General features: G+C 42.8%; 1 protein-coding gene across 4 annotated transcripts; it reads right to left on the bottom strand.

Moving 5' to 3' along the window:
- Positions 1–18815: 18815 nt before the first annotated feature.
- On the bottom strand, positions 18816–60589 carry MFSD1 (major facilitator superfamily domain containing 1). Of its 4 annotated transcripts, none has more exons than XM_082224297.1 (17): positions 60402–60589; positions 59255–59307; positions 58655–58767; positions 57011–57053; positions 56671–56738; positions 55890–55998; positions 54692–54794; positions 52903–53001; positions 52423–52534; positions 50288–50344; positions 49474–49630; positions 48581–48678; positions 47483–47595; positions 45045–45092; positions 43468–43528; positions 38310–38421; positions 18816–18986 (listed from the first exon to the last, which is right to left on the bottom strand). In XM_082224297.1, the coding sequence occupies exons 1-17, from the start codon at positions 60559–60561 to the stop codon at positions 18831–18833; spliced, it is 1662 nt and encodes a 553-aa protein (XP_082080423.1). In that variant the 5' UTR covers positions 60562–60589; the 3' UTR covers positions 18816–18830. The 4 variants fall into 4 exon arrangements, with proteins under 4 accessions (XP_082080423.1, XP_082080425.1, XP_082080424.1 ...); XM_082224299.1 differs by lacking the exon at positions 18816–18986 and adding an exon at positions 29643–29939 and having other exon boundaries at positions 60402–60588; XM_082224298.1 differs by lacking the exon at positions 18816–18986 and adding an exon at positions 35365–37395 and having other exon boundaries at positions 60402–60588.
- Between the last annotated feature and the right edge of the window lie 359 nt (positions 60590–60948).

A 60948-nucleotide genomic window follows, 5' to 3' on the forward strand; every position in this document is an offset into this window, starting at 1 on the left:
CAGCGCCACCCGCGTCCCATACATTCTTTTACTTGTTCATAATTAATATTAGGCAGGTGTCTTTCACTGTATTACCCACTAAAGACTCTTTTGTTAGGCAAGTCTAGAAAACATGTAATATTTTAAAAATTACTGATTTTATCCATATTTTGATAAATTTTATGTCTTCTTGTTTTTAACATTGGGTTTTATTGGTATTGTATTTTGAATATTTTATATGTTTTTATGTAAACCACTTAGAGGTTTTTGTCAATTAAGTGGTAGGTAAATAAAAATTAAATATGTATTTCAACCTAGCAAAAAGCCACTCATGTAACTTGCTCCAAATGACATAATCTTCACACATCAGACTGAAACAACAGAAGTTTGCAGAAGTTACTTGGTCTGAATGCATACTACATTTTTACTCTCCTTTTTATTTTATTTTATTTTTATTTTTATTTTTAAAAGAAAAAGAACCTTTAAAAGGCATGCTTTGACTGCTTTCACATGGTTTACTTAAGCTACCTGGTCCCAACCTCTAATAGAAAACATTGCAGGTATTTGTGTGTGTGTGAACAGGGATGTAAGAAGGAATCATTTTCCATTTTGCCCTGTACTCATTGCATGCAGCGCTGTTTACATTCCACCTCATCCCACCTTCTGCCAATAACTACATTATTCATTTCTCTGTCTGCTATGGTGAAGTTTTGCAACTTATGTAATTAATTATGTTTATTACTTTGCCATTACATTATACCATTCATTTCAATGCAAAGGAAACAGTACAAATGAGGGAGGGAAGTAATCAATTGTGTATCGTTTGTGGACTGAAAGCAACAATAACAGTGAATACCAATCGTATTAGCTGAATTGATTTCCATTCCAGACATGGGATGTACTATAAGCAAGGATCAGCAATTTCCACTCTCGTTTCTGTTTTCATCAGAATTCACCAACATCCCTAGACGCATGGAGGCACTTCAGCACAATGTTCAAACAATACTATCACCTTTATGAAGGGTCTGTTCCATCATCTTAGTAGATGCCAATGACCTGCTGGCAGGACTCTTGCTCACAGCTAGAGCAGAGCCTAAAGTAAATCTATTATCAGCTTATCTGACAGACTTTGCAGAATTATCCTAAGCAAACAAGTCTGTTGGGCAAATACAGCTCTTCAGGAAAAGCAGGTAGACAAGGAATCAGATCCTGCAGAGAGGAAGGTCAGAAGAAGAGGTAGAGAGCCCAAAGAGGGTATAACCAATTGCCCTCAGATCTCAAGCAGTTTAGACAACTGGTGTGAGCCTAACTGGAATTAACATGGTGCTTGTTAAGTGGTCTCAATTAGGAAGTAGAGTTGAGGCACCAGAATAAATATGTCCAAAAAGGTCTGATAGCAACTGTAGCAGGAACCCCCCCACCCCAATCATTCTGTTTGTACAAACTTCACACACACTCACACTCTCACACTACATACGCCACATTTCTGTTATAAATTCATAGAAAAATCAACCATACATTAGATTTGCACTGTTCCATTTTTATTTTACTCCATATGACAAGGACTATCAAAGGGGGGTGGCTTGGTTCTGGTCAGCCATAATCCCTTCACCATCCCAGCACATCCACAGGAGCCCTGCCCAGCTGCTATGCCAACCCTGATGATCCCAGACAGAAGACAATCAAGATCACAAAGAACTTGCATATGGGAGTGGATTCAGCATGGACTGAAACAAAGGCAATGATCAGATCTTCCCTCTGGGGGCAGGAAACTGCAAACTCCCCTTTGTCTCCTGGAAGTGACTCATGGGGAGGGGGAAAGCCAGGTGACAGGACACTCAGGTTACCACCACAACTCCTCCCTCAACCCCTCCTTTCTGTAATGTATGCATGATGTCAACCCCTTCTGTAATGTATGCATGATGTTTCTGGGGGTGGGCTTGACCTAGAGGATGGGAATTTCAAAAGTTTTTATAAGGTCTTGCACACCATCTTTCTGGGTCTTTTCCTCTCTCCTGCAAGTGAGGGGAACACCCTGTTGCAACAGTTCAATAAAGGCCAAGCCTACAGGCTGCTGTTTTGCTCCAAGTTATCCTGGTTGGTGTCTTTGTTTTTGTCCAAGGGAGCCCTCAGATTTTTCCGGTAACACAACTATTCATGAATGTCTGGAGAATGGAGACAATTGCAGGCTAGTCTATCCAAAGCTTTGTTGTACTGAATGAAAACTCAAGAAACTACTTTAGGGAGAGGAATTAGTAGGTGCTTTTTAGAATTAATATAGAACAAAGTTTGCCAGTTGTGGTCCATTAGCATTCAATTCTGTGTCTTGTGTTTGTTTTGTTGTAGGGATTCATACCTCGTCCTTCAGTCAGATTTTCAGGGCAGCAAAAGATCAATCAGTCTGTCTCTTGCAATTGCCCCAGCTGACCTGGATGTGAAGTTAAGCCAGGAGAACCCGTGTCTTAAACCAGGGGGACTTATATATGCAGAGGAAAAGAAGTGCAAGGAAATAGAATTTATCTATTTATTGCATATTAATTCAGCCTGTCTGTCCAGAAACAAAATGTCCCAATTCATAGCTCAGCCTCTTAACCGCTACACTGCAGCAGCTCTAAATCTGCAATAACAGAATTAAATAATCAAACAGCAGGTTTTGCAAATAAGAATTTAAAGCATTTTTATCTTAAACCCAGGTTATCAGAATTCACATAACTGAAGTTAAAAAACTAGAATTCTTGCAATAACTATGTGTTTGCTTCTTGAAAAGTCACTAGCCTGTTATACAAAGTCTTCATTGCCTCTGGTTACAGCTAAAATGAATGTCAGTGCCACTCCATTTACTTATACCAACATAAAAAATGTATCATAAATACCACGTTTAATCATATGCAAATTGTCCGCATGCTGCATGTCTCAAATCCACGGAGCCCAGGAAGCTGTAAAGCAATGCTCAACACTTTAAATTTAAGCTTTCGCCCTTTTTTATTTGAGATGTGATGGATTCAGCTCTGGAGAATAATATTTGTTTTTAAAAATGTAATGTATGAATATAAACATTTCACCACTTCACGCTTTATAGTATATCATCTCTCTGAGCAGAACTCATTTGTTACGGTCAGAACTTCAATTGCTATCTCTTGTTAGGGTCCCCAGTTTTAAGTTCAAGACCAGTCTCAGTCCACGGGAAGCATGAAGCATTCGTCTCGTGTCTTGGGCTTTCAGCCAGCAGTGGGGAGAGAAGCAGGCAGCAGGGCAGGGAATGATCAGGAATGGATTAATCGCTATGCTAAGTAAGCTACGGAGAAGCTACAGCTCAGGCAGTTACACAGATATGCAGTTGAGAGTTCCCCCGACACAAAGAGCACAGCTATCTTTCTTCTGCCAAAGGGCACTTCTGATTTCCACCACAGCTCTGAAAATGGTTCTGCTTCTTGGTTATAAAGGGAAGCAAAGCCTCATTTGCAGCTGTGGACAAGTTTAGGATAGTAGAAGCATAAAGAGCAGGGTGCAGTATGACTTTCCAAAGGCATCTGCAAATATCTGCTCTAAGGAGCAACCACCTTCTTCTGTCTGAGATCCACTGGTATTCCTTATCATCCTCTTATGAAACAAAAATATGCCTGTTGCTTACGGTGCTCATACTCAATTTTCTGACCATGGCAGGCCCGTTATATAACGTTAGCATACTCTCTGCATGGAAGAGCCGTGAGGAGGAAGGTCACTGCCTGGCCCTTGCGTCCTCTTCACCAGTGTGTTGGGGGAGGGTTGGCTGGTACTATGTGCTGCCCCTGAAAAATGCCCCACCTAAAAAGAAGAGTGTCTACAGGGCTTGGCCTTTGTGTATATACCATATGCATGAGGGAAGTCGACTACACCCCTACGCCCTTCTGAGATGTCCATGAATTAGCAGAATGTGGGTGTTGGATCCTGGAACAATAGGCAAGTAGGATCCTAGAATGCAACAACAGATTGGCTTGCAGGAGAAGACCAATCATGTTCCAGGAGGAAGTTATTCAGCTTATTAGGCTGGGAGGATTGTAGAATGCAACAACTGATTGGCCTGCAGGAAAAGACCAATCAGGCTCCAGGAGGGAAGCAGAATCAGCCAATCAGACGGGACTCATTGTGTAAATAATGTATATATTGGGGAGGCAATTAAATCACTGTTTTACAAGCTGCAATAACGAGCATGAAATCAGTACAGGGCTCCAAGTATATTTCAGTGGGAGGGGAGAACTGAGAAACGTACAGTTGTATGGACGTAGGATCTCCAAGGATCAAGAACCCTGCACTCTCATCTCCTTTCTTATGTTCCACTGAACATGTTGATGTCGGAAGCAGGGGACGCACATGCATTTTGGGTGAAGCCACATTCCCTCTTCATTCCTCCATTCATGTATGGAGGGCTAAGAAGTGAGCCTGCATGTTATATGTGTGACTGCTTGACACGCCGTTGCAACTGGGCTCCACACTGCTTGAATTAACTGGCTTGCGTGCACTTGTAGTTCTTCCTTTGAGCTTGTGGCATGCTTGCAGTCTAGAAGTAGCATGTGAACTTGTCCATTAGCTGTACACTGATGAACAGAATATGTTGGTTAGTCTCTTTCCTCTTATTCACCCAAAGGCCATATAGACTGGAAAACATGGACAGGCAGACAGAGAGAGGGGGGTCCTAACTAACTAGGTTACTAAATATATAGACTATGCACTGACTATATTTGAGATATTTGCAATTTTACCACCTGGAATGCAGCCCAGAATGCACTGTACTGGAAACAATTTTAAGCTAGATAAAAAAAGGTGTCTGGCAAAGCAGCAGCTGCTGTGTCTACTTGACCTCAATTGCTCAAAGCACCAAAAGACATCAGTTCACACCTTAAAGCAGTTAGATGAGAAAATGAACCCAATGACCACCATTTCACATGGTTCTGAGAAAACAGCCATTTATTTCACCACTAGCTGATTACTATTTTTCAGAGAAGAATACAGAGCAATTGGATTGTCATGGGTTTCGGATGACATACGCCTCTGTAAGTGCAACTTGTGGCAGGCAACATGTTGTGGAATTCAGTATGAATGCATGAAGGGGCTCTCACACATTTGCAGACCTGCCCTGCCTTCCAGTCACCAATACACCTGTTGGATATGCACATTCAGTTCTGAATGGAATTAGTCCCACTTGGGAGCTCAGGATTGCAGGTCCCAAGTGGAGCTGATCTCTGTTGAAAGCAGTGGGGCTTGCATTTGGCACTGAATTTAAGCACCGCCAAGGATCAGTCAGCAGGTGACAACTTAAGAATGTGCTATCAAGTAGGTTCCAGTCCACTTGACTTCATTATATCGGATGATTGAGAAGTTTGGGGACTCACCCACATGTCAAAATGACCCATAGAGAGGTAGTCCCTTTTTGATCTGACCCACTGGATAAAGAAAGGACCTCAACAGAGATCCTGCTCTGCTGGATTCCATCATTTGGTGACCATAAAATAACTGAGCAGGGGAAGCCGGGGTTGGTCTAGTCTCAATCCAGTCTCCTGTACAATTCAGAAACAGAGCAAACATGATGCACTAAGACATAGCAGGTTACAGCACTTGCAAATTTTGCTTGAAGTACTGATAGCATGAAATATATTCCATGAGGATCATCCTCAAGGAAGTGAACTTCAGTTGCATTTCCCTTAATATAAGCTGTCTCCATATCGACATGAGCCACTACTTGTAAGATGGCCAATGAATACATTGCAAGGAAAGCGGACACAGATCTTTCCATTAAAATTCCATGTCCCAATTTATATATATACAGTGGTACCTCAGGTTAAGTACTTAATTTGTTCCGGAGGTCTGTACTTAACCTGAAACTGTTCTTAACCTGAAGCACCACTTTAGCTAATGGGGCCTCCTGCTGCACAATTTCTGTTCTCATCCTGAAGCAAAGTACTTAACTTGAGGTAATATTTCTGGGTTAGCGGAGTCTGTAACCTGAAGCGTATGTAACCTGAAGCGTAGGTAACCTGAGGTACCACTGTAAATTTAGATGCAAATTTAGAATTAATTACTATAATTTAAATAGAATTATAATACATCTCACCATAGTAGGGAAGACTGATCAGGTGACCTGTGTATCTGCTGCCCAGATGCTGTTGATGGGCAACTTTGATGCCCCTGATCTCACTTCTGATGGTTCTCTCTCTTTAGAGGACTGTCCTTAGGTAGCACTGGGGGTGGTCTATTTGGGCAAATGGAGCACTGCCTCATCAGTGCCACTCTATCCCCAGCCAGCTCTGGCTGTCAGCTACTGTACCTCCTCCCTTGCCTCTGTTTTGCACTTGCAGAACACAACAGGGAGGAGGATGGAAACAAAACTAGAAGTATGGTAGTTAGCTCCACCTAACGTTGGCTTCCCTGCTTTCCATTCTATGAGTCCTAGTGGACACCAGTTACCACTGTTTGATAGCCCTTGGACTCGGCAGCTTTTCAGAAACAGAGAACTGTCCTTTGACAGCCCTTCAAACAGAGTACAGTGGTACGCTTCAGGTTACATACGCTTCAGGTTACAGACTCCGCTAACCCAGAAATAGTGCTTCAGGTTAAGAACTTTGCTTCAGGATGAGAACAGAAATCGTGCTCCGGCGGTGCGGCAGCAGCAGGAGGCCCCATTAGCTAAAGTGGTGCTTCAGGTTAAGAACAGTTTCAGGTTAAGTACGGACCTCCGGAATGAATTAAGTACTTAACCCAAGGTTCCACTGTACTGTCCTCTGTAAATTAGGATGCAAGGCCACCATAAACACCGATATATAAACTGCAAATTCATTCACATAGCACAAGAAAGCTAAGCCTTCTAGAGCCTTTGAAACAAAATAATACAACACAAAAGCAGACATTTTCAATGGGAGTCTTGTCATTTTTTAAAAAAAAATTGCAGCTAAAGGGGAATGCTGGTGTCACAGTGCATACAGTTTACACACAGTAGGTCTAACAAGGAGCACAACAAATTTCTCTTCTACGGTTCTGGAATGAGATTTTATTTTTACAGCTGTGAACCAAACGTTATTCATTTCAAGGACAAGCTCTGAAAGTTCAAGTAAGTAGGAAAAGTGGAAGTCTCTGATATATCAAGACAGACAGATGAATAGCCAAGCAAGATTTACAGTCCTTGTGCAGCTTGGCAGTCTAGGATTGCTGCAAATGACTATGGATTTACAGTTGCTAATTTAGTAGGGTGGGCGGGAGCACAACCAGACTAGAGAAGGAAGTGTACACATATCTTACTACGGACATAATAGTCCCAAAGTGTATAGTATAGTATAGTATAGTATAGTATAGTATAGTATTTTTGACAAAGCAGTTGATTAAATCAATAGTTTTCAAACTTTCCACCTTGGAGCCCATTCTACATTTGCTTGTTTGCTGAGGATCACCTGCACATCTGCCATAAACCCTCTTCAGCTGTTTCCTTGAACCACAAAAGGTTACAAGTGAGCACAGGGATGAATGCATACAGAAGCCCTCTTCGAACCTTCATGCACAAAACTGAGAGGAGCCAGCACACCTGGGGAACGATGGGAATAGCCTCTACTCACTTTTTAACTCTCGCAATTCCTGAAAAGTGCCCTCAATTCAAAATTAGGGAGAAAATTGCTTTAGTTCACACCTGCCAAATTTTCCCTTTCTGAACTTGTTGGGGAGGGATGTACACTAGCAGTTCCTCTGGCTTAATGCAGCCACAAAAGGAGGGAAATGGGTGAGATAAGACAGTCCCAGTGCTTTTTTGAAACTCTCTAGGCAGAATCAATTGCAACTGCTAAAATTATTATTCATAATATACTCTCTCTCTCTCTCTCATATATATATTCCTGTTCTGGAATTTGGATGGCCTCTTGTAGATGTTCGGTTCAAACTGTACGACTGTATTTCATCGCTTCTTCCCTGAGAGATAACTCAGTGATTCAGCATACTGAATCCCACTGAGAACAACTCAATCACAGCCGTTTGATTCAAGTACTCACACGGCAGTTTCACAGGCAGTAAATCTTCAGATCCTTCTGTGCCAGAGAAAGTGGTAAGACTCCCAATATGCGGTGTGGGGAAAGCTGAGGTTTCTAGCCTTAACCCAGGGTTAAGGCCACTGCGTTGCATTATTTCAGTACCTAGGATCGCACTAGGCAGCAGCAGAGAGCTGGCTTTTATTGATTTCCTATTGTATCAGGCAGAAACACATTGTTATTAACGTCCACCCTCCAGAAAGGAAGCTGTGACAGACACCCCCCATGGAAGATGGGTACTGGGTTAACAGTATATCTGAAGGAGCGTCTCCACCCCCATCATTCTACCTGAACACTGAGGCCCAGCGCCGAGGGCCTTCTGGCGGTTCCCTCATTGTGAGAAGCCTCATTGTGAGGGCCTTCTTGGTAGTGGCACCCGCCCTGTGGAATGCCCCCCCACCAGATGTCAAAGAGAAAAACAACTACCAGACTTTTAGAAGACATCTGAAGGCAGCCCTGTTTAGGGAAGCTTTTAATGTTTAACAGACCACTGTATTTTAATATTTTGTTTGAAGCTGCCCAGAGTAGCTGGGGAAACCCAGCCAGATGGGCAGGGTATAAATAAATTATTATTATTATTATTATTATTATTATTATTATTATTATTATTATTATTAGGCCGGAGGGACCAGGGTTCAAAACCCCACTCAGCCATGAAGCTTGCTGGATAACCGTGGGCCATTAACAGTCTCTCGGGCTAACATGCCCCACAGGCTTGTTGTGAGAATAAAATGGAGGGAGAGCCATGCAGGCCAACTTGAGCTCCTTGGAGGAAAGCTGGGATATAAATGCAGTAATGAAATGAAATAAATCACAGAATTGTAAAATTGTAGACTTAGACGGGACCCCCCCCCCCCAAGTGTCATCTAGCTCAATTTCCTGCAATGCAGGAATAAATAATACCAGTGGCGTAGCGTGGGTTGTCAGTACCCAGGGCAAGGCAAGTAATTTGCGCCCCCTAACCCCTAACCTGCCGCCGCTGCCAGCTTCTTCTTCTTGCTGCTGCCTGGTCTGGTCTGGTGTGGTTCTCTCCCGCGCTCAGCGCTGCGCTGGGCGGCCGCTGCACTGTCCCTCCCCCAGATAGTCCCTCACTCTCTCTCCGCACCGCACGCCTGGCACCCACCCCCTACACAGTGGGCGGCAACCCGGCGGCTCAGATTGGATTCGCACAGCCAGCACTGCAGTGAGAGAGAGTGAGTGAGCCAGGTAGGGGCAGAGAGCTGAGAGTGCGAGCGCTCCCCCACACAGATGTTGCGCCCGGTGCAGCTGGGCCCCCCCTGCACCCCCCACGCTACGCCACTGAATAATACATTTCAAAATGGCATAAAAACCCCAGCAGCATCATATACATTTAAAAAACACAAAAAACCCACTTTCTATTAAAAGCTAGGGGAAACAAATGCATTTTTCAAATTTCCATAACCATTACAAAAGTTCCTCAAAGTGGCTTCCAACCAAATAATTAATACAATATAAATAAATAAGTAATAGCATAATTAAACATCGTTAATCTTTAATTAAAATATAAATTCTTAAAAGCTAATTTTGAAAAAAAAAGGTAAGCAACAGCTAACCAAGAATAAACTCCCTCACTTCCCCCCAAAACATGAATTGCTATTTTCTGCACCTCCCACAGCCCATAAAGAAATACTGGCCTTACCACAAATGCTGCACCACAGCAATAGGTCATATTTGTTAATGTTTTCCTAGCTCATTAAAATTCAACCTGCAAGGTGATTTTTATGGTCGGTAAGAATTCAATTTAGAGTGAATCATTTGCTTACATGGCCATGAAACCATGGAAGTCTGCGGACAGAAGGCTTAAAGCGCAGTAATCCATCTGGCCGTTTGCTTCCCTTGTGCAGTTTAAGCAGAAAGCAAAGCATCCAAAATCATCTAAGGTATGTTTTAGTTGCTTCAGGTGTACTCTGATAGCCAATGAACAGATGCATCGATACTTCAAAAGATAAACTATGCAAGCAAAGGTGTGTGCTTTTTTGTTTTTTAAAAAAAGCTATTCATAAACCCCCTCCATGAACAGTTTTAAACTGTCAGATATTGTCAATGCATGACATTCAAACTATGTCCTCAGGTGCATCCCCCCCCCCCGGTGGTTTTTATTTAAGGACTGTTATTTAACACCAAGTATTCAAAGCTGTGCATCTTTGCACTTGCAAAATCCCCAATTCTCACCACATGTTCTCCAGGATTAGCTTGAAATTGTGAGATTATCTAGATGTTGTTTTCCCTCTGGTTTGTCCCTAGGAAGACAACTGGAGCTTGCTTCAGCTTGTTGTGTACTTTCCCTCTTTCCTGCTATTCTTGCCTTGGGTTGCCAATATTCTGCTACTTTGATGGGCAAGGAGCAGGGCAACTCTTCATTTGCTTTTCCTTCCTTCCTTTAATCCAGGCATCCCCAAACTCGGCCCACCAGACGTTTTTGGCCTACAACTCCCATCATCCCTGACCACTGGTCCTGTTAGCTAGGGATGATGGGAGTTGTAGTCCCCAAACATCTGGAGGGCCGAGTCTGAGGGTGCCTGCTTTAACCCCTCATCCACTGGTGGCCTCCTCTTCTCCACCACTACCCCAAAACACTTGAAATGAGACTATGGGGTGTTCCCATAGCATTCCACAAATGTACACTCTGTGTACCTGCATACCCATTAACTGAGCTGCACAAATCAACCAGGGCACACTCTTTCACACAAACACTTGGACGTGTGTAGAAACAGCCAGGGGCATACCAAGCGGGGTGGAGGGGGTGGGCCACCCCAGGTACCACTCTGGGGGGGGTGACAAGATGGTCCACTGCCTCCCCCCAGCTGTAGAGTGGCCAAGGGCACGGGCGCAGTTAGTATGCACCATCCATACAGGTGTCTGTACAGGCTGCCTCTCGCACAGCAACCGTACGGGATGCCACGTGCGCGCAGTCCATATGGACGTTGCGTATGCGCCACCAGGCAGTTTGCCCCGCTCCTTGGTGTCCTGCTCCGCCCCTTGGCGTCCTTCCCCGGGTGCCAGAGAGAGTTCCTCCGCCACTAGAAACAGCTTGTACCTGTGTTCAGTATAACATGTGAACATCATGGCGTAGAGGGTGTGCACCCAACTCATTTGAAGCATATCTGAAGCACATTTTTCTCCTGAAAGAATTCTGGGCATGTAGTTTGCCCTCGCGCAATTTCTCCTCATACCAGCAAGATGCCCTCCTTATGGTGGGAATGGTGAGGATCTGCAGTAGGGATTAACTTGTTTTGAATTTTCAAACATTTAAGGAGGTGGAGACAGGCTGAGGGAGTGGATGGCGCCCATACGTTTTCCACTGGGGGGGGAATGACCTGAGGGGGAGGGGAGTTAATTAGCTGACCAACTATGCAGCTCCTGGTGGTCCTTTGCTCAAGATTATAACTGCTCTTTGAGATGGTTTTGGTTTTTTAAAAAAAGGAGAGAAAGGATGCAACTGCAGGTCCCATGTAGCTTCATGTCACATTGAGAAGGGTTGGTAGGTATGGAATTATCCAAGGTAGGATCACTTGATAAGTAAATGACTTGCATTTTTTCTGCTGCATTTCTGCCAGGACACCAAGGCAGTTTATAATTTTTCAAACATTAAACCAAATAAATGATATAAAATGTAAAATTGGCCCCAGGGGCAAGGGGAGGGGGAGGGCAGTCCATCTGCAGCCGGCCCTGATGTTCTGTTTGCCTGTATCTCTCCCTGTCTTCTTCCTTCCCACAGGGCAGATGGCGTCCGCTGGCCCTGTGATTTGGAGTCAACAGTCTGACAGCAGTAGGCCCCCGATGTTGTCCTTTCTAGTTAATTACAGTGGGCTTTAAATTGATCCCCAAAATGGAAGCCAAAATGACAACACTGAAGTTTGCAGTTATCCACACTCCGAACTTCCCCCTGGAAGCACAGACAGAATTGCAGATCGTCTGCTGACAAACCAACCTGCTGGGTGCCAAAATATCTTTCACACAATAATCAGATGCTTTACTTACTGTGCCGAAGCAGTTTATTTGTTATTTCTGACATCTTCAACAAATCAATATAAATATAATTCCACAAGTCTGCAAGCAGGCCGGCCTCAATAAGATGAGGAATTACTTCCCTTGCTCTGCCCTTCATTTCAATTCTTCCTACTCTGCCCAACTCATTTTTTCTGGTTCTTAGACAAATGCCTTTTGCCAGTGTCATTCCATTTTCTGAGGTAAAATGTGTGCACTGGCATTCAACCTGAGAAAAGGGCTTTTCTTCTTCTCCTCCTTTTCCATATATAGCACAGAACAATGAGACATTTCTGCTCTTAAGAGATCTTGAAGAAATCTCTCTCGGGTTACAGAAACTCCCCTAACTACAGTATCAGCAAATCTCAACCACACAAAATTGCTTCTAGGTTAAAAGATCAGCCAAATTTTAAAAGGAAGCCAAAGGCCTTCAGCAACCATTATTTGAAGGGTTTCTTTTCAACCCACCGCAGAAAGCCTATTTTGAAATGTCGCTTAAAACAAAGAGTATGTGAAGGGAGCTCTTTTTCTTGTACGAACACTCCCAAAAATTAAAAGCAGCAATGAGGCCCTAATCCAGAGGGTGAGAATGGCTGGTAGCCTTCAAACCTTTTATACTCCTGATTTATTTTTATCTTTACTAAACTTACGTAATGCCATATCCTAGTAGCTTTATTGTTATTGTCTCATTGCTGGTATTGTTTTAATTTTTACTGTATGTTGCCTTCTTTGCAGGGAGGTTAGAGGTAGCCAAACCATCAAATCCTGCTGGAAAACATTGAATGGTATCTTTCCATGGAACTTATGTTCTAAGTAAGAACAAGCAACAGCCTTTACTAATATGTGACGCTTCGCACTTGAACTAGCTTGCTTCTTTTTATACTCTACTTTGTATATGGTTTGGAGGGGGGCTTTCCTGTAAATTTGCAAAAAGCTTTTAATATATGTGCAAAATTTAAACAAATAAGAGCCCCAGTGCATGACAGTGTTTATTACTTATTCATATTTAAAGGATGCTAAATTAATTTCTTTTAGGTTGCTGCATGTTGCCAGGCACAATTATTATAATTCATTATAATAATTGCGGCTGTTTGTTTCCGTCTGATATAATCTTCTACAAAGTACATTTTCCTTTTTACATCTTAGCAACTAAAAGGATTTGCAATTAGTTTATGATAGTGCATAAGGAACAGGAAAAAAAGAGTATAAGCCAAGTAGAGACAAAACTGAAATATCCCCTGTCCCTGTCCCAGTTCTTACCATGGAAAAAGACCCTAAGCAAGGGGGAAATGGGAATTTAGAATTGTGGACATTAGGACAGATGAACGGGTTGAGGTGTCCCTTGGCATGGACACCTCTCTAGTTTTCTCAAAATCATCTGAATTGCTGCCTAGAGGCTGCAGTTGGTTGTTTAATCCCAGCACCATTTGTCTGTGCTTTCTCTGTATGGATAAGAGATGGGTAGTAAATATGCAAATATGCCAGGAAAAAGCCATCTCCGAGCTCAAGAGAAGGTGGAGTTGCGGGCTTCACGCCCTCTCCACGTGTGGGTGGGCTGGCTCTCAGCCTCCACGTGATTGAGGGGAGGCCTAGGGGAGGCGTGGCTTGCACTATTTAACATTGGCGTGGCCGGGGATCTCCCTCTTTGCCGCCGCAGCTCATCTGGTTCCCCACCCTCCCGCTCTTTAGGTTTCTTTTGACCTTACTATGGACCTCAGTTGGTCGCCATTAAGGGGCCTGGTAGGAATTTTTCCACTTGGCAAATTGGCACCAGCCACTTGGTTTTCCGCCTGCCTCATAGCAAATTGTCACAACTTCCTTGGCGTTGGCGGTTAGGCATTGGTATGGGTATTGTTATGTAGATGAAGGGGGAGGAAGCACCATCACATCCCCCGCATTTTGAAGGGTAGTCTGGTAAAGGATTCCAGGGGGTGTGGCCCTGTCCGAAACCTATGGAGGTGAGAGCCTAAGGCACGCCCCTGGGCGGTGATCCCGGGGGAGTTCCTAGTTGATGTGCATCAGCAGGGCTCCCCCTACTGGTGGCTGACCCTTCCCGGTCTTCATTCAAGCAAACAGGCTGAAGCCGGATAGTCAGTTAGGACCAATGCCTAAGCCAATACCGCTCATCACCTGTAACCAATAAAGTTGTGGCCAATTTTTGGCCCATTAACCTGAGTGATTGTGTCATGTGTCATTATTTCCACTGGGGGGGGACTCCGCACGCAAAGGGACATCCCATTTTGTCACCAAGATCTCATCCAGAAAAAGAACTTTTGGGGGGCCACAATCTTATGCGGCACCCAAAAAAGCTCATTTTAGAGCACAGCCCCAGAAAAAAATGCATCACTGGGGCTTCCTGATCTTGCACAAGTCACATGACTCACATGGGAGCACAAGCAGGAAGATGCACGTCCCGGTTTTGAGACTCAAGATGTTGGAGGTATAGGGTAGGATTATAAAGCCTGCCCTGCCTTTTTAATGAAACGCCCATGCTAGTGTCGCAAAACTTCCTATCCCCACTGCAGAGAAATGGAAAAGGCACATACACTCTATCTTGCCTGAAAATCCACAGAAAGAGTGTTTCCCATGTCAGCTTGGTCTAGCAACAGCAGGGGGGTGCGGTGGGAAGGCCACTCCCCTTCCCAGGGGGGTGGGGTTGCAGGCAGGCCACATGTACTCCCCGTGTACAGTGGGGGGGCATGGTGAAGCCTCCCGTGTCACTGGGAGTCCCAGCCGTGTCATGCCCCCTGGCTGACCACTCCGGTCGACCGGGGGCATGGCTTGCCCTATTTAAACCACCACGTGGTTGGGGGCTCCTTCTCCTTGCTTCCACCTTCCAGCCATGTGGTTTTCACCTGCCTCGTAGCAATCGTCACAACTTTGTGCGGTTTGGCAGTTAGGCATTGGTGAAACCTGGTTTATGGAGGGGAGGTTGTGGCCTTCACCTGCCCCTCCTCATTAAGGGTATTCCATTAAAGGGATCCGGGGGTGTGGATCATGCCCAAAGCCTGGGTAAGGGCTAGGCCATGCCATGACCCCATCGAGGACCCTGGGGGAGCTCGCAGTAGATGTACATCAACAGGGCTCCCCCTACTGGTGGTTGACCCTTGTGAGACTAGCTGCATGGCAGGCAGGAGTCAAATATAGTTGGTTCAGTTCCAATGCCTAAGCCAATACCACTCACATCTGTAACCGATAAAGTTGTGGCCTTAATTATCCTATTAACTCAAAATATTGGTGTCAGTGTGTGTAGTGGTTAAGAGCGGTGGACTCATAATCTGGTGAACCAGGTTCGCTTCCCCGCTCCTCCACATGCAGCTGCTGGGTGACCTTGGGCTAGTCAGACTTCTCTGAAGTCTCTCAGCTCCACTCACCTCACAGAGTGTTTGTTGTTGGGGGATGAAGGGAAAGGAGACTGTGAGCCGCTTTGAGACTCCTTAAGGGGAGTGAAAGGCAGGATATCAAGTCCAAACTCTCGTCTTCTTCGTCTTCTTCAAGAAATGGGTGAGGTCTTGGGGCCTTGACATGCAACAAGTATCTCCAAATTCAAAACTCTCTATTTCCCAGTTTCATGCTACATACCACACAACCACTATCCAAACTATGCCCAACCTCTACCTAAACAGCACACACGCAGTTGTAACTACAACTCGTCATAATTTATGGAAGCTGAAAACTTTGAGTCATCTCATCCAATTCGCATCTGCCTTTGGAAGTGGTGTGTAACAATACAGAAAATGTATAAATCAGCAGTTGCTGGCTGTACATTGCTCAAGGACCAGCAAAGCCTGCTGAGAGAGAAACCGAGGAATTGCAAACTAGATCAGCATGGTGTCTATATATAATCAAATATTGATCACAAAGCTAGATATAGAAAAGTAGTGTTTACTGAGCATATGACCCTTTACCAGCTTTGTCAGATTCATAGAGGTTTAGACATAGCTTCCAGAACATTCTAGAAACCGCTTAGGGTATATTTGAAGGGGATGTTGGTGTCAGGAACAGAAATGCCTTATTTGTGTACCTGAAAATGAAATTATGAAGGAAAGTTGTAAATTATGGAGATAAAGTTACGAAGGGGAAACACCTCACTAAAAGATATTTACACCACTTTCTTCAATTGATGGAAATGTTACCAGGATACACCTTTAGGGCAGATCCACACATGGTTTCCCATAAAGAATTCTGAGAGCTGTACTTATCACTCACACAGAGTTACAATTCGCAGCACCCTTGACAAACTACTGTTCCATGGAATCTTTGGAGGAAGCCAATGTACACTGAACGTGTTTTGAATGCGTGGTATGGGATCTGCCCTTAAATTAACATCCCTGTATGGAACCCCCACTTTGAGTTTTCAGCTGTTAAGTACTGCATTACACAGAAAGTTGGTGTGTTTTGTTTAGTCTTTGAATCTTTGGCCAAGTAAATCAAGAAGGTATCTGAATTTTCTAAAAGCTGACGCAGTGATATTTTAAAACACTGTTTTGATAAGTTGATGTATCATAGAGACTTGAAAATATATGATCTCATTAAAAAAAAAACCGCTGGCACTTGGAAAGATCTCCAGTCGCCAATCACAACTTCTGGGTGGCTGTAATTTATAACTTTTGTCCCCAGAGCTAAGCCATTTAATCTGATAATCAGCATCAATCAAGGAATTTTATCGCCGTGTTTTGCAGTCTGAGCAGAAAACCTCTCTCTTGGGGACAAATTAGGCACCCCAGTGTGACACTTGCAAATAAATATTGTTCGCCATAACATTCGGTGCTATGATTCAGTTGGATCGATTCACTATAGAAATGCTTTTGAAGCAAGAAAGAAGTGTGTAACTACATGGGGGTGAAAGACACACAAAAAAGACACGTGGCGCGGTGGCATTTTGGTAGACTAGCAGGCCAGCTTTCTCAGCAGCTTAACAGCAACACACACTTTTGTTTATGCTTCTTCACTTGCCAGTTGAAAAATATTGTGCCCAAATATGCTTCATGATTGTCCATAACTCACCACTGATGCACGATCCTTATTACGCTGGCATGCAGACCCTTTCATTGGCTCAAAGGACTACAGCTTATTTGAGGTGGGGAGAGCCTCATTATGTGTCATAACACATTGTGACAAGCTACTTATTGCCGAAAACAAAACCAATACATCAGGCGTACTAAGGTAATATGCAATGATGTCCAATTTTCTGTTAATTTAGAAGCTCTTTCTAAACCCAGGCAACTACTGGAAAGTAGCTAAAGTAATCATTTTCCCATTCACAAGTCAAGGATCCCGTTAAGCCTTAAAAAGGTCTCTCTACAGGGCACAAAAAAGCAACATTGTAGAACTGCAGAAACACAGTTTTTCCTTTCCTTTATTCAAGAAATTACTTGTGCCTTCATGGACTGAAAAATTAGCTAACTAATCCAATCTTGTATGCAGAATTAATGCGTGTGAACCTCTATTCTTAATCCTCCCCACTATGGTAATGATCCTTTCTTGTGTCAGGATAGCATCCTCCATTGCACCTGAGGGCAGCAGGCTAGTTCAGCACATTTGACTGCCACAGCCTGCCTACCCAGCATCGGTCACCTGAAGTAGCCACCTCACCCTGCCTAATGTTAGGGCCGGCCCTGCAGTTAGTATCTCTGGTAGTAGGAGAATGTGAGAACTTCTATGTGACCTTGGAGAGAGGTTATCAGTTGGCATTTGGAGGGCTGGACCAGGTGTGGGTAATATTTGGCCCTCCAGATGTTCCTAGCTAGCTAGGCCTGATTGGATTTGAAGTTCTACAACATCTGGAGGGGCAGAGTTTCCCCACTCCTAGGCTAGATGCAATATAAGTAGTAAACAAACCAACCCCTGTGTTGCAAAATATGAGTCGGCAATATCAAAAGCAACACAATGGCCAGAAACAATAACAATGTGATCAACTTTATGGAATAATTCAAAACATCAGAACTAACAAACTGAAGTCTCTGAAAGTCGTTAAATGAATCACGGTGCCAGACTTTACCCGGCGGAGAGCAAGCTGTGAAGCTTTGTATAATCAGCAAATGTCGAATTCTGATGTCCAACTCTGAACTCTGCTGAACAGTGTTTCTGGATAACAACTACTGTTTCATTGAATTCTTCATCAGCCAATTAGTTCAACACTTGTAAGTAGAAAGATATGTAATTTCTTCATTAACTGAAAATAAAATATTCAAACAATGACCTGCACATTCATAACAACTTCAAATAGCGTAGAAATTATAAACTGTAACATAAAAAAGTTACATACCCAATCTTTTTTCGAACAGATATAATGAAAAATACTCTGAAACAGTCTCATGCTATCATGTAGTCACTGTTACTAACATCATTTTTTGAAAAATATATATAGCCAACCCCAGGTGATACTAATAACAAGGAGACCGAGTTTAAAGACACAGTACAAAGTAACAGCAAAGATACAGATAATCAAATAAGACAATTGAGGTCTAATTCAGAGTTAAGTCCCCTTGGATGAATAGTTTTAAACATAAAAATAAAATGGGTTTCTAGATGCAATATAAGGCAACTGCTTATGTTTAGCAACCAGTGCTCAAAGTGGGTTGGGAGAGCCTAACCATCCCACTTCTTTTCAATGGGCAAAATGGAGCCTGGCCTAATTTGAAATGAAACCATCCGACTTTTTCCTCTCCCAAATAAAATAATTCTACTTCCCCTTCCCGCCCTGCCCCCCATCTAACACTGTTTAGGAATCTTCATTTCTAGTTCACACCAGTGCCTCTGGTATAAGAAAAGTACTCTACATATATTCAAAAGCACAATTCAATTATAGACAATGCTTTTTCGTTCCTTCTCTTCCTTTCGCTGAAATTGCATGTCCTGCAGAAATATCTGAGATATTGAAGCCACACATTGCCCTACTCTTCTCTCGCCTTTGTTCCTCATATTCAGTCCATTGGCAAGCGCTGTCACATCTCCCTTTACAAAAATAAAAATAAAAAATTAAGCCCTTTTCCCTAAAAGCACTGGTCAATACTCTGAGCATGTGTTCCCCAGATTTCTGGGAGTTTCTGAAGATATGAATATCAGAAGAGTCTTGCTGGACCATCTACTCCAGCTTCCTCACAGCATCCCACCAGATGCCCACGTCATAAAGCATCTATATATGTAATGGACCAACGTATGAATTTGTCCCCAGTGTTTTCCTTTTGCCTTTCGCATGCAATTAATGGGGGAAAGTGCATTCATTCTTTTAACCTAATTGTGGCGTTCCAAGCCATAGCTGCTTGTACAGGGTATATCTCTTGAAATCCATCACCTGAGTATTGCCTAATAAAGTTTGTAAATGGCTTCCAAATGAGCAAAAATTACTTTTCCTAGCTCCGTAACAAACGTGCTTTCTATCCAAGAGGAGATTGGTTTTAGATCCTCCATTCATTCCTTTAATGATCAGCTAATTTGAATATCAAGTCCCAAGAGTGCCACTGTTTCGGTTCAGAGTAATGCAACATTTACAATGTTTTATTGACATGAGGGCTGTATAATTGCAGCTTCACGTATGCATTATACAAGAGTCAGCAAATTTAGGTGGATTAATAAAGATATCCATTAACTGTTGATCATGCAGGCTGATTGGGGTGTTTTTTTTCTCCAGACAAATCAACTTTCTGTTCACAGGAAGTCACTCACACACATATTCAATCTTTCCCACAGTAGTGGAGCTTTATATAAACGCTGAGAGGCTGCTTTAGAGATAAGTGTGTTGGACTTAGCCCAAGGAGACTCATGTTCAAATCCTTACTTAGTTATGGACCTGTCACTTGACCTGTGATATTAAATCATACATATGCGTATTCATGTCCTGTGCATATCTGTTCAAGTGGTTGTAAGAATGAAGCCCTTTACAGGTGCTGTGCCAGAATTATTGTTGTTGTTTAGCCAATGGTATCGGGCAGCTTCATGTGCGCTTTTATTTGTTGTTTAGTCGTTTAGTCGTGTCCGACTCTTCGTGACCCCATGGACCAGAGCACACCAGGCACTCCTGCCTTCCACTGCCTCCCATAGTTTGGTCAAACTCATGCTGGTAGCTTCGTCCCCTTCTCCTTGTGCCCTCAATCTTACTTTCAGCAGCAATACCAGTGCACAAATTGGTTGAAAGGTTCGTGGTAGGTTTGCCATACGTCAGGAAAATTCCTGACATGTTCTGGTTTTCGGGTGTAAAATTGGCGTCGGGGGGGGGGGAATTTTGCCGAATCAGTAAAATTTCTGGGAAAACCTGGATGTATGGCAACATGGTGGGAAAAGCAGAAGAAACCGCTCAAAAAGCTTAAAATCACTATTTTTGGGTTTTGTTTCCAAAAAAATGCTCAACAATTTTGGGGTCTCTCTACTTCCTGCACACTTTGTGGGTGTCAAGAATTTTACATTTCGAAATATGGCAACCCTAATTTTGGGTAAGTTAGCATGTTAGTTCTATTTAGAGCAGACCTACTGAAATTAACAGATGTGGCTAACATGGATCCATCAGTTTCAATGGACCTACTGTCAGTGCAACTTAGCTAGAGATGACCCTTAAAATAATATCTTAAAATATCAATATAATGGAAAAGGTGGGGGGAAGGTAATGGAGAGCAAATTAGAAATAACAAGATATCCACATATAAAAAATGGCACTGTAAACAATTGGCTAGTTTGGAGTTATTTGGGATTCATTATTTAAGACACACCGAACCCTTTCTATATTCTTTGTACTAAGTAATTCCCCAAATGAATATAGTACCCTCAGACAGTTTTCTCCTTGCAAGTTTGATTTATTACTTACACCATTAACCCACTTCCCTCTTTCAAGTTATCATATGAAGGGTCCTTTCATAAGCCCAAGACTGACTTTTCTCTCCATACAGAATTTTATTCATCGACCAACCTTGTTTTCAACAGCACAAAGCACATTCGAGAACAAATTCCACCCAATTCTCTCCCAGCTAACAGTTCAAATGGAAAGCAGTGCAGCTTGCAAAACCAAGGCAGCCCGAGTCTTTCTTGAAAGCACTTTTAGAGACTCTGCTTCTGGGTTCTGCAGAGGCAACAAGACGACCACTGTGGGGAAAGTATAAGATTGATCGAAGTTTGGTCTGATCCAACAGGGCTCTCATGTTCTCAGGTTATCTTTGTACTCTTTCAGTATTTTGCAAGGCACCTTGAGGGCTGTTTGAAGCCACCTGCCAGGATAGAAGTCTACTATATTTTTAAAAAATAATTAAGTCATTCCCAGTGTTCTGGGCTTGCCTCCTCCCAAGTTCTGAATCATGCCAAAATGCAAATAGGGTTTCTCAGAAAGCAGATCCTATTTACATTTATACACTTGAGCTGTAAATGTGGTATGCTTACAGTTTTAATTCGGGTGTGTGTGTGTGCCAATGTAGAGAATCTGCAGGAACATTGAACGAGGTTGTCTGAAGACAATGACTGCATGATAGTCTCTTCAGGCAATATCCCTCTTTGAACAAGCTAGAATTTCAATATCAGCTTGAGCTGAGCACAGAATAAAAAGACTTTGGAACTTCACAGATGGAAGAAACACCCCCCAGGTCTTCATAATGGGCAAATAAATCCCTGGGGTCTGGAGCTAAAGGCACTGATTTGTACTTATGGGGAAGAAATCCATAAAGACCTTAGAAAAGATATATATATAAAACACCAAAGCAGAGATGCTGGCATTTTTGATGGCACAGAATTGAGGTAACAAGGCCTGCATATCACAATTTTACCACATTTGAAATATGGCCTGACATTCAAATTTTTGCTAGCTACAGAATTCCGAGGAAGTTTTGCACCTGTAAATTATTGTGATACACTATTTTCAACAAAGTGAGAGAGTACATACATCTGTGCTTTGCTTGGATCTGAGAAGCTCCCCTAGATTCCTTATTGAATGTAAAATATATTTCACATACAACCAAGAGACATTGAGGCCACGGGTTATGCAGTAGTATCTCTATACAAACCTTCAGAAAGATTTTCACACTGAACAGAAGGAAAAAGGTTAAATCCAGGCTGTATTTTCAATGGTTTTAAAAATGTTTGCTCCTCTCATAAAACTTAGCATGTATATATCAGCAGCAACAATGAGGTATTCTTCTTGAGTCAGCTTTAAAATAATGTTGACATTGCAGTCAATACGTTATGGATTGCCATATTTATGTCAGAACGTATTGGCACAAGAATACATCAATAATATAAAATATTTAAGGATAAGTCTTAACTTTAAATTAAACCTTACGATTCCACGTTCCTTTCTTCATCTTTTTCGCTCTGCTGATCTTAAATGACAGGTTCCGCAGGTAATGATTTTAACATCTTTCTCTTTTTTGTCAGCAACTAAAACTACTATTTTTAAATAAGTCTCTGCAGAGGAAAACTGGAAGTCAGATCTTGGCTAGCTGATTCTATACATCTGTAATAAATGCCTATATTTGCACCTGAATTTGCAGCTAAAGAATTGTATCCAATGGTGTATACACACACACACACACACACACACACACACACACACACGGTTACTGGTTCTCTGCATTAGACAAGCAAGAATGTCAATACCGTACTTTTTTTACTTTAGAATAAGGTTAAAAATCTGGGGCATCTTATACACGGATAGTGCATATGCCCATTTTCTAAATTTGGGGTCCCCAAAAGTAGGGGGCGTCTTATACATGGAGGCATCTTATACACGAAAAAATACGGTACCCTTCAGAATCAAAACAAAGTTCCATTAGGCACAAATTAGAACGGCATTAAGCAGATCATTCCTAGTTGGTCCCAAGAATCTTAATGCAACACTAGTGCATCTGAATTACCAGGCATGTTGATAGATTCAACCTTCATAAAGCCCTCTCATCCCTTTAGGTCATCAGTCCAGCAGGCTAATCCCTGTAACTACCTACTCACATGAATGGTCTACTTATGTCAACTAAACATCTTAGGTTAATAAATATATGTAGCAGTATAGCTTCTCTTCTGCAAATAGGAAAATCACAACTTGGAACTAATGATCTTTTGAGAGTTTCATCTTTCTACTTTACTCTGGCCACATGCATGAGCAGCCATGGATTATCCAGTGACAGCAATGTCTACACAGGCTATAAAATGATAGCCATGTTGTCTCTTGTGATAGTAAATTCTAAGTTATTCATGCATTGTGCAAAAATCATTTCCTTTGTCTGCCCTTAACTACTTCCAATCAATTGCACTGGACAACCCAAAGTATGAGAATGGAGGGGGGGATCTCTTATCTACTCCATTTGTAATTGCATAATCTTCTGTCACATACTCCTTGACCTTAGTCAACTTTTCTCTAAGCTAAAAGCTTCAGCTTTTTTTGTTACTTCTCATAGGTAAGGTTTGTCATATTTCAAAAGGTGAAAATCCAGGGACAAAAATTGTTGAGGTTTTTTGCCCAATATGAAAACTGTGAGGTTGCCATATGTCCAGACACAGTTTAGCTCTATGGAAAAAAACTTCTGGATTGTGGTGACAAAGTAACAAATAATGAAAAGTGTCAGAAGATGGCGGCTCAGCAGGGAGTTGCATAAAGGGGCTCTGCATTGTTCCTCCAAGAAAGGTTTTATCAGCTGTTTTTAAAGTGTTTTAAAAAACCTTATCCATCTGTAATTTGGATGTCTTTCTGGGACTCGGAACCTTGTCTGAACTGTTTATCTCCTCTAGAAAGCAATCCAAACATGGCTGCAGAGATGTGATAGCTTGACTTATTTAATAATAGTTTGGTTCAGACATAGCAGACAATGAGCCAATGGCTCATCAACCCGATAACAAGCCACAGGCCCGCATGCTCCCTGCTACCATCCTGTGCCCACTTTGGTTCTTCTGTCCCCGCTTGTTTCCTTTAACGTCGGAATGAGGAAATTGCAGTTTCCTCGTTCCTCATTGGATCGATCATATTCCAGCTTGTAAGCAGTGGTTAAGCTAGTGTCATGTGTGCGTGCAGGAGCCAGGCCCTGTGAACAGTGAACAATAGGACTTTGCAGGACTGGGGCCTTCCTAAGTTTGTTCTGAAGAGGCAAGGCGCATCCTCACAGGTGAGGCCGATTGGTAACTCACAGCACCTGGTGGCAAGAGAAGGGAAGGGATATAAGGTCAGCATTTCCCTTCGGCTCTTTGCCACAGCAACATGCTTCCTGCCTTGGGCTTCTTGCTTCCTGATCCTTGAACCTCAACTTCTTGACTCCCTTCTTCTTGATCCTCAGATCCCTGACTTCCTGACTCCTTGCTTCTTGATCCTCGGACCCTTGCCTTTGTGATTCCTTGCTTTCTGACCCTCGGACTCTTGGCTTCCTGGCTTCTGGACCCCCGATCCTGTTCCCACCCCGCCATCTTGCCCCTGATCCTGACGTCCCCTGCAGGGACTTCAATCGCCCGTGAACCAGACTGTGACAGCTAGTTTCTCAGTTAAAATGGCACAGGGAGCTGAGCACATGAGCAAGAAAGGCCCCTAAGTGCATTGTTTGTCTCAGGCTCATAAACCATGGTTTATCGTGACTTTATTGAGACAGTAATTGTTGTTTTATTTTTAACTCCCCTCCTAATAATTCCTAGCATTGTACTTACCCTTTTCAATAAACCGATGCTCATCACAAGCTGCCCATTAGGACCCCAAGATCTGTTTCTTGGATAGTCGCAGCTAATTGGCAGCCCATCAGCATATATACCTTAAGTTGGTAATGTATTCTAAAAGTTGTTGTTGTTGTTTAGTCGTTTAGTCGTGTCCGACTCTTCGTGACCCCATGGACCAGAGCACGCCAGGCACTCCTGTCTTATACTGCCTCCCGCAGTTTGGTCAAACTCATGCTGGTGGCTTCGAGAACACTGTCCAACCATCTCATCCTCTGTCGTCCCCTTCTCCTTGTGCCCTCCATCTTTCCCAACATCAGGGTTTTTTCCAGGGAGTCTTCTCTTCTCATGAGGTGGCCAAAGTATTGGAGCCTCAGCTTCAGGATCTGTCCTTCCAGGGAGCACTCAGGGCTGATTTCCTTAAGAATGGATAGGTTTGATTTTCTTGCAGTCCATGGGCACCATAATTCAAAAGCATCAATTCTTCGGCAATCGGCCTTCTTTATGGTCCAGCTCTCACTTCCATACATCACTACTGGGAAAACCATAGCTTTAACTATACGGACCTTTGTCAACAAGGTGATGTCTCAAAAGTAGTAGCCATGAAAACGTATCTAGGAAATGGGTCATAACCACCACTTCTGCAAGCCACACAACTGCTACTGTCTACCTAGGAGACCACTTCCTACTTCTGTTAAAGTGGACTTTGGTCTTCATAAATTTTGGCCATGATAGATTTGTTAAGTTTTAAGTTGGTTTTCCTACAACAGACTATACAAACTCTGTCCCAGCTAAACTGCCATTACCGAGGCCTTTCCCATAATACAGTCTTATCTCATGATATTACATCCAGTCCACTTGTCTATTGGTTGCATCCATCAGCTGTATTATTTGGGCAATCAGTAAGGCCTTTGAGGAATGGAACATCGAGTCACATGTCTGGGCAGTATCAGTACCTAAGACAATTAAATCCTGATCTAATTGACTGCAGCTCTGGGACAATCTGACAATAATGAGTCAATCAGCAGCCTCATTGATTTCACTGGCATTACTCATGCCGGTAACATTACATGCCCAAAATACCTTTTCAGAATTGGGTCAATATAGTAAGGGTCCCTTGCTTGTCAGGAAAGCTTCAGTTTGAATTGCCCAGGCAGGGCAAATGCAAAGTAGTAGCTAACTGGCTTCCCCGTTGCTGACATTAACAGCTGCATAATAGCTCCATGAGCAAGCTTTGTAAACATGTAAACAGCACAATTAATTGCAGTGATTATGCTCTTAGAAAAATAGAGCATTTCAGTAATTTGGAGCACATTATAGCTTCGTGTTTACAGAACTCCAGGCACATCGGAAAATTAAATATATTTAATTTAGGCTTCAATTGTCTCCTCTTCAAGAAAACGTAAGGCAACAAAATCTTGCACACACAGTCAATTCCATAATCTGGCAAGTCAAACTGAGGGCAGGACGGCATGCATGTAATCTTCCTGAGGGGGGAAGATATTTTAGGCCTCAACCCCTCAAAGAGGACTGTGGTTTCTTTACATGCAGTGAGTGTGATCAGTCCCAGTGTCACAATTTGTATCCCAGTAGGATATCATATGCTGAATGAGCAATGAGAGTGGCTCTGTGTCTTGCTTCACATAGGTGTGTTCTCCATTGGAAAGTTGTACTGTCCAACTCTTGTTTAAAGATAAACAAGCACAATAAGGGAGATCACAGGGGCAGCCAGCTGCTGGACAGCAGACTGAGCAGGCACACAGGTTGCCTGGCCACAGTCTTACTCATCAATATATATTTTGCATTTTTATTTCAATTGCAGTAATTATTTCTAAATGCTGGATCAACAATACATCTTAAGGAGCACACACAACTCTTATGGAAATCTGTCATCCGTGGTATGCCCCACAGAGGACCTTAAGGTCCTTTAACAGCAACACACTAGAGGTCCTGGACCCTAAGGAAGTCAGATTAGCCTCAACCAGAGCCAGGGCCTTTTCAACACTGGCTCCAGCCTGGTGGAACGCTCTGTCTCATGAGACCAGGGCCCTGCAGGGTCTGTAAGACAGAGTTGTTCCACCTGGCCTTTGGCTTGGATTCAACTTGATCGCCTTCCCCTATTTTCTTTTTCCTTTCTCCCTCTGTGATGGAACTCTTATTTGGGGACTTCCCTGGCTTTTTTCTGGCCCACGTAGGACCAGTCTGGATAGTTGGCCTTGGTGAAGATTTGACGTTTTCATCCCTAAAAAGTTTTTGATTTGAGTTTCTACTGAAATGAGGCTGCATTTTAATGTTGTATTTTAATCTTACATTTAAAGACTATCCAACACACAATTGAAGTTCATAGTTTGCTATGACTGTTGGGAATTGTAGATCTGTGAGGGGGGAAATGAGTCTCCAGGACTCTTTAGGGGGAAGTCATGTGTTTTACATGAACACTGGATGTGCTTAAAATATATGGTGTGCTCCTACCCTTCACGTCCACTCTGTCAGTCGCTAGTTTTATTTCTCTCCTACATCTACCTTTTCCAGCCATCCCATCCAGCTTTCAGGGTCGTCCCCTTTTGACCATCAGTCAGCATCTGTAGGCACTGAGCACGCTCACTCCTCGCTAGGGTATTGGGCAGGGTCCTTCATTAGTTTTTCTTTTTCAAATGGCTGCATCCAACACTACCGTTTAACTCCAGCAGCAAGCTGTGCAGTGGATTCCCCCATTCTCTAGCCCTAGAACCCCCTCAAAATCTGCTGGGGGGGGGCCTGCAGGCATTGGAAAGGCAAGAGCAGAAATCATTCTATTTGTGACTTAAAGGCTAATTCTGTTATTTGTCAGCCAACCAAGGGGTGTTGGGTGGAGGTGAAGCTAGTGACCAAGCAGAGACCAAGCATGGTCTTCATTGAGGTAGCTCTGCGGGAGTCTTTCCCTCCATATGATTGGCTGAACAAACAAGGTCTGAAGCAGGAAATGCAAAAGCTCTCTGTTCCTTTGTCCTCAAACTGCACACTGGTTTTTCTTCCATTTGCTCAGTAAAGTGTTATCAGGGCTTTTCTCTCTGGCTCTGTTAATAGAAGCACCCTCAGGAGTAGATGGGAACACAGGGAAGGTAAAGGGAAGTCCTTTTGTGGCATTGGCTAGAAATGTTAGATGTTTTATTATGTTTTTCTATTCTGCTGGAAGCTGCCCAGAATGGCTGGGGAAACCTAGCCAGATGGGCGGTGTACAAATAATAAAATTATTGTTATTATAACCCCCAAACTTTTGCATTTCTTCAGATTCCCCCAAATATGCTGCTACCTCTGTCTTGTCCAAAGCTGTTGCCACTCTGACTGCATAAACAAAAACAATAGGAGAACTGAGTCAGAATTTAAAATTAGAAGGATTTGGGTTGATCAGAAATGGCTGGGCCAACTTGAGATTTTAGTCCTATGGCAATTTATCCCATGCTTAGTGAAAAGATTTAAGTAGTGGTGTCATTAAATGAAGGGGACTTATTCATAGGCGGGTTTTGCTTTACTGAATGAAAGGCTCCCACACGTTGACTTTTTAAAAAACTGGTTGTACTCTCTCAGGGGAAAGATGTTGCCAAATTTGGCTTGAGCTAACTCTTGATAATGTGGAAATTAAGTGATGCTATGAAGTGAATCCAAGAGATGTGCTCTACTTCAGTGATTACATCTACAGGAGTTGTCATTATTTATATAGACTGTCACTTTTCTGTATGAAATAGTGGGGGGGGGGGGGTTTCATTGATTTGTATTAATAGGATACTGGTGACATCTAGTGGCTTAATAACGTATCTCCAGTGTGAGTAACTCTGGGATTTCACTTCTGAAATGTAAAATAACATCGCAGTTCTCCACAGGCTTATTAAAGGTTCCAATCTAGCAACACTCTTAGGACAAGCCATGGGACCAAGTGCACGTCAACAAATGTTTCCACCAGAACTGAGTCTCTAGGCTATACTCCAAAATACACTGAAATGGAAAATCGGTAATGGGGATCAGTGGCTAAGCTATGCTCTAAGAAGCCCTCCAGTCAAGTAGAACTTCATTATTCTGGAGGCATGCAAGCATTTCAGTGCTAAACCAGCAGGATGAGCCCATGAGAAAGACCCATGCAGTCAGCCACGTTCAAGCAATCGTGCTACTCATACGCACTGCAGCCTCAAGCAATAACACCATGTGGGAATGTGGTTCTTGCAGCTGTGGGTATGAACAAGGGGTTTGGGTTGGGGTAAAAATAAAACCAGATGCTGCTTGAAGACTTGCTAAAACTGCTAGTGTATAGAATCTTTAATCTGCAAATAAATACAGCATGCTCCCTGTTATACACCCCACAGCCCTGGGAGTGCTCATAGGGGAGCTGTGCCTGCAGGAAGAACTGTGAGGGGAGAGACTCAATCAGGCAAGGCCTCTTTCCACCTGCCTTGCCACACCCTCCAGTCTCTGCTTCTCAGTTTGTGTTGTATTATTTTATGCACTGTGACCCGCCGTTTTTTTACCGATTATAATTTAGAAATTATTTATTATAATTGTTAAGAGTGGATTTCTGTTTATTTTTTATATGCCGGTATTTAATATTATTCTATACTATTCTAATGGATTGTTGAATATTACTTTATTTGATATAAGTTGCTTGTTTTAAAGTTATGTCTTCTTATCACGTTTTTGTATTGGATTAGATTGTTACAAGGTGTATATTCTTTGTTTCTTCAGCTTGTAAACCGCCTTGGGTATTGTAAAATAGAAAGACGGTATACAAATTAAAAGGGAAAGGAAAGGAAAGGAAAACACTACACAGGTCCTAACAACCAATTTGGTTTTGTCGACAAAAATGCTGGCAAGGGAATCCAGAAAGTATTTCATGATGATTCAGACTCTCAGAAGTGACCACTGGAAAACATTGATCCACAGGTTGACAGATGAGGCAGTGCACTCGCTTTCAATCTCTGGGATTATTGAAACAACTTTGAGGCGACTCTCACGAGGGTGTCGGAAACAGAGTATGCAGTATCGATTTCCATTACAGTCTTTATTGTGCAACCATCTATTTGGTAAGTAGGGTATTAAACAGCAGATAACAACACTGGTGTTTTCTGAAAAGCCAGTGCTAAAGCATTCTTTATGGTCCTACATCTGGTATTCAGGTACCATATTATTTATAGGGCTCCCCAACACTTTCGCTGGATGGTGGACTCTTTATTTTTAACTGCAATCGGCAGAAACTCAGAAGAGGAAATGCTTGCAGTTGTAATGGTGGAAAATGTTTCAGCTGATGGATTTTGCTCCTGCCATGAAAGGTATAACCTACTAGGAAGAGGAGTAGTTAATCCTGGTTAAATGTTGGTGTTATAGTTAATATTCCAGCTCCAGCCTATGATGGCTTAATTGATTTCCCCCACAATTCATTCCATGCTATGAGTTGAAGTATTTCCGGGGTGGGGGAGAGAGATTTTAAAAACTTATTTGAAGTGGGATGCAGATTTAACATCTTTTCTTTCCTGGATGAATAGAAATCTTACTCCCTGCAGTCTCACACAAGGGACCTGCTGGTTAAATATCAAAAACTTGTTTCACGAACTTCCCTAATTAGATGTGAATACTGCAAAGATGTGGAAAGGAAGCGGGAAAGCAAAAATATGCAAAGCGTTCCCTAGATTGTACATGAAGCCTGATAAATATCTCCTTAGGCTGCAACAAACACCTACCTCTGCGCCACAAAAAAGACCTCCCCAATGCAGGACCACTATGTAAGCCTATTTATAGACCAAGAAGCACCTCCACCTGGGGTTATCAAACCAACTCTTTGTTCTTTACAACCCAAGCAGCAGCTTGAGTTACACCACATATTCACCCTCCTGCTTCAAAATAAGCAAAAAAAAAAGCCCATCTTGATTATCAAGAAAGGCTTTGTGCAAATAGTGATCATTATCCTGGCCTCCCATACAAACGACTGTGGTCTGCTGGCTAAAAACCAAATACTGCCCCTCAGTGTCTTCCATTTTTATACCAATTTATTTGCCAGTGTATATTTTTGCAAACCACTTTCGGAAGCTGATTTTTTTTTAAAGCACTCTATATAATTTCTGTTGAGTAAACAAAACAAAGATTTGAGGAGTGGCGTAGCGTGGGTTGCCAGTGCCCAAGGCCATGCATTGGTGGTGAGTGGGAGGGAGGGAAATAGAGGAGAATACACATGTGTATTCAACAGCCTAACGGTGTCCACGACACCCAGTTGCAGAGATAAGAAAAGAAGAGTAATTCCATTGTCTGGAGAAGTAGCTTCCTGGTTCACATGGAGAAACCTTTTTTAAAAAAATAAATAAATAAAGGATACAGGATATTCTCTCACAAAAATATATTAACTTTTGTCCCATGCAGAAAAAGAGGTGTTCTCCTAGCTCTTCACTGGCTGGCTCCATGCCTCTGCATTCAGCAAAGCTCTGAATGGAAAATAGCTGTACTCTTGCAACTCCTTCATGCGATCAGGCCTTCCCAAAAGCTGAAGTGAGTGAAGCTGGCTTCTTCTTCTTCAGAATGTATGGTGCACTCTTGTCAGTCAACATTAACCATCCTGAGCAAAATGGGCCAACTGTCTGATTCAGTACGTCACCTTCTTTGTTCCTACAGGTCCAAGGATTAAAAATGGTGCTGTTTGTTTTTTTTACTGATTACTTTTTATTAATCAGCATGATCAGCTACAGTCTACAGTGGTACCTCGGGTTAAGTACTTAATTCATTCCGGAGGTCCGTTCTTAACCTGAAACTGTTCTTAACCTGAAGCACCACTTTAGCTAATGGGGCCTCCTGCTGCTGCCGCGCCGCCGGAACACGATTTCTGTTCTCATCCTGAAGCAAAGTTCTTAACCGGAGGTACTATTTCTGGGTTAGCGGAGTCTGTAAACTGAAGCGTATGTAACCTGACGTACCACTGTACTCTAAATGTTGTTTCTCCTTGTCTTTACTCTTATCCGTAGTTACTTTTTTCTGTATTGTTCAGATTGTAATGATCATCCCCCCCCCCAATTTTCTCCTTTATTGTGTAACAGTTGTTAAAATAAATCAATTTTTTAAAAAAACTTTTTCTTGGAACATTTGCTGGCCGAGGAAAAAATGCTTCTTTTGTATTGAGGGGCCTTTAAGGGCTGTGGTAATCCTGTTGGGTGACAATTCCCATCATCTTGACTACCAGCCAAGCCAGTTGGGACTACTGTAACGTGAACTGGGTTTCAGCAGCATGTGGAGGGTTGCAGGTTCCACAATAAGATAGATGTAAATAAGTAAAAAATCATTTACAGAAGCTTCCCCCAACCCAAATTTGGTTGCTGAAAATGCACAGGGAGGTGGGGGCGAGGGGGAGAAAGACCAAGAGCTGATGTTTGTTTTAAGGAATTTGTGAGCACAAATTTTAGCACAAATTCTTTGGCCAACTGCCTCCTCAAAGACACTCTCTTAATAGTTTTTTAGCATACGTATACTGAGCCACTATTTTGTACTTGGCTCTGGTTGATGGACCTTGGAATTCTACAGTGGTACCTCGGGTTAAGAACATAATTCGTTCTGGAGGTCCGTTCTTAACCTGAAACTGTTCTTAACCTGAGGTACCACTTTAGCTAACGGGGCCTCCTGCTGCTGCCGCCGCGCGATTTCTGTCCTCATCCTGAGGTAAAGTTCTCAACCGGAGGTACTATTTCTGGGTTAGCGGAGTCTGTAACCTGAAGCATCTGTAACCCAAGGTACCACTGTATCAAGAAACAAAGTAGATTGAATGATGCAGGATATACTGTAAAGACAATATGGCATTAGTGACATAGCTGAAAGGACCATGAAAATAATTGATTTATAAGAACAAAGGTGAAATTTGAATAAAATTATGTCAAGCTTAAATATTGGACAACAAAGGGAAAAATTGGAGACATAATAGTTGAAACGTACAATTTAAAATAAGTTTTGAGAGAAGGTGAAGCATTGCTGAATAAGATTTTGTAAATGGGAACACAGAAAAGGGAGATGTGAGGGAGTCAGAAAAGAGGGTCATGGAAACTTTATTCATGAAACTGAACTATTTTTCATGTCTTTTTATGATTTTTTTGTCCTTTGTTTTTTTCTTTGTATATCTTTTTTCGTTTCTTTTTTCTTTCTTTTTTTCTTTACTGATTGACAGTGATGGTGTTTTCTCTTTTTTTGGGTTGTGTATGTGTATGGTGTTTTATTGTTTAAATTCTTAATAAATATTTTATATATAAAAAAAGAAACAAAGTAGATTGCACAAACACAAAGTCTGCCCCCCTGCCTCTGATATATACATTCCCCCAACCAGAATGTTCTCAAGTTTTTAACCAAGTTGAGTTTTGAACCAACTGCACACACAGAGACACACACCCTGCCCTAGAAAACAGAACCCGCCCACTCCAGCACTCTCATTTCTGACAGTGGGTAGATGTAAGTCTTGGGGAAGGTCAGAGCGTCCTTGTGTTTGGAATGCCAAGAGGATGGGTGTCCTCTTTCACAGAGTGATATGGGAGCTGGCCTTCAAAAGAGGTCACAGTGTACAAACCAGGGTGAACTTACAGGTGGGTCTCAGTGCTGCAGTCTGCCCAGTCCTTATCATTTGCCTGGCCCAGCCCCACCACAGACTTTCAGATGAACCAATGCAGACACCAAACTCCTTGCATGTTGAGCTGAGGCAGCCAGGAGATAGGGAGGAAGGTCTCAGAGAAGAAAAACTTGGAGGTGTTGAAGGGAATCCGAAAGTGAGACAAAAGATTTAATCTTATTAATCTAACAATAGCAAGGAAGTAGATATGAGAGGAAAGCTCTCAGAAGAAGTGAATGTGGAAAGGTTAAAGAAAATGGCATTTTGGGTGGAGGGATAAGGTACAAGTTGCGTGTGAAAGAATCAGAGAAGTTACAGGAAATGGGTGAAAATACTTTTGAGAGGAATATGGGGGTGAAAAGATAAATTATGAAGAAAAAAACCTCCTCCACTAAGAGTCTCAGCAAATTCTGCCTAAGCTCAGGAGGCTGTGACAATACCTGACTCTGTGGTCAGAAGCTCAAAGTTCCCCAGTTGGAAGGCCCATATGTTATCAGGTAAGCAATAAAAAACTCAGCAACCACAAATAAGTACTTCTGAATACAGGTGCTAGAAGACAAAAAAAGCAGTGGGCTGCTGCCATCCCACCCTGTTTGTTAGCTTTCCAGAAGCATCTAGTTTTGGAAGTCAATGCTGGACAGATCTTTGGGTCCAATCCAACAGGGCTCCCTCCCTGCCCCTGCCCTAGACTGCAAAGCTGCTTTGCTGGGGAAACAAAGAGCACCATAGTTCAACGGAACAGCCATTTCAGATAATTACCTTTCAATTCAAGCCAGCCATCAAACATAACTTGTTCATTGAGACATAATGGAACCATAAAATTCATACAGAGTAATTTGTTTTGAGTATAATGTTTCCCCATTTGCTTCTGGCAGCACTCAGTAAAAAAAAACCTTAATAACCAGCTTCACAATGGCGCAAGTTTCTAAACAGCAGAAAATTTATCGGCACTTGGAGGAGCTGGGTGACTGTTGTCCCAAAACCAAAAGCCATCAAGCCAGAACACACACACACACAGAGAAACACACACCTTCCCTGTGGCCATCACCTCCAGAATAATATACCGTAAGTGAGCCTGCATTCATAAAGGGACCAACGACCCACATATTTTCATGAAGCCAAGTTCTAGAACCTAAGGACATCCAGAGAAGTTGAATGGGCAAAAGGAATCTGCCTCACGCAGCATAAAACTATGGAAATCATTATGCTTTGATGGGCTTTTTGTTTAAAACGTTGCACACTGCATTTTTAACAGCCTGGCTGTGTTTTCATAACAAGCAACCAATTCTCTGTAGTGGCTGCCACCAAACTGGGTAGCTTTAAAAGGGAATTGCATAAATTTCTGGAGGACGAGGCTGTCGCTGGCTACCATTGAGGACAGCTATTCATGATACTGGCAATAGTTCTTTGAATGTTGTGGCCAATAACACCAAAATTTGACCTGGAAGAAAAGGTATTGGACAGAACCATTTTACCCCCAGAGAATCGACCATGGATCAGGCCCTTGGCCCCGAAAGCATTGGCCACCCCTGCTTCAAAAGGTAATTCTGAAGTCAAAATCCAATGGAAGGTTTGAAACTGAAAATCAACAAGTAGGGAGGTTGTAAAGGATGGCATTTGGCCCATTTGGAGTATCGCTTATATGCAATTTCATGAGAACCAGGTCATTTCACATAGTACCAAGCTTAATCTTTAGCCAATGGAAGTAGGTATTTACACCAGAGAAACTTCATGAGTAGGGCAGTATCCAATGAAGCAGTTGTGCCACTAAAAAGACATTTTTTCCCATGGCAACCCCTAAATCTGCTTCAGAAAATGGTGGGAATCCCCTCTTGATGGGCGGGGGGGGGGGGACATGGGAAGAGGAAAGCAGGAAAGTTGCAGTGCACAGCTAAGAATATTAATATTTCTGGGCAAAAGGCACAGTTAACAATCTCTATCTACATAAAAGAATAGCTTTATCATATTATTTCCCACCAGCACAGTTTCTCCAGATATAAAATTAGCCCTAACTTGTTAATACTTCAAATAATACATAAAGAGCTCAACGTAATAAGCTGGCTTGCAACACTTAACTTCCTATCCACCTGAGTATGTTTGCTATAAAATAAGTGAAAACAAATATTAAAAGTCAGCAACTATTGTGCTTATTTGGCTTTATTAGCAAGAAGGGGGAATAATTACAATTACAAATAAGCCATCCATTTAGAATTTACATTTTTCTCTAAAATATTTTATTATTATTATTTCTCATGAAATAAGTAGTAAAAGAAATCATCCAATTGACTTGGGAGTATATGACTTTTTTTTAGGCCATCAATGTTCAGGTATAGTGTGTTCTAAAAGCAAGTCTTGTGCTTGAGTAAAGAGAACTGTTTTCCAGAGCCTTCAGCAGAGTTTCCAAGACTGTGTAGATACTGCTTGTTATAGCTTAAAGGTAAAGGACCCCTGACAGTTACTAAGTCCAGTGGTAAACGACTCTGGGGTTGCGGTGCTCATCTCGCTTTACTGGCTGAGGGAGCTGAGGTTTGTAGCAGACAGTTTTTCTGGGTCATGTGGCCAGCATGACTAAGCCACTTCTGGTGAAACCAGAGCAGCGCATGGAAACGCCATTTACCTTCCCGCCGGAGTGGTACCTATTTATCTACTTGCACTTTGATATTTGATGTGCTCTCGAACTGCTAGGTTGGCAGGAGCTGGGACCAAGCAACGGGAGCTCACCCCTTGCGGGGATTCAAACTGCCAACCTTCTGATCAGCAAGCCCTAGGCTCAGTGGTTTAGCACAGCGCCACCTGCCAGCCCCTTTGTTATAGCTGAGGCAACATTAAACTACTCAGATAATGGAAAATGAGCAGTACAATTGTATGCATGCCAACCTAAAGGAATTTCTACCAGATTCAATGGGATATGATCCCAGTTAAGTATGTAAAGGATTGTAGCCTAAAAGATTCCACACAATACATTTGTGTACAGTGGTACCTTGGTTCTTGAACTTAGTTCGTTCCAGGAGTCTGTTTGAAAACCAAGGCGCAGCTTCTGATTGGCTGCAGGAGCTTCCTGCACTCAACTGGAAGCTGCGGAAGCAGTGTTGAACATTCAGCTTCTGAAAAACATTTGCAAACTGGAACGCTCACTTCCAGGTTTTCGGCGTTCGGGAGGTGATTTGTTCAGGAGCTAAGCCGTTTGAGTACCAAGATACCACTGTACTATCTTGGGATCAACATTCAAGTTGAAAGGTGCACCAGCTTATATAACCGCCAGTAACATCTAGTGTTAACCAATTGATGGCTGCATTGCTAGTAATGCAATTTTTAACTATTAACAGCTTCATATTAAAACATTTCTGCAGCGATAGAAGCCTGACGATGACCCTGAGGCCTGTCTCCTCCTGGAATTTTAATCCATTTCATTTATAGCCACAAGAAATGGCTTTTCTTATTGCAGCAAACTGCAACAGCAAGTTTTACCATTTTATTGCTACCATTACCTTAATAAAGAAAAAGGAATACATTTTAAGCTATTTCCATAGGAAATGTCATGCTTCTGCTTTTCATCAACACAAAATGTGAAAATTCCTACATTTTCAAGAAGTCACTTTTAAGGTAGTAGTGTGTTTAAACGGTTTCTAATAAAAAGCTAAAAATTTCACAGAAATAAATAGTCTAGTGAATTAAGGCTCCACTGCTTCCTTCTTAAGAGCAAAAGAAACCTAGAATGTAAATAAAAGATATGAGAGTTCAGAGTGTGGTTATACTGAACAGGTATTTTGTTTTGTTTTTTGCCTCAAATTCATATTGTTTATGAAATTCTATTCGAAGTGCAGGAAAACAGTAAGCAGATATGAGTTCTAAGTAAAGCAGGTGACTGCAAACAGCTGTAAATCCATGGAAACTTTTTAAAAAATAGTTCCATCCCACCCACTTTGGCATAGAATTCTATGTAGCATCTTGAAAATCTTCCAAGAGGTCAGCTAAATGCTTGTTGGCACAAGATCTAATATTGACCGCTTTCCATTCTGTATATTGCCGCTCTCTTCCACAGAAGAGTAGGGGGGTCCTGCGTTGCACAAAATTTCACACTGCCATTTCCACATCTTGAACACAATTCTGCTATTTCAACACACTTCTGTGTGCCAGTGCAGCTAAGTGGCAAACATAGGTGTCTGGCAGCTGCAAAAGCAAGAAAGAGCAAGGCATCTCATCAGCAAGTATTTCCAGCTTATCGGCTATTTTTTAAGCAAGGAAGGGCCGGTTCACACATGCATATTCAGCCCCTGGCAAGCGCAGCGCAAACCCACCATGGGCATGTACAGTGGGAAGGCACATTCGCCACAGCTGCATCTTTCAAACCCCTTTAAAGGTGACGCTTTTCAGTGGAGTCTATTCACAGCTCTTTACTTATCTCACATTTAGTTTTGTCCTTTGTTACTACAGTGAAGTTTGGCAAAAGGATCAAGCACACCTTGTCTCTGCCCTACATGTGACACTGTCACAGTTTGTGGCCATTTCTCATAAAAGGCTGTGAACCTGAGAAAATTATTTTACTTTGGATGGGTGCTCATACAGCTGTACCTCAGAAGTAAAACAGAATCAGTTCCGGAAGTCCGTTCGATTTCTGAAATGTTCAGTTTCCAAAGTGCGGCTTCTGATTGGCTGCAGGAAGCTCCTGCAGCCAATCGGAAGCCCCGTCAGACATTCAGCATCCGAAAGAACATTCGAAAACCGGAACACTCACTTCTAGTTTTCGATTGTTCAGGAGCTGAAACGTTCGACTCCCAAGGCGTTCGGGAGCCGAGGTACAACTGTACTTCATTATGCTGAGCATACAAAGTTGATCTGTACAGACTGCTTTGACAAGCCAAATCCAATGTGTCACCAAAAGTTTTTACGTGGGCCTAGCTACCAGAAGTCCATTTAACTGAGATTTTCTGAATGCAAATAATATGCTTTGCCACCAACTATACATTTTGTTGACTTGCTCTATTGGGCTAGTATTTAGTACAAAAGGTGGTTTGGCAAGATAGCCTTATCTAGAGCATTACATATTGCAATCTTTTAAAAAGAAATATTTTGGTTATCAGTACCTGAGCACCTAATCTGGAGAGATACCTATTCCTCAAACTAAAGTCATTCTTTGGTTGCAATTTGGCTAAGTCATCTTCATTCTGACGTCTTATTTTTTCCCGTCTTTTTGCTCTGTAAAAAAAAGGGAACTGCTATTAACACAAATGCGCCCAGAAGTTTCGTTGCACGTTACACCTAGATCAGCGTTACAGTTAACTGCAGCTGCCAGATAAATGGAGGCAGAGTAAGTCATACAAATTTGACAGGCAGTAAAGACAGACACTATCTTCATTTATTTATTTATAAAGGTCGAAAAATTGAGTGCAAAGTGCAAGTTTTGACACAGTCGGTCGAGTTTTAAGCTTTGCCTTTAACAACAAAAATGCTTTAAAACAAATACAATTCCAGTACAAAAGCAGAGACAAATGCCCCTAACCAAGACAGCCTGCCTAGCAGCCTAATAGAAAATCCATCAAGATTTGTTTCTCTCAAATGACATTATATTTGCTTTTGCAGAACTTATCCAAATCAGTCTACCACCACACCAGGATTTCATGATTCTTGCAAGTCATTACCATGTTTGTTTTGTTTTTATTATGAAACCAGAATTTCAAATAAGAAACTGCAGATTAATACCACATTTAGTAAGGCAATCACCCCTTCAGAACACAAGTTACAGTAATGGAGTAACAAGGTGCCATTATTAGTAGGCAAACCATCGTCGTTCCACAATAGAAAGATTAAAAACTGCAGCCCATAAACCAAAAGATCTGCTCCAACAAGTTGGAAGACGACTTCAGTTCAACAGCAACCGTCTCTTCAGCAATGTGTAGATACACCAAATACACGAGTTTTTGCTCCAACTGCGGTCAAAGTGCTTTGACAAAGAAGCAAGTTTGACAATTTACACAAGTCCAGGTCTCGAAAAAGTTCTATGCAAGTTAGTTAAGTTTTCCAACTACTTTGTCCAAGCGCTAGGCATCAAAGTTTCGCCACACACACACAATAAACCACTCTTTGACTGGCCAAGCTGCTGATCAAGCGCTCCCCACTTCCGGTAGGTATTTCCTATTCAGATTTCTTTTCTGCAAGAAATAGTTTAGCAAAAGGTTATTGTAACAGTTTGCTTACAGGCTCTTTGTCGCTTGTCAGAAGTGTCACGGCGCTATACTGAGCTTTTAGATATCAACTGAGAATGGGCTAAGAATCCATCACAAAGGAGCTGGTTCTTCCCAGACAAAGCTTCAGATACAAGTAAGCAACTGTTTTCATGTTGAGAGTCCACTCTGGCTTAAGGGAACAATGCACTTGGAAACATTCCTGTACATGTTTCACTTAAATAAATGGGAAGCATGAAGGGAGAACTGTGTGCTCTCATACGCCAACCATTCATTTCAATGGGAGTTGGTGCAAGAGGTGCAGTTGGTGCATTTAACTTTATACATCCCATTAATTGCCTGCCCTTCGCCATAAGCTCCCATGGCAGGTGGCAATTAAATCATACAGTTAAAAAAGCATGTAAAACAGTAAAGCTATTCCAGTATAGAAAGCGGTGGTGGGGTGACACATTATTACAGACTTTAATACTTTTTTGCATTTAGCTATTACTCCTTTGAAAGTGCTAAATGAGGCTGCAGCTTCTCTCTGCAGAACCTCTGCTGTGGCTAATTCATTAGGCTGGCTGGGGCTGGAAATATACAGAACACATTTTTAGCACCCCTAACCATTTTCAAAATATTCACAAGAAATATGAAAACAAAAAGGCACAGTCTTCAATAGGGAAACATTTAAGAAAAGCTAGCTTTCAACAGCTGAGGAAATGGTCGGCATGAATTTTGAGGTTCTGCTTGCAATCTTGAATAGACTTGTACAAAAATAAAAGACGAGGTTCCCGTCATTTGAAAGTGCCAAGTGTAAGAGTGCCTTTCCCACACATTTCAAATCTTGTCCAGCAGACAAATTGCAAGTATTTTTGAGATTCTGAGGACACCAGAAGCAGCTCTTGTATATGGCAAATGCTTTATTTACAGTGGTACCTCTAGTTGCGGACTTACCGTATATACTCAAGTATAAGCCGAGTTTTTCAACAAGGAACCCTTTCTCGCCGCTCGTCCCTCCGCCGCCACCTGCCTCTCGCAAGGGCAGGCACAGGAGCTGCAGTTGGGAGAGGCGCTGTGCTGAACCATGCCTCTCCCAACTGGGCTCCTAAGCCTGCTCTTGCGAGCAGCAGAGGCAGCGGAGGAGAAACGAGCAGCCCGAAAGGAGCCCTTTTGAGCTGCTTGTTCTTCCTCCTCTTCCGCCACCAGGTTTGTGGTGTGGTGAACCGGCTTATACTCAAGTCAATACGTTTCCCAGTTTTTTGTCCTAAAATTAGATGCCTCAGCTTATATTCGGGTTGGCTTATACTCAAGTATATATGGTCATTCGTTTCGGGGGTGCCATTCGCACCCCGAAAAGTCCGCAACTAGAGTGCCTCTTCTGTGCATGTGCACGGCACGATCGAGTGCTTCTGTGAGTGCATGAAGATCGCTTCTGCGCATGCACGGGCGGCAAACCCAGAAGTAAACACTTCCGGATTTGTAAGCTGAAAGTCCATAACAAGAGCGGAACGCAACATGAGGTATGACTGTACTATGATTATATCCCAACTTTCACCCAGGAAGTTCACGGAGGCATATAAGTTGCTCCTTCCCTCTTCCCCCTACTTGTAAGTTCACAACCACCTTGTGAAATATGATAGACTGAGAGGAAAGCCCAACATTACCCTGTGAGGTCTGTGGCTGACTAGCAATTTAAACCCTAGTTTTCCACAGCCCAACACTCTGCCACTAATCACACTGGTCCCTTCATGTTGCAAGACCTGCATCTAGATATTTTCACGAAAGCAAACTGGCCTCCCCCTCAAAGGAAATATTTGCAATGACCTGCTGATTTCACCAGCATCTTTGCTTTGAAAAGGACCTTCCAGGGGAATATATTTGAACAAACACAGGACTCCTCCTTCTTTATGTGAAGTCAAGTTATCCCAATTTAGTGCTCCTACACATTTCACCTATAGCTATTAATGGGAGGATAAACACAGAGAATTATAACCATGTGCATCGCAGCATTTCGGCATCATCTGCTTTCTTCTCAAGGTTATCGCCAGGCTATTTTCCTACAAGGAAATGATTTTCATATGGCAATTCTGGCACATCTAGAGTGACCTCTATGTAGAGTTTAATTTCTTTTAATTTCAAATTCTGTTCTGAGGAACCCTGGGCTTCGTCAGAAATTCCCAGCTGTCACTCAGTTACCAACACACTTCCCCGAGAGCTTAGCATTCACATGTCTTCTCTTACAGAGTGTCAAATCTTTTACGTATTTGCTGTCACAGTTTAGTTGGAATGGCAGTGAGGCCCAAGAATCCAGCATCCCAAATGAACTTCTCATCTAGAACAGGGGTGGGGGCTGATTGACTGTATGGGACTGGCAGAAATGACTGGCAGAATCCGTGACCAGGGAGAAGAGTCGGCAGAAGATTGGAGAAAATTCAAGGACTATTTACAAAAATATTGTAAAATTAAGGAACGCTGAATGATGCTGGATTGAAACTAAGTGGTTTCTAGCTGTAATGGCAAAAGGAATTTGATAAAATGGTTTCTTTTATTTAAAGTTATAATACTCTAAGATGTGGAAGAGAAAATAAGGTGTTTTCTTTTTTTTTCTTTTTAAGCTGTATTGCTTTGAGATAAGGATTTGCTGTATAAATAATTTGAACTGGATATACAAGAAGCGGAGGTATGAGGAGGTCGGGGAAATATGTTATAGAAAATAAGTTGGGAAATTTATGTGTCTTTTTTGTTTTTTATGTTTGCTTTTTGCTTTTTGTTTGTAATAATTGGAAACTCTAATAAATATATTTTTTTAAAAAAAATAGAACAGGGGTGGGGAACATCCAACCTCCAAGGGTTCCAAATTTGGGTTCCAGTTTCTCTCCAAACATACACACTACCTGTGTGTATGTTTGTGATGTCATGTAAAGGGCAAGTAATACTGCCAGTGAACAGTCAGGAACCTTAAGGTGTATTTCTAATTGTGCACTGACAAGGGAACCACCTATCAGGTGACTGAAAAGAGAACCAAAGCCTACTGGATTGGTGGCCAATCCCTGCCAAGTTAAGGTAACACTCAATCATATCCCTTGTTCAATTTCATTTAAAATTATTTGCTTTTTACTTGATTCAGTAATAAATGATTTATTAATGGTTGATTTACAGATGCTTCCTTTGTAATTTATTATTTAGAACAGTATCAACTTGACTATGAATATATATCAAAATACTGAATAACTTTTGTTAACGTAAGTAATGGAAATATTTTCCGAAGCTACTCTGGAAATTTGGCTAATGAAAGCTCAGTTTTTCTAGCCAGGAAAGAAGGGCCCTCACTGCATTTGTCGTTTGAGAGAGAGTGAGTTTCCAGCTTACATCTTACATACAAAGCAATCTCCACATGGTATACACTGGGAATTTTGCTCTGTAGGAAGTAGCAGTCTGATCACAGCAACATACAGGTAACTCAGGTTGCGTTCCGGGGGTCTAGGCATATACGCAAAAATGTGCAAAGCCAGGAGGAGCCCCCAGAACCAGCCCCCAGGCAAGGTGGAGGGCTGCTTATCCCAGAGCCCTCCATCCACCTTCCCAAAGCCTGGCAAGCACTTGCTAACGTTTCAAGAGACAAAAATGTCCTTTTTTTGCAGCACCGTGAAAATGCTATACAAGTGTTTTTTTAAAAAAATCTCATTTTTAAGCCGCATAAACTGCTTGCTTCGAGACTATATTTAAACATCACACACCAGGCAATTTTTAACACGCTGCAACAATTACTATTTTACCCTATGCGCCTTTCAAACACAGAAGTTAAATTTGTTGGCAAAACACATTGCGCCATATAAAAGTGAACCGCAACACTGATTTTTTCATGGCCTGCTTTAAGCTATCTCCAACAAGACATGAATGAGAGTTGCCCCACTGCTGAAGAATACTTCCGCCTCATTCACTCAAGTTTACCATATCTGTTCCTGGATCTTTGGCGCTACACCGTTTTGTGTTTCCAAACCAATCTGCCCCTGTAGTCTTGATTGTTTTGTAATACATCAATGCAAACTCTAGGCTAGAAACACAGCAACATACTTACTCAGCCACAGCTAGTTTCTGTAGTTTTTCCCTTTTCTTTGCAGACCAGTTAAGGTCACCTCCTACGACAGAAAAGATATATGCATGTCTTTTAACAGAGTGCATGGTTGTTTTTACAAACAGTCACAATCCATGTATATTGTGGGTACAACACCATGAGGGCCGTTAAAGTATTTACCACAGTTCACTTGGTGTAAGTATTGTGTGCTACATGAAAAATCTAGAAGGTTATAGGAAGTAAGAAGACAGAAGCAGCTCTAGACAAAAGGAACTCTCCCCTGAAGTGCTCCCATACCAAGTACTGTGGGGTTCAGTGCCAAGATCAGGAAATAACATTCCTCTGCCTTCTCTTTAGAAATGAAGAATAAAAGGCAGATTTGGGCCTGCCCCATGTCAGGGTGGGAGTTAGGAGCAGGTCAGCAAAAATTCACAGATAATTCTTGTCAGAGAATTAACTCCTTAGTCAAAGAAATACAACAGATCAGGCCCAGAGAGCCCAGCAACACTTCCCAGTTGTGAGGACTGAAGGTCCCTGCCTTCCTACAGTTTGTTACGGAAAAGGAGCAATGCGGCAGTGAGCTGCAGCTGGCTGGAAAGCAAAACATGATGGGAATGTTGGGACTGTACCGTGGGAACAAAGGGACAGTCTATTCACAGTGCTGAGCACCGGATTTAGCTCAGAGTGTAATTTGACCTGTACAGGAAGTACAGGAGGTGGAGTTTTTCTCTCTGCTGTTGGATTTTGGAGAGAGCAGACGTGTTTCTCTGTAATGCTGCAAAGACAGAAATAAAGGCATGTAAATACTTTTCTGTCTATCTCTTTCCCCTCCCTGGGGGGAGCAGGGAGCAGGGAAGAGTGGTGTGTCCTTCTCACGCTGAGGAGGATCGCCGATCGCGACCTAGCCTGTATCCTGCCGGGAAACGCAGACGGGGAGGTCAACAAGGAGATCAAGCCGGGTGCCTGGAGAGTGGCCAGTTTCTCCTGATAAGGCAAGATTTCCTGACACAGTTCCCTCCTCTTCAAGGTTTTCCCAAGCAATTGGAGACTTTTGACATCTTGTCCATCTCTGCTCCACCTCTGCTGGTTCTGACAGAGTTGCTATGCGACAACAGCTGCAAGGATGCTATTAGCCCAAAGATGGAAGGAAGAAATAATCCCATCTAGGGAAGAATGACAAGACAAACTGCTGGACTATGCTGACACGGCAAAACTAACTTGGAGACTCGGGAATCAAGAAGACCAGGATTTTGAAAAAGAATGGGAAAATTTATAATTTACTTAGGAGACCATTGTAAGCAAATTAAAACTTTACTTGGAATCTAACACTCACTTGTAATGTAATGAAAACTATGGATGATTTGAAAAAATGAAATTTGGAGAATGGATTAATATGTAGTTACAAACATTGTAATAAGGGGACAGGGGGAAGTCAAGAGACTCAGAGAATCTCGAGAGATTATTATATAAATTGTTTGATTGTAAATTTGTACTGGTAAAAACAAATAAAAATATATATTATTATTTTTTTTAAAAAAGAAATTTACTAGTCGCAAGACTAATATAATGAAGAGACTTACCCCTGAGGAGATTCACAAAGTACAGCATGACAACAGCAATGAGGCCCACTAAAAAGCAAAAAAGAAGTTATATAAAGTTCAAGTATACAAACCAGGCGAGTCTCAATAGTGAGTTTTCAGTGCGGTAAGGCAAAAATCAAGAAAGAAAGCAGATTAAATAGGCTCAAGACAAATAGCCAGGTTATATGAAGGACTCCTTGAACCCTTATGAGACAGAGAAGCCCTGCTCACAGCCCACCAGCCGTCTATCAGGCCAGCAGGTACAAGAGACAAGGCCTTCTTAGTGGTGGCCCCATAACATTATGCAATCCAGAGGCTGCAGCTAGTGCAGAATGTGGCTGCTAGGCTGGCAAGTGGGGCACAGCAGTGGGTCTTGAAAGTACTGCTCTCACTGCAAGTGAGCTACTAGGTCTAGCATATATGTGTTGATACATAAAGCCCATAAATAACTATCATCCCTAACATCTATCATCTCAGACTCTACAATTTGTAGGTGAGACTTGTTGGTAGTGCCACCACTAGGGACTGCCCAACAGCCCACGAACCATAACTTTTCAGTGGCAGTTCACTGTTTGTGGAACTCCCACCTGGGTGAGGAGCATCTGTCGCCCTCATTATTGAATTTAAGGAGAAATTTAAACACATTCCTGCTTACTTGGGCATTTGATGGCTTAAAGACTCCTGACAAGCCCAAGATCAGTGGTTGAAAATGTTTTTAACTGCTTTTTGGAATAGTTTTTGTATTGTTTTGTTTTTTCATATTTTAACACTGCTGTGTCTGTTGCCCTGGGTTCTTTCGAGAGGAACGGTAGGACATAAATAAATAAAAAAGTAACATTATGTGGGAAGTGTGTATAGCTCCCTCATTGGTTATTTCTAAAGACCTATCTGCATACATCAGCTCTTAACTGATTAATTTGAGGCTGGCTCAGGCTCTTAAACTTGCAATGTTGCTCAATTTTATCTTCTTATTGCTGCTCTATTTTATCTTTTTATTGCTGCCTTTATTTTAAGATTAAATTGTTTGATACTGTAATGTTGACTTGTTTCCTCCTTTTAAATTTGATGAGAACTGCCTATACAGTAGGATTGCCATACATCCGGAATTTCCCTGACATAGCCAGAATACTGTGGTCGGAAGCAGCGTCCGGGCAGTATACAAATATTTAAATGCAAACAAGGCAATTGAATACAAAACAGGTCTGCGGCAAAGCCCAGAGGAGAAGTAGCACCCCTTGTGGCTCAGATCAGGATGCCAGCCCAACTAGACGCTTATGCATTTACACTGGTCCCAGTCACTAATAAGTAACATCAGGGTTTTCACTCACAAAGCTAGGCATTTCCCCTTCACCTGCTTTTACCTACAGCAGCTCCCCAGTTAAGCCCGCACTGTTAAAGCGGGAGTCAGGAACGGGTCAGGAATAACTCACAAGGTGTCAGTGAAGTTAGCTGTCTAGTCAAAGACACAAAACACCTCAGATCTAGCGAGCACAGTAAGTGTTCCCAGTAGGCCTTGTCCCAATGAGGAAGCTGCGAGGACTGAAGGTCCCTGCTGCCTAAGTCCCCTCCTCCCCAACATCCTATTCCAAGCAACCTGAGACTTCTTCGCCTTGTCTGTCTTTGCTCTGCCCTCTTCATACCTCTGCACGTTCTGGGAAAACAGGGCGAAGGGGAGCTAATCACAGCAGGAGGGAGAGACTCCCTGGATTCTTCAGTAAGCTGCCTGATCACTGCCTCTTGGCTTCCTTCCTCTCCTGCTTCTGCTTCTGGACTTCGCTCTGCCACAGACTCTTCCTGCTCATTAACTCTGTTAACTCTTCAGCTTCCGACACTGTCTCTTCCCACTCTGCTCCCTCTTCTCCCTCTGACCACTCATCATTGTCCCACCACCCATCCCCCGGGTCTGAGCCTTCTTCCCCTGGGGGTTCCCCAGCTGCTGCCTCCCACCACCCCTCTCGAGTCCAGCCAGGGCATGACACGCACACAGGTCCAATCACTACCTGAAATCACTCAAGTTCAAGAATCCCCGTGAACTAGGGTACATTGGCCTTTATGCAGGTCTAGGAAGAGAGAGGAACATTGTGGGCCTAGCACAGAACCCACCACGTGGTTCGGCATCGTTCTTTTTGAGCAATAGCTTCATGCGAATTATTAGCTATTCCAACAAGATGTCATCATACAGCAGATGCTCCGGTTGCAAATGTGATCCGTGCGGGATGCACGTTCACAACCCGCAGTGTTCGCAACCCATGTCTGCGCCCACGCGGGTTGCGATTTGGCACTTCTGCGCATGCACAAAGCACGATTTAGCGCTTCTGTGCATGTGTGACTGCCGAAACCCGGAAGTAACCTGTTCCAGTACTTCTGGGTTTCGGCGGCCCACAACCTGAAAAAACGCAACCTGAAGCGTCTGTAACCCGAGGTATGACTGTACTTACAGCACAAACAAGCACTGAAGAAGATTTCTAGGAAGAGGTAGCCCCGGGAATCCAGGATCATGCCAGCTGCGATGGCAATGATGGCCAGGCCCAAGTTCTGAATTGACTGCATGCTGAAAAGCATTAAGGCGATTAGCTTACAAAGCTCAGTTTTTCAACTAATAAAAAGAAACCAAGTGAAAGATATTGCCCCCACTTGCTCATAAAATCCAAACGAGCTGACAGATGAGCAAATAAAAAGCCATATGCATCTATTAAACAATGAGATATAGCTGGTAAAATAAAATAAAAAGTGGCGGGTTAATTTGCCTTCCAAAGCAACGCCACTTCCAGGGAGACACACTCATAACAGCCCCACAACCTGACCTAGACAGGCTGGCAGGAATACACCGTACCCTCAAGGTGGCCCACATGAGAGGAAGGTATAAAACGTGTTCAAGATCTGACATACATGGACACCTGCTATCTGGTACACACACACGCTATCTCAGATGGCTAGATTTCCATTCTTCCAAGCTGAAAGCAATATACCTGGAGTCAGGCCTGTAAAACAGGGCAAGGCCCTGGACACTGGTTTTGCATCAGGGCGAGAAAATCCATTGAGCAGCCCCAGTTTCAAAAATCAAGTCTTCCGTTCCCAAGACTGAATCCAAGAAAATAAGTTTCGATGTTTTTGAACTGGTGAACCAGGTGCAGTGAAAGACATCTTAAAGCAGTGGTTTCTCTGGGCCATACTTTCAGTACAAAAACTTGCTCGTGCCACACCCATTTTTTAAATGATAAAAAATACATTGGCAAACAACTCCTGGCAGTGCTTGATTCATAACATAGAACACAACTACTTTCCAATATGATCATTATAAAGTATAAAACACCCCAGCTACATAAGAACATGAATTATTCCCATAATATAATTCAGATTGCCCTTGAATCTTCCTGCCACATCCTTTGAGAACCACTGTCTTAATGAAATTCCTAAATGACCTGCAGTGAAAGGATGTGCTTTATGAGAACAATTCGGTATCGTGCTATTAATCCCAAAGTTTAAAAGACAAATCCTTACTCCAAAGTATCAAGATTCAAATATCTATTACTCACAAGCCATAAGCAGTTCCGAGCTGGTGTTCAGGGACAACGAAAGCTACCATAGGCCACAAGGCACAGGCCAGCAGGGAATAAGCCACTCCCAGGAAACACTGCAGAAAACAGCATTAAAAAAAACCACACATTAAACGTGATCTACCAACAGCTCCAGAGGGGACAAGTTATATGGGCTTCACAAATTAGGTGTCCCATTTCTATCCAGTTTGCCCAGTTGTAAGGGGGCCAATCAGAAGGTCAGCAGTTCGAATCCCTGCAACAGGGTGAGCTCCCGTTGCTTGGTCCCAGCTCCTGCCAACCTAGCAGTTTAAAAGCACATCAAAGTGCAAGTAGATAAATAGGTACCGCTCTGGCGGGAAGGTAAACAGCGTTTCCATGCACTGCTCTGGTTTGCCAGAAACGGCTTAGTCATGCTGCCACATGACCCGGAAGCTGTACGGCAGCTCCCTCAGCTAATAAAGCGAGATGAGCGCTGCAACCCCAGAGTCGGCCACGACTGGACCTAATGGTCAGGGGTCCCTTTACCCTTTACCTTTAAGGGGATGTTTACACTAGCTTGCTCTGAAGTTGAAGCAGCGTGTGCATATTTAAAGCTCCTCGACAGAGATAACACAGTGTATGAGAGGTGCAACGTCCAACAAATGGCATCTAGCACAGCTGCCGAGTTGATGAGTACCAAAATTCATACAGAGTATACTAATGTCCTAAAGCGGCCTGGACTGCCATAAAAAAATAGTTTCTGGCGTATATGTTGCATCCTTGGGAGGAAAGAATCAGGGTTACACACAAGTATCCATTATTTTACATCCCATATAATGCACAAAATGCGGTTTATTGTGGGAGATGCGCCTTATTGCATTAGATAAAAGAAAGTTGGGGAAAATGCCTACCATGGCAATCCAGGGGTTCCAGAAGGTAAAGGCCAGCATTATATGAGAAGCCAGAGTAATCACTACAGCACACATAACCCAGGTGACATTCCTTCCAACTTTGTCTACCAGGAATCCAAAGACAGGAGACATGGGTGCCGATATGATATAGACAATGCTGTACAAAGGAAGGTTATTTCAGAAGAGCAAGGCAATCATGATACAAAACGCTACAACCACTCTAGGTTTCCCAGTGTGCTGTGGCTTTCCTCTTTCCCCCACCCGCAAAAATTCAGTTCCTGAATTATTTTTTAGACCTGATATATTGTGATATGCAGTCATGCCCATCGATAAATTCATGGTGATTTCACTGGATTGGTCAACTCTTATTAAAAAATCGAATTATCACTGAAAAGCTACACTAGCAGTCAAGGCAAGGTGGAATTACAATTCACAAAGAAAATACATTTTAAATTGTATCTTTTCTATTCATTTTTGTTATAGTATATATTATCTTAGAAGATCATGCCATTTTCAGGTGGTTAAGGAAGTGATCTACATGAAAGGACTGTATTGTTTTCGGCACACTTTTCTGTAATCGCAACAGCTAGAGATTTACCTTTTTAAGTAAGAAATCTGAAGATTCAAGGGGAAGGAATGCAACTGTATACTGCATACATATGCTTCAGAGCAAATATTCAGTTTCTTTTATTGATCTTTTATCCTACCAAGTGTGTGTGCTTTAGGTGCGCTGCTCAAAGTCGAGGTTCTTGAGCTGAAAAAATGCACGCAATGCAATTATTTGGGGTTTTTTACTTAAATGGACAACACTTACCTGTTGATTGCACTTGCTTCTTGAGGAGAAAACTTGAATTTCTCAATGAAGAAAACCCTGTAAAAATCCATATAAAAAGTTTTACAATCTTACACCTGCTTACAATAACTATTTGGGGGGGGGAACAGCCTGCAATTCTAATAGTGCTGATTTGTAACTAGGCCACAATAAGAAAAGCTCTGTTGAAAGAGGACTGCTAATTATTAAGTAATGAGGAATACGAAATTGTATACAATAAATATCTGCTAACACTCCCCAGAAAAGGAAGCTGTGAGAGCAGCATGAAGTAGACTGGACATAATGTTACTCAGAGACTGATCCTAGGAGAAAACACTCTGACCCAAAATAAGCCCTGGTTGTGGCACTTGGCTTTTAATGGAAATGTAAAGTGGGTGGAGGGGGATGAAAATTATAGCAAGACGGAGCAAAATAAAAATAAAAATAATTTATTATTATTTATACCCAGTCCATCTGGCTGGGTTTCCCCAGCCACTCTGGGCGGCTTCAAACACAATATTAAAATACAATAGTCTATTAAACATTAAAAACTTCCCTAAACAGGGCTGCCTTCAGATGTTTTCTAAAAGTCAGATAGTTGTTTATTTCCTTGACATCTGATGGGAGGGCGTTCCACAGGGCATGCACAACTACCGAGAAAGCCCTCTGCCTGGTTCCCTGTGACCTCACTTCTCGCAGTGAGGGAACCTCCAGAAGGCCCCCGGCACTGGACCTCAGTGTCTAGGCTGAATGATGGAGGTGGAGACGCTCCTTCAGGTATACAGGACCAAGGCCATTTAGGGCTTTAAAGGTCAGCACCAACACTTTGAATTGGGCTCGGAAATGCACTGGGAGCCAATGTCGGTCTTTCAAGACTGCTGTAATGTGGTCTTGGAGGCCGCTACAGTCACCAGTCTAGCTGCCGCATTCTGGATTAGTTGTAGTTTCCGGGTCACCTTCAAAGGTAGCACCATGTAGAGCGCATTGCAGTAGTCCAACTGGGAGATAGCTAGAACATGCACCACATTAGACATTGAGGGGGCAATCCCATGTCAAGGTGTGTTGGCATGAGAAGCTTAGGATGCAGAGGATCTCCAGCTCTACTGGCTGGTTTCTGGCTCAGCTGGCATTAAGTCCTCAAACCTAGCTCCGCTGAAGACATGCAGGTATAACTTGCTCGTCTTGGTTCAGCCAGAGGTCAGATGCCTGAGCTAAAGCTGGCCAAACTAAGGCCACTGTAAATACAAAAAAGGTGAGACATTCTGGGTGGGACGATCAGAGTTTGGATCTCCAGCAACTTTATACGCCAGCTCCTTGTACTTAGGATTGCTCCCTAAAAGATTAATCCAAGAGTATCAAATAGGATACTGAGTTCCAGCGCTGAGCGCCTTCTGGCAGTTCCCTCATGGCGAGAAGCCAAGTTACAGGGAACCAGGCAGAGGGCCTTCTCGGTAGTGGCACCCACCCTGTGGAACGCCCTCCCACCAGATGTCAAAGAGAACAACTACCAGACTTTTAGAAGACATCTGAAGGCAGCCCTGTTTAGGGAAGCTTTTAATGTTTGATGCATTACTGTATTTTAATATTTTGTTGGAAGCCGCCCAGAGTGGCTGGGAAGCCCAGCCAGATGGGCGGGGAATGAATGAATGAATGAATGAATATAATAATTATTAGATTCTGAAGAATATCTGAGTTTTAAGTGCAGAACTGAAAGTTAGTGTCAAAGCAGAACCAGATTACATAGTTGAAGAAAATATACCCCCTAAGCAAGACTTTGCAAACTGACACACTGACTCCTTCCTCAAGCCTTGCCTCAGAAGATTTTGAGCCAAAAATGGAATATGTCATAGAAATGGCACATGCCCAGATCTTCTTGCATGTTTCAAGAGGCTGGAGTGCCTTATTTGGCTTCCTGCCTTATCTCTTTGGGCCTCCGAGTGTTGCTAGTGGAATTACTACTTCTTCAACTCGTAGGCTACTTTTCTACACAGAGGTGCCCAAAGCAGCCTACAACACCAGAACAGCAACACATTTTAGGGGACATAAACAGTTTTTATAAATAATAATAATAATCAGGTATATCAAACATTTGCAACAAGTTACAAAGTGGCATGTCTTTTGTCAAAGCATGCACTTACTTTCCAAGTCCAATGAAAGGGAAGACGGCCACATAGTAGCAAACGCAGATAATAAATATGAGCCACAAGGACAGCGAGAAGTCTTTCACATCGGTTAATTTTATCACTTCACCTTGAGAAAAGAGAAACATCAGTTCGGCTATTTTAACTCAATCATTTCTATATTAAGGCCAACTAAAATCAGCAAACCCCATTTCCCGTCATTGACTAATTCCAGCTTTTTTTTTTACTGGTGGGAAGCAGAAGCTGCAGTTTCTCAACGGAAAAAACTCTAGAATTGTGAGAAAAGTGAAGTTGGGTCACTTCAAAATGAGTTTTGAGTTTTCCTATCACGTTATGGGAAACCTACACATGCATTCTGGCAAGTGGGGAAAACATGTTCAAAAAGATCGTCTCTGCTTCCTCCAGTATAAACATACATTTTCAAAAACTATGGACTGCAGCCTAAGGTTCCATTATTGAAGCCTGACACCCACTTACCAGTTTTTCCCTGCTCTTTGCAAAGAATTTTCTCTGCTCTTTTATCCAGATAACCAAGAATGAGAGCACAAAGTAGTGAAAAGATACATGACACACCGCCTGCAATGCAGAGAAATTCAGTGTTACCAGCAGAAGCTACTCACCATTTACGGAACTGTAAAATCCATTCATGTTATTACCTGGTGACTGTATAATTAAGCAATGACTTACATGGGCGAAGCAGCCAGCGTTAAATACCACTACTTTTATCACTAACTGCTACATTGGTATACTGCCGTTCATCCAAGAAAGATTTCAAGGTACTTTAGAGAAATATAGACAGTTCACAAATTTAGCTGTGACATCATTTGAGTGATATTCATACATGTCTGACTCAGTCCCTTCATTAGCAGAGCTAGAGAACATGAGCTTCATCATTGTAACTTGGCATCGCATGGCACTTACAATGAAGCACAAAGACAGTTAACACAGAACCATTCTAGTCCGAGAATCTGAGTTATGTCATCACACAACGCTATTCATAATGCTGTCTTCCCAATTATCCAGTGTGTTTCTAATTAATTTCTATTTTAATTGCCGTAAAACAGCTTAATTTTTTAATCCAAGGTGTCAGATGGTTAAATACTAATAAATACAAATATTTACAAAAGTTTACTAAGTATTATATTTATGAATATCCTGTAAACACATATAAATGAATAAAAGCAAGTCTTCTGCCAAATTAAAAGGAAAGGAGTTCCAGATTTTACTAAAATGTTTGTGCAGTTCAGTGCTGAGCAAACCACAGATCAGTACATTAAGCACAAATAATTCAGTGTTTGGTAAAGATGTTGAAACAGCTGCATCACCACTTGTTGCAGGTCATGTGTAAACTACTGACTCATTCGATCTTTATTGCCCTGAAAAAGTTCACCAAAGGCTATGTATATGCTGCAGCTCTAATGCAGCCTTGCTTTCATTGTGTCAGTTTGTATAAAAGGTAAAAAAAGAAGAAAAAAAGTTAAAGGATGCCTGGACGGTTAAGTTCAGTCAAAGGCGACTATGTGGTTGTGGTGCTCATCTCGCTTTCAGGCCGAGGGAGCCGGCGTTTGCCCACAGACAGCATTCTGGGTCATGTGGCCAGCATGACTAAACTGCTTCTGGCGCAACAGGACACTGTGATGGAAACCAGAGCGCACGGAAACACCGTTTACCTTCCCGACACAGTGGTACCTATTTATCTACTTGCACTGGTGTGCTTTTGACCTGCTAGGTAGGCAGAAGTTGGGACAGAGCAAGGGAAGTTCACCCTGTCGTGGGGATTTGAACTGCCAACCTTCTGATCAGGAAACCCAAGAGGCTCAGTGGTTTAGACCACAGCGCCACCCGTGTCCCTGGTGTATGGTGCCAGACAGCAGCAGATATGCAATATGCAAATAAGAGATTCTCTCTTTCTCTCAGATCTAGAGTTAAAATGATTCCATGGTAGCAACCTTTCTGATGTCAAGATCAGAAAGTCCTCCATTCCTCTCATTATCTAGCCTCAAACTGAAGCTTTTAACTTTGTAGTTTACAATAAAAAAGTGGGTTTACAGAGTTGGAACTGAATTTCAAGCCTTAGTATTTTATCCAATTAAGCCATACACAGAGAAGGCCTTCTGAAATCATGGGACATTAAGTTAGTGATTACTAATGCAAGTCCACTAATTTTAATGGGTCTAATCTGAGTCTAACAACCCACAATCTTCCAATTCATCAAAGAGGAAACCAAAATGTTCGTACAAAGTTAATACTGAAAGCATTTACTAACCTATCAAGAGAGCTATGCCAAGAGTAGTGTGACCCGTAGAACCGATCAGATCTTGAGCTTTGGAGTACACCCATCCCATAATGTTCATATTGACAGTGCTCCCCTGGAAGAGAGATGATCTGCAACTGTAACATATACTTCCAACCAATTTTACAAATAGGCCAAAAAAACCCTTAAAATAAGATCTATATTTGAATACAGTGGTACCTTGGTTTAAGAACTTAATCCGCTCCAAAAGTCCGTTCTTAAACCAAAGCGTTCTTAAACCAAGACATGCTTTCCCATAGCAGCGGGGGACTCAAGTTACACTCAACAGGAAGTGGAACATGTGATTCCAAGACAAAGTTCACAAACCAAAACACCTACTTCTGGGTTTGTAGCGTTCTTATTCCAAGTTGTTCATAAACTAAGCTGTTCTTAAACCAAGGCACCACTGTATCTGAGTTATAGAAATTAATTTAAATATCTAAGTTAGTCATGCCCATTAATCTCAATGGGTGTTCTCCAAGTCAAACAATCCCTATGTCCCTAGTTAAGAACTGTTCTCCCCACTCTAATGTGCATAGAGAGAAATACAGTGGTGCCTCGCAAGACGAAAAGAATCCATTCCGCGAGTCTCTTCGTCTTGCGGTTTTTTCGTCTTGCGAAGCAAGCCCATTAGCGGCTTAGGGGATTAGCGCTATTAGCGGCTTAGTGGATCAGCTGATAAGCGGTTCAGCGGCTTAGCGGATCAGCTTTTAAGCGGCTTAGCGGATCAGCTGATAAGCGGCTTAGCAGCTTGGGAAAAGGGGGGGGGAACCCCACAGGAACTCGCAAGACATTTTCGTCTTGCGAAGCAAGCCCATAGGAAATTCGTTTTGCGAAGCACCTCCAAAACGGAAAACCCTTTCGTCTAGCGGGTTTTCCGTCTTGCGAGGCATTCGTCTTGCGGGGCACCACTGTAAACAGGAAAATCCATCACCATGGGTGACAGTCAATGTTATGCAAGTGGCTTCCCCTTCTCCTGCAATGAAACCCACCCACCGGTTTCGAAGGGTCTCCCAACATTTTGGGGCATATTTGGGGGGGGGGGAGTGTCAGACACAGAGAGGGCGATGGGCAAGTTCCACTTTACAAGCAAAGGTTGACACTGATGGAGGACAAATGTCAGGATAGTAATGATTAAAATTAGAACAAAAAAAATTTTTTTTAGACTTACAATTCTAGCCATGCTGAGTTGCAGTCCAAACACAAGGTTTAATTCTTTTCCTTTAAACCAACTGACAGCATAGGTATTTTGCGCCACTGCTAAGGACTCTCCGCCAATCCTAAATGAAGCAAGAAAGTTCATGAATACAGATATCTGAAGCAACGTGGATGAAACACCGGCCTTCTAATGACAGTAATGTATCCATGCTGATATATACCGTATTTTTCGCCCTATAAGACGCACTTTTTCCCCTCCAAAAATGAAGGGGAAATGTGGGTGCGTCTTATGGGGCGAATGCAGGCTTTCGCTGAAGCCTGGAGAGCGAGAGCGGTAGGTGCGCACCGACCCCTCTCGCTCTCCAGGCTTCGCGGACCTCTCCTCAAGCAGCGGGAAGGCTCCCGCTGCTTGGGGAGAGTTGCCGGCATCCTGAAGCCTGCGCACGCTGATCTCAGCGCGTCCAGGCTTCGCGGATCTCTCCGCAAGCAGCGGGAACGTTCGGGCTGCCCCAGCCCCGCGCCTGGGGGGGAAATAATTTTTTTTCCTTTATTTCCCCCCCAAAAAAAAAAAACTAGGTGCGTCTTATGGGACGGTGCGTCCTATAGGGCGAAAAATACGGTAAGTTTTACCTTAACGCAAGAACTAGAAAACCAAAAGGCAAATAATCCAGCTGTTCAGATGCAAGAGTGCAGGGTATTTTTCAACATATAGTTCCGTATGGGCTGCCTGCTTTTTAAGAGGGAGAGAGGGTATATATAGCAAATGTTGAGACACAGCCGAGGTGTGAACTCACCCAAATACAAATCTGCCGGCTTCCATCAGCCAAAAAGCGTTACATATTGCTCCCACAGCAAAAATCACCTGTAAAAAAAGGAATGCATGTCACATTTCAAATAAGTGTTAGAGCCATGCCATGTGCGTATATTTCAGACTGCAATCCTACACACTTTCCTAGGAGTAAGCCCCAATGAACTCAGTTAGGTAGACATGTATACGATTGCAACGTTAGGGAATCTTGCACTGAAAAAGCAGGTTAAATAGTAAGCATTTATTTTTCCGTATTTGGGACATAAGCATTAATTTTTCTGTATTTAGCCATTGAAAAGTACATGAATATTATCTGTTTCACTCACCTGTCCAATACAGACGAAGGTGCTGAATATTATTGTGCCCCACCTGCAAGAAAATGAAGACTTTAAAAATACCTATGTTAATATTTGCAACTAGAAATTAGGGTAAAAAATGCAATACTGCAATGGTTATAGTAAATAATAATAATAATAATAATAATAATAATAATAATAATAATAATAATAATAATAATTTATTTATACCCCGCCCATCTGGCTGGGTTTCCCCAGCCACTCTGGGCGGCTTCCAACACAATATTAAAATACAATAGTCTATTAAATGTTAAAAGCTTCCCTAAAAATAGCTGCCTTCAGATGTCTTCTAAAAGCCTGGTAGTTGTTGTTCTTTTTGAAATCTGGTGGGAGGGCATTCCACAGGGCGGGTGCCACTACCGAGAAGGCCCTCTCCCTGGTTCCCTGTAACTTGGATTCTCACAGTGAGGGAACCGCCAGAAGGCCCTCGGCACTGGACCTCAGTGTCCAGGTAGAACGATGGGGGTGGAGACGCTCCTTCAGGTAAAAATATCAATAGCACATCAAGGAAAACTGATTGGTAAAAAAAATAATGTTCTAAAGGGCTGTCTGATCAACAGTTTCTAAAACACACCTGAAAGCAGAGATGACTCCTCCTGAACTTCTACTGGCAAGGAGTTTCACATGGTTAACTTATTGCACAGAACTGTCCCTATACAAAACCCCATGGTTGACTCATGTTGTAAGTTAATGTTGACTAGGACTGAAATACAGTGGTACCTCGGGTTAAGAACTTAATTCGTTCCAGAGGTCCGTTCTTAATCTGAGACTGTTCTTAACCTGAGGTACTACTTTAGCTAATGGGGCCTCCCGCTGCCGCCGCCGCCGCACGATTTCTATTCTCATCCTGAAGCAAAGTTCCTAACCCAAGGTACTATTTCTGGGTTAGCGGAGTCTGTAACCTGAAGCGTCTGTAACCTGAGGTACCACTGTAAAACTCTCCTGCATCTCTGGAGACAAGCCTGCAAAACTCCAATGCAAAAAGAGCTTGCTGGATCAGGCCAGCAGCCCACCCAATCCAGCATCCTGTTCTCACAAGGGTCAACTAGACGCCATGTGGAAGCCTGAAGGGAGGAGCCAAGCGCAACAGCACTCTCCTCACTTGTGTTTTGAAAAATTAAACAAGTATTAGCAAAACATGACATTATTTGGGCATAAGCAAAACGTGGATCAAGTTGTCACTTTTGAGATGGATGGGTTATACCAGGGGTAGGCAACCTAAGGCCCGGGGGCTGGATCCGGCCCAATTGCCTTCTCAATCCAGCCCGCGGACGGTCTGGGAATCTGGGTGTTCTTACATGAGTAGAATGTGTCGTTTTATTTAAAATGCATCTCTGGGTTATTTGTGAGGCATAGGAAATCATTCACTTCCCCCCAAAAAATATAGTCTGGCCCACCACATGGTCTAAGGCAGCCTTTCTCAACCTGTGGGTCCCCAGATGTTGTTGAACTACAACTCCCATCACCCCTGGCTAGCAAGGCCAGAGCTTAGGGATGATGGGAGTTGTAGTCCAACAACATCTGGGAACCCACAGGCTGAGAACTGCTAGTCTAAGGGATGGTGGACCAGGCCACGGCTGAAAAAGGTTGCTGACCCCTGGGTTATACAGTTACCTTATTCCAAAGACTCTGTCTATCAGAAAGCCTCCAAAGAAACAGAGAACCACATTGGGCCAAGAATACCAGGCATACAGTGCCATGAATTCAGCTGTGTTCACCTTCATATCCTAAAAGGAAGAGAACACCGTAATCTTTTGACACCACTTTGTGTTATGACACATTCATACAGAAACATCTATCCAGTGAAATGCTTTTTCATTACAGCACCATGCAAGTCTACATTGGGGGCTGGTTGCCTGTACTGTACCCCATCCTTCTAAAAAGATGAGCAGAGCTCCTGGGTCACTCTTCAGGAAAGACCCATCAGGGCTGGTGGGAGGTGCAATGTGGGGAACATCAACCTCTAGCACTCATGGCCAAACAAAAGCAAACCTAACACATAAATCACATCATATTTAGCCATGATGTTTCTTGTTACCAGAGAGTGAAACAGCAATCAGTTTAATTATAGGTCCTTTTTTTAAAAAGCAAGATCAGCACAATTTTTTCTCTCTCAGTTACTCCTAGTCATCTAACGTGTGACTAAAAAGGTAACCTCTCTGGAGGGAAAAGGGAGAAATCCACCATATTGCAGATATTCTGTACATCACTCACCTTTTGGACCTGAGTTTGCAACGCTGCGGGGTTGTCATAGCAAAAATAGCTGCCTATACAGGAAAATTAAGACAACAAAATTAAACATGAACTCCGCACCCCCCTTTTTTTAAGTAACCTGGAAAAGCTGTATTAATAGCAATAATGGTAAACATTTTGGATCATACCAAACCACCACAATGGGAAGAGGCAGGAGAAAAAAAGCCCTCCATTTTCTGTCCACTGAGAAGCAAGAGAAGGAGCAGCTACACCTCCACCTTCCCTTCTCGAGATTCAGCAGCCTTCAAGCAACAGGTAATGTTTCTGATGGGAAGGGTATGTGTAAGGGCACAGATTCAATCCCTGAAATTTCTAGGCAGGGCGAGGGGGAATCCCTATTTGAAACCCTGAAGGGAAGTTGGTCAGAAGGGTAGGCCAGCTTTCCCCAGCCTAGCAGCTTCCAGACCTTCTGAACTATAACTCAGATTGGCCTCATTCAGGCATGGACCAGGCTGGATGGCACTGATAAGAGTTGTAATCCTAAACATCCGAATACCAGGTTGGGGAAAGGCTGGCATAACCAGTACTGAATGAGACCAATCAAATGCCTGCCTCAGCAGAAAGTAGTTTTCTATATCCTCTTTACATGCTTAAAAGCTTCCACCGCCTCCTACAAATCCTTCCGTAGGGAGGAGAATTTAAAAAGCGAAACTCCACTTCAGCGAGTCATCAAACACAGGGTGCTTGACTTCCCTGTTTGCTTAAGGTTTTTCCTCCCCAAGGCATATAGATGCTTCCCCATTCTGGTGCTTGCACAGCAATCATCAAAGAACACCAGGAATGCAAGTTTTGTTTTTTTCTTTTTGCAATCTAAAATGCAAAACCCCAGTTCTCAGGGCGGGGTCTAGCTTCACCCTGAAACACACAGTAAAGAAAATTAGCATTTTCTGGCACGTTCCCAAGATCACTCCCCAAAGGTCAATGGTTCCTGAAAAAGATATGCTTCGCGCCGCCCTGCCGGCCACACGATCAAGCAGCTGTCGGGGTTTGGTTTTGTTTTTCCCCAAGGCAGGTTTCCCCACCGTCCTCCCCAAGAGCCCCCTTCACTGCAGACCAGTCCCGGGCGAGAAAGGGGGCAGCAGCGGCGGGAGCCTCGCTTTACGCTCACCGAAGCCCAGGAAGCACATGAGCGCCAGGACCAGCATCCGATGAGCCAGCCGCTGCGGGTCGCACAGGGCCGACATCGGCTTCCTGGCAGGGCAGCCATCGTGCTCTGGCGACGAGTCCCCGTCCAGCAGCGCTTGCTCCTCTTCCACAGGCGCCGCCATCTCGACGGGGCGAGGAGCGAGGCGGTCACGTGAGGGCGCGGGTCACGTGACACGCGTCCGGGGAGAGCTTGGTGGGAAAGCTTCGCCAGCGCAGGACAAGTGGCAGTGCAAAACTGGCGAGGCAAGGGGGGGGGGTTACGGAGTTCCCTCACGTATAAGCTAAACAAGCTGTAGCTTAGGGGCCCACTCTCTTGGGGGGGGGGCAAAAAGATTGAGGGGGGGGGACTGGATGTACATTTCCAAAATATAAGATTAAAAAACACACAAATGAAATAAAACCTACATACAGCAACAGCGTTTTGTGTTGTGTAGGCTCCTATTTGTTATGTGCAAATAGCTTTAGATACCTATTAGGTCCATAAATTACCATATAGCATATATTCAACA

Source organism: Podarcis vaucheri (assembly GCF_965113315.1).
Source record: "Podarcis vaucheri genome assembly, chromosome: 5".
In the NCBI taxonomy this organism is placed as follows: Eukaryota; Metazoa; Chordata; class Lepidosauria; order Squamata; family Lacertidae; genus Podarcis; species Podarcis vaucheri.

What these genes read in the sequence shown, in the direction of transcription:
- MFSD1 (XM_082224297.1), bottom strand. Translation starts at nt 60,561, where the DNA reads ATGGCGGCGCCTGTGGAAGAGGAGCAAGCGCTGCTGGACGGGGACTCG. An exon ending in CCTTCGTCTGTATTGGACAG is followed by an intron (nt 56,739 to 57,010) that starts GTGAGTGAAACA and finishes CTTTTTTTACAG; the next exon opens with GTGATTTTTGCTGTGGGAGC. An exon ending in CAAAGAGCAGGGAAAAACTG is followed by an intron (nt 52,535 to 52,902) that starts GTAAGTGGGTGT and finishes TCTTTTCTCAAG; the next exon opens with GTGAAGTGATAAAATTAACC.